At 36.9% G+C, this 51678-nt stretch overlaps 5 protein-coding genes and 1 pseudogene across 8 annotated transcripts in view; 3 read left to right on the top strand and 3 right to left on the bottom strand.

Annotated features, from left to right (window-relative positions):
- The window catches only part of LOC143561180 (NADPH:adrenodoxin oxidoreductase, mitochondrial-like), a 5922-nt gene extending 4801 nt beyond the window's left edge, over window positions 1-1121 (bottom strand). For 2 of the 3 annotated variants that reach the window (XM_077049302.1, XM_077049303.1), the window contains exon 1: window positions 966-1121. In XM_077049302.1, coding sequence (XP_076905417.1) covers window positions 966-1070 — 105 coding nt within the window. In that variant the 5' untranslated portion in view covers window positions 1071-1121. The remainder of the gene's footprint in view (window positions 1-965) is intronic. The other variant, XM_077049305.1, reaches the window with a different exon arrangement.
- Window positions 1122-2559: 1438 nt separating this feature from the next.
- On the bottom strand, window positions 2560-8600 carry LOC143561177 (uncharacterized). The gene is made up of 5 exons (XM_077049300.1): window positions 8427-8600; window positions 3604-3681; window positions 3244-3344; window positions 2867-3005; window positions 2560-2787 (listed from the first exon to the last, which is right to left on the bottom strand). The coding sequence occupies exons 1-5, from the start codon at window positions 8598-8600 to the stop codon at window positions 2689-2691; spliced, it is 591 nt and encodes a 196-aa protein (XP_076905415.1). The 3' UTR covers window positions 2560-2688.
- A 7096-nt stretch (window positions 8601-15696) lies between these two features.
- Window positions 15697-16925, top strand: LOC143561168 (zinc finger protein GAI-ASSOCIATED FACTOR 1-like). The gene has a single exon (XM_077049295.1). It carries the CDS (start codon window positions 15762-15764, stop codon window positions 16761-16763), a length of 1002 nt encoding a protein of 333 aa, XP_076905410.1. The 5' UTR covers window positions 15697-15761; the 3' UTR covers window positions 16764-16925.
- A 7094-nt stretch (window positions 16926-24019) lies between these two features.
- On the top strand, window positions 24020-28590 carry LOC143561167 (rac-like GTP-binding protein ARAC7). The gene is made up of 8 exons (XM_077049294.1): window positions 24020-24178; window positions 24616-24703; window positions 25627-25736; window positions 27057-27120; window positions 27238-27302; window positions 27412-27477; window positions 27571-27677; window positions 28236-28590. The coding sequence occupies exons 1-8, from the start codon at window positions 24080-24082 to the stop codon at window positions 28264-28266; spliced, it is 630 nt and encodes a 209-aa protein (XP_076905409.1). The 5' UTR covers window positions 24020-24079; the 3' UTR covers window positions 28267-28590.
- Window positions 28591-31042: 2452 nt separating this feature from the next.
- LOC143561179 (cyclin-dependent kinase F-1-like) lies at window positions 31043-35114 on the top strand. The gene is made up of 2 exons (XM_077049301.1): window positions 31043-31675; window positions 34056-35114. Exons 1-2 carry the CDS (start codon window positions 31160-31162, stop codon window positions 34950-34952), a joined length of 1413 nt encoding a protein of 470 aa, XP_076905416.1. The 5' UTR covers window positions 31043-31159; the 3' UTR covers window positions 34953-35114.
- Window positions 35115-36435: 1321 nt separating this feature from the next.
- Window positions 36436-44646, bottom strand: LOC143561178 (putative plastidic glucose transporter 2; annotated as a pseudogene). Its single transcript, XR_013140255.1, has 13 exons — window positions 44454-44646; window positions 43884-43995; window positions 42869-42936; window positions 42645-42777; window positions 41862-41953; window positions 40609-40729; window positions 40425-40518; window positions 39803-39956; window positions 39161-39304; window positions 39019-39091; window positions 38543-38629; window positions 38283-38397; window positions 36436-36716 (listed from the first exon to the last, which is right to left on the bottom strand). The product of XR_013140255.1 is annotated as a putative plastidic glucose transporter 2 (transcript).
- Between the last annotated feature and the right edge of the window lie 7032 nt (window positions 44647-51678).

The following is a 51678-nucleotide window of genomic DNA, read 5'->3' as shown; positions in this document are numbered from 1 at the left end:
TCATGAGTCAAGTAGAGCCGAGCTCAGGCCAGTTTGAAATTTTTCTCAAAATATATAAATATTATTAAAAGCTTATATAAATTATTATATAGTATAAAGAACAACTTTGGTGCCGCTATGATCTTATTGGGTCACTTGGCGGCACCTTAGTGGTCGACAACTTTTTTTTTCTGGTTTTTTAGTTCTGATACAGTAACGAATGTAACGTAAATCAACCAAATGTTAGTTTTGTGTGTGTGTGTATTTTTTTTGTTTCGATACCATAAAGATTGTGAAAGAAACCAACCGAATTCGTGTAGACTCGCCACATTTTTTTAGTTCCAGTATTGTAACGAACGAAATAAAACCCGACCGAATGCAAAATTTGTTTTAGTTCCAATATCATAACAAACGTAGTGGAGACCGACCGAAACTACATAAACACACCGCCTCAACGGCCGGGATCAACAACACTCGGGTTTTATCAACAACCGTATTTTACAGGCTGACGCCACCCCCATTGGTCCACCTCAATTTTGTATATTTTTTTGTTTTATTTTTAGTTTAGTTCCAATACCATAATGCACGTAACCGAAACTGACGGAATTCGCATCGACTTACTGCTTCAACGCTTGCGTTTTAACATTGCACGTGTTTTACCGACCTGCTCCGACGCAACGCGTCGGGTGAAACACTAGTTAAGTAATAAATAAAAAGCGAGCCGAGCTTAGGCTCGTGTGAAGTTTTCCTCAAAATATGCAAAAATAATTAAAAATGTATATATAGTAAGTAATAATATATATAAAACGAGCTGAAAAAACTGACACGAGCCGAGCTTGAGCTTTAGGAAAAGAGCTTAAACCAGCTGAACTAAAAACATATCATGAATAATTGACATAAAATTCCGATAAACCTAATAATTTGTTCTCACTACTTAACATAAACAATTAACAAATAATAATAATAATAATAAAAGAGAATAGAACCTTCTCGGCGGTGTAAAAACCAGCTGGACCGCTGCCGATGACGCAAACACGTAGCGATCGAATGGAAGAATATGATCTAGTAATCATTGATCGGATAATAGCCATGGTTGATTGATTAATAATAATAATAATAATAATAATAGAATTTGATTTAGGGTTTTGGTTGCAGGTTTAAACCGCCATTGAAATGAACTGTGTGTTTTACAGATTAACAGATGAAGAAGAAGAAGATGTAATGGGCCGGTTATTCTTTTTATGGGCCCATGTAAAAAAACTTTTTTAAATATTTAGATGGACAATTAAAAATTATTGTTTTTTATATTGTTTTTTAACTATGACAACGGTTATCGGATACTCGCGAGACGGTACCTTGTTAATACCTTGCTAACTAACGGGGTTAGGTAGTTAGGGAAGTAGGAGGTTGTGTTGATATGCGGTATTTAAAAGGTTATGATAGGAGACCAGTGGAAGCAAGATTTGAACGTGAGACATTGGGTTATATAAGAAACATGTGTTTACCGATGTACACCCCTCTAAGGTTGGAAAAGAAGTATTGTTTAAGCCTCTTTTAAATCGCATTTTTTTTGTAAGTAATGGTTTTAAAAGTTAATGGTTATTTGAATTGTATATGATTAGTTTCAAATAATTGTGTTAACATCTTTTCTAAAAAAGAATATGGTTGATAGAGAATATAAATTGTCAAGCAGATATGGTAGGAAACCAGTACCAACAAGATTCGAATATAAGACAAGAGGAGAATTTAGTGCTTACCACTACACCATCATATGAAGGTTAAATGAGAATTATTGTTGCCCCCCCCCCCCCCTATTCTTTTTTTTTAATCTCATTTTCATTGTTATAAATCCAAAACAATCATAGCTATAAAAATTATGTATATATTACTTTCAAAAAATGTGTTAAACATCTTTTTCGAAAAAAATAAAAATAAAAAAAGAATTGCGTTTTGATAAAGAATATTTTGTGAAACTTCAACATTATACAAAAAAGTATGGTTTGCTAGCCTTATTTATAAGTTTCACAAATTATCAGAATTGCCAGACATTAAAAGAGTCGTATTTCTCATCATTACAGGCAGTGACGCAACTTCTATTATCAAATGGCATTTGGCCTAATGATATCTAGATGTGACATAAGGTGTCTCTTCCTAGAGGTCATGAATTACAATCCCGTCGTGCACAAGTATAGAGTTAGTAGTAAATACGGGGTGCGTCAGCTGAAGCATGTCCGTACAATGTCTTATGGAACACGTATTATTAAAACCGATTATCATATCATCATAATACAAATTCACATAAATCAGTTTCAAAATGGACGTCCAAACGCCCCCACCAAAATCTTTTTCATTGCATACAAGTATGATGTCAAAGATCATGTCAACAATCTCCTCGTTGGAAACAACATCTCAAGGTAGTCATAACAAATAATCACATAAGCGGTTTTGACAAACAATACCAAACACCTTATATCTGTACGAAAACACAAATAACAGAATTTTGTAATTTCTTTCAGGAAATCGATTTTGTAACTTTGTAAGAAGACCTTGAACATTGATGAAGCAAAACCATCCTTGTTTTCATCCGGTTCTTGTTTAGAATATGAAACGTCAAACACGAAAGCCGGGTCACGTGTCTCGATCGAGAACTTGTTTGTGTTTTAACACGCAATAATTTGTTCAAATACGATGCGTGGTTCTCGGCATGACTTACTCGTCTTCTTGAAGCTCAAAGCTTTCTTTACAATCAGTGGCTACACATAAAGCTTTCCATATGGGTACTAACATTTTCAAAGGTGGGCGAAATTTCTGAGAAAACAATAAAATAAGTAAATAATATTATTCCCATAATTTTGGTAACGACTATAAAGAATATAACTGTAATTACCTTGAAGACTAAAGTAAGTTCGTTTTCATTCCGTGTCAAGAAAGATAGGCACCAGCAACAAGTAACCGGGGTGACACGTTCATTTAGCACTGGTTTAAGAATCTTGCTTACAGGAATAAAGCGCCGGTTTATCTTTCCACTGCAAATCATGTAAAAAAATCAGTTGCAGTACTGTTATGAAATTGCCACTTAATGCAGGACTATAGTAGCATCCAATTAATGTATGACATTATACAGTTGCTGTCAAACATAAAAATAAAAAAGTAACAAAAATAAAAATTGGGAGCATAACTGAAAATGCTGTTTGATTGTATACACTTTATATCCACATAACCATACGTTCCAAAATCTTTAAAAAAGCCAGATAACTTCAGTACCTTCCATAATGAGTTTCAAGTTGGACTCCAAATTCAGGCATAATTATGACCGATTCTGAAACAAACATATAAAAGATAGTGTTATATGCCCTGATTGTATACTTGTATTCGAAAGTAATTATCACAACATCTATTGTAAGTATTACCAGTTTATATATGATTAAAAAGACAAATATCTCATCATGCCAAAAGAAGTTAGATGCAGGTTTACATCATCAGTGTCCTTAATTGTTAGATACAATAAATAGTGATTCAAATTCATTTCATATTTCCTAATAAAGAAGCATTTCATGGTTAGAGAAAGTAAAGCTAAAGATTAATGCAAAAATCACAAAAAAATAGCCATTCGGCATAACTGACAGAAACAACAATCAGAGATATCATCATTCTAGTATAAATAGTATAAGCATTCCAGATAACAATGGTGACTGGTTTTCCCTGTATACGAATAGAACTGTTACATTCAACTTGACCAAAACTTTACATCATTATTATCCTAACAAGATCATAATTCATGCTAAATCCCACTAGTTATGTTGATGATCATTTCATATAAGATATCTCAAACGTCATGCAGCCAATACAGTGTTGTAAAAATCGAGATTAATCGTTAATCGGTATGCTACTGATTCGATTTCACCTAATCCGGCCAACGAATCGGTAATCGGTCAAAGTTGGTCCAAATCAACCCAAATTGTTCAAAGTCAGCCAAATTTCGATCAAAATCTGTCAAAATTGTTCAAATTTGCTATTTCAGTCCAAAAGTTTAAATTTTGCTATTTCCGTCCCTAAAGTTTCATTTTTTTTTGCAATTTGCATCCCTGTGGTTTGTTCATATCTGCTATTTCAGTCCAAAATATGCTAATGAGATGGATGGAAATTGCAAAGAAAATATAACTCTGTGGACGGAAATAGCAAGTTTTAAACTTTTTGACTGAATAGCAAATTTGAACATACCACAGTTTACTCGCTATTGATAAGTTTGGAACTTATATATAAAACTTCGAAAAACTACATATAAAATTCCAATCGCTAGTCAGTACCCAACCGCACGACCAGTGCCCAATAGAGGTGCACAAACCAGTTTAAAAGTTAAGACTCAAAACCGGTTTATGATCGGTTTAGGTTCTTCGGTTAAACGGTTTGGAACCGGTTTTGGTGGAAAAAATTACAACCTGATTCCAAACCTACGTTTTCAATTGGTTCCAAACCGGTTCGGTTTCGGTTTAATTTTCGGGTCAGTTCGGTCCATAGTTACCTAATTCGCGGTACGCCTCGGTACGGGTTCGCGAATCGGGTACACAATTCGTAGATGCTTACGTTTTCGGTTCGCAGGGGGTAGGTTCATTTCGGTACAAACCGGTACGATGTACCATGTAGTTCGATTCGATATACCCAAATAAAAAATTTGCTATTTATAATTTATATATAATTGTGTATATATCGTGTTTATGTTATACTTTTTATGTATAAACTTATATGTTTAAGAATCAAATGTAAACTATTGAAAATAGTGGGAGTTAATTGTTAATAAACACAAATTAATTTTACTAATTTTATTGTTTTTATGTTAATATTTATAAACTTTAGGGAGTAAATGTAAGCAGGTGAAAGCTTAAGGGGTTGAATGTCAAATTAACCAAACTTTTATAACCTATAACAAAACCACCCACTTTCTAACTTGATAAACGCCGCCGTCAGTTCCAGATCCTCCTTTTCCGGCAAAAATGGCAGCACCACTATCAGAAATTCACGTAGGTTCGGCGCATGATGTGGATTTGGATCGCCGAATCGTGCTTAATCGGAACGCCGAATCGGGCTTAATCGGAACGCCGAATCGCGAACAAGACATTCCTAAAACCTCTTTCCGTACTCGATATGGACATTTCGAATTTTTGGTTATGCCCTTCGGGTTAACAAATGCACCCGCGATATTTATGGACCTCATGAACCGCATTTGCAAACCATTCCTTGATAAATTCGTTATTGTCTTTATTGATGACATCCTTATCTTCTCTAAATCCAAAGCCGAACATGAACATCATTTGCGTTCCATTCTCGAGCTCCTTAGAAACGAGCAACTCTATGCCAAATTCTCCAAATGTGAATTTTGGCTAGAGGAAGTTCAATTTTTGGGACATATCGTAAACGACAAAGGTATTCATGTTGATCCCGCTAAAATTGAGGCCGTTAAGGATTGGAAAACTCCAACGACTCCCACAGAAAATTCGATCCTTCCTCGGTTTGGCCGAATATTATCGGCGTTTCATTCGAAATTTTTCTAAGATCTCTTTGCCTCTTACCTCTCTCACCCATAAGGGACAACCCTTCGATTGAGGTTCGAAACAAGAGGAAACCTTTTGTACTCTCAAGGACATGCTTTGCAATGCTCCCGTTCTAACCCTTCCCGATGGAAACGACGATTTTGTTGTATTTTGCGATGCCTCCCATCAAGGCCTTGGTTGCGTTCTCATGCAACGAGGTCAATTCATCGCATACGCATCAAGGCAACTTAAGGTCAACGAGAAGAACTATACGACTCACGATCTCGAACTTGGTGCCGTCGTTTTCGCTCTCAAAATCTGGAGACATTACCTTTATGGTACCAAATGTGTGGTTTTTACCGATCATAAAAGACTTCAACACATTTTCGACCAAAAAGATCTCAACATGAGACAACGACGATGGGCCAAATTACTTAGTGATTACGATTGCGAGATTCACTACCACCCCGGTAAAGCGAATGTTGTCGCCAACGCCCTAAGTCGAAAGGTTAATGTTAAATCCGTTATGCTTCTAAGCGTCATTGTTCAAACTGATCTTCAAAATCGTATCTTTCAAGCTCAACGTACCTCCATCGAAGAAGGTAACATGTACGACGAAATGTCATGTGGAGCTGAACTTCAACTCGAAACCAAACCCGATGGTCTTTTGTACTTTCTCAATCGTTTGTGGGTTTCCGATCGCGATGACCTTCGTACTTGTATTCTCGACGAAGCTCATAATTCGCATTATTCCGTTCATCCCGGTGCGGATAAGATGTATTTCGATCTTCGTGCTACCTTTTGGTGGCCGGGTATGAAAAAGGACGTAGCGTTGTTTGTATCTAAATGTCTTACTTGCTCGAAAGTCAAAGCCGAACATCAAAGACCTTTTGGTATACTCGAGCAACCACCGATTCCCGTTTGGAAATGGGAAGACATTGCTATGGACTTTATCACCAAATTGCCCAAAACCCAAAAAGGCCGATAACATTTGGGTGATCATCGATCGATTAACCAAATCTGCTCATTTCATTCCGATCCGTGAGAAATATTCTGTCGAGCAGCTTGCTCAAATCTATGATCGGGAGATCGTGTGCCGACACGGTTTGCCATTGTCTATCATCTCCGATCGCCTTGCTCGCTTTACCTCTCATTTTTGTCGTTCACTTCAAGAAGATTTGGGAATACGTCTCGATATTAGCACCGCTTATCATCCTCAAACGGACGGTCAATCCGAATGTACAATCCAAAAACTCGAGGATATGCTACGAGCATGTGTTCTTGATTCGGTGGGAATTGGGATTCTCATCTTCCGTTCATCGAGTTCTCCAACAACAATAACTACCACTCTAGCATTGATGTGGCTCCTTTTCAAGCTCTTTACGGTCGTAAATGTCGTTCCCCGATTTGTTGTAATGAAATCGGCGAAGCCCAAATCACGGGACCCGAAATGGTCCAAGAAGCCACCGATGTCATTAATCAAATCCGTAAGAATCTCCTAGCCGCTAGAAATCGTCAAAAGAGTTACGCCGACAAACGGCGAAAACCGATCGAATTTAAGGTTGAAGATCTTGTCCTTCTAAAAGTATCCCCTTGGAAGGGGGTAATCCGTTTTGGAAATAAGGGTAAACTAGCTCCTCGTTTCATTTGTCCTTTCAAAATTCTTGAGCGTGTTGGGAAAGTAGCGTATCGACTCGAACTACCGCAAGAACTTGCTGGTGTTCATCCGACATTTCATGTTTCGAATCTCAAAAGGTGCTTAGCCGAGGGTAATCTCCATATACCTCTCGACGAAGTTCATGTTGATGAGTCTATGATTACGGTTGAACGACCCGTTGAGATTATGGATCACAACGAGAAGAAAACTAAACGTAGTCGAATTCGGTTAGTAAAAGTTCGATGGGAATCACGGCGTGGCGCGGAGTTTACTTGGGAACGAGAAGACGCAATGAAAGAGAAGTATCCACATTTGTTTGCATCGTCATCTTCATCTTATTTCGGGACGAAATTTCCTAAAGTAGGGGATACTGTGACATTCGTCAATTTCGGGTCTCGATTCGTATTCGTTTTGTAAACTTTATTGATGTAAACCGACCTGTTTTGTAAACCGAAACCTTTGATATAATAAAAATGATGGATTTTATGTTACAATATTGTTTTACACTTGTTGGGTCAGGTTACGATCGGTTTTGGTTCGGGTTTTACCTGGTTTTGGCCGGTTTTGGTTTGGTTAACCGGTTTTGGTGGAGAAAATTACAAACCAGTTCCAAACCGGTTTCTACATAATCGGTTTCAAACCAGTTCGGTTTTGGTTTGACTTTCAGGTCGGTTCAGTTAACTGGTTCATTTTCCCACCTCCGATGCCTAATGGCCAACGCCGAGCCAATATAACTAGTGAAATCGGTCAAATTCCGATCAAAATCCTTCAAAAATGGTCAAATTTGCCATTCTCGTCCTTAAAGTTTCATTTTCGTTGCAATTTCTGTCTTTGTGGTTTGTTCAAATCTGCTATTTCAGTCCAAAATATGTTAATGAGATTGATGGAAATTGCAAGGAAAAATATAACCCCATGAACGGAGATAGCAAATTTTAAACTTTTTGACTGATATAACAAATTTGAACAAACCACAGTACCCAACCGCAAGACCAGTGCACAAACCGGTTTCCTAACCAGGTTAGGATCGGTTTCGGTTCTGGTTTACCACACGGTATTCAATAGATGCATATAACACAATTAATGAAATCACCTAAATATACTGAAACTGTACACTACTCAATCACTCAAAATGGGTATCAAACTATCAAATAATTGAAACCCCAGGTTATATCATTTTCATGCACACACATAATTAATATAATATATCCTACTATAATTAACAAATTGAAGCGACTAATTAAGTAATTAGCATCTAATTATACCTCTTCGATATGTAGATATACGGAATACGCTACGAGAATAATCGCAATTAGGTATGTAACAATTGGTTTCAAAGCAGTTGTTCGAAGGATGATGTGATGAGTATCAACGGCTTGTTTATGATTATCGTGTATGTATACGAACCTTGTGTTGGATATTATCGACACATCCGCCATTGGAGCTCAGTAAGCTTCTGATCTGTTATTAAATTTCTTTTTAGTATTTTTGTTTAAACGGCTAATGCATTGTATTTAAGCTAGCTTACCCTCCAAATTTGGAGTCTCGGTAATTCGATATCCCACTTTAGCCGGACGATGTTATTTTAACCGGCCACGTTGACTTTAAAGTTTGGTTTGGGCATTGAGATTATGGATCGCAACGAGAAGAAAACTAAGCGTAGTCGAATTCGGTTAGTAAAAGTTCGATGGGAATCACGGCGTGGCGCGGAGTTTACTTGGGAACGAGAAGACGCAATGAAAGAGAAGTATCCACATTTGTTTGCATCGTCATCTTCATCTTAATTTCGGGACGAAATTTCCTAAAGTAGGGGATACTGTGACATTCGTCAATTTCGGGTCTCGATTCGTATTCGTTTTGTAAAATTTATTGATGTAAACCGACTTGTTTTGTAAATCGAAACCTTTGATATAATAAAAATGATGGATTTTATGTTACAGTATTGTTTTACACTTGTTGGGTCTTGAAAACATTCATTTCGGTCTTTAAAACGCTTAAAACGAACTACAGGGACCAAAACTGTCATTTTTGAAAAATGAAAATATCAAATTTTGCACCCATAGCGTAGCGCGACCAGACAGCAAGTACTTGGGAGCGTAGCGCGACCAGACTGCAGATCAGCAACTCGTTTTTAGTCATTTTTATGCATGCATGTGACCAAAACACCCCATTTTCATGCAAGACCCTTTATGCTTTACCATTTCAACTTACCCTATATATACACCACCCTTTCCATCCATTAATCTTTGCTACAACTCCAAATTCTCTCTCAAATTCAAAGATTTTAAGGTTATTTTCATTGTGTTCTTGAAGGTTTGACCTCTAAAAGTCAAACTGAGTTTTCTCTTTAATTCTAACTTGTTCATCTAACATTACTAACTCTTGAATATGGTGATACAACATATATACAATACACACCCCTTGTTTCCTTTATTAGTTACTTCACCGACTCCGGTTGGTTAAGTTTCGAATGTCATAATGTAAGGCTTCATGGAGGACTTCGTGTTCTTGATATATATATACACACACATAATTTATTATACATATCATTTATGCCTAACTTCTGCTCATTTTAGTTTGTTGGGCACATTTACAAGTCTTGGGTATGTGGAATCCGTCTATGAACTCATTGTGAGATGGAAACCGAACCAAACCGAACTTTTGTTAAAAAGACTTGTTGTTGACCTTTTTAGTTGTAGAACTTAAATATTTTCATTTGTACATTTTTATACAAGATCTATGATATATTGGTATGTAGAATCCATCTATGAACTTGTTGTGAGATGAAAACCGAACCAATCCGACTTTTACTCGCTTAAGACACACAAGTGTGTTTTTAGCTATCAAGACTTGTATATTTATTTAAAAATAGTTTACAAACTAATTTTAATTATTATCTTAAGTACTTGGAATTGTTGGATCCAACTTGATCTCATAACATAGTTTGGACCGACAAAACCGAACACCCGCTTAACGTGCGTTGTTAGTTCTAAACAATATATCTACATACTCGATTAAGTGTTATTATATTTTAATGAGTTATCTCATGACAATTAATATTTTGGAAAGTTGACTTTGGGTTTGACCATTTGTCAAGACCCGAACCGACAACCCGAACACTCGTTAAAAATCCGTTTTAGTATCTTTGTCCAAAGGAACTTGCATTTTAGCATTTTTCCCACCTTATTACTTAACATTGGTTAAGTAAATATTAAGGTTAGATACTTTAACCCGGTTTTGAGCAAACTCACATTTTTAAAGGGTTATTATTATATACTTTAACCCGGTTTTGAGCAAACTCACATTTTTAAAGGGTTATTATTATAAATTCTTAAATAGTTACATTTTAAACCTTGAACTTTAAATTGTTTACTTTTTGCAACAATTATTTTATTTAAAGATCTTCAAGGCAACCCTTCTAAATCCAAGACTTCTTTTATTTTAGGCTTCATACGTTAACTCGTCTTTCCGGCAAACCTCCAAATAATCAATCTTTCAAGTTTATTTCTTGAACGTGAGTAACTTCATACCCCGTTTTCTATCTTTTGTTTTGGGGGTGACATTTCATCTTATCTAAACTAAATGTTTTATACTTGGATCTTAAACCACAAACGTTGTTGTATACTTTACTTAGATACTTGCTCGATTTGGTGTTCTATGCTTATATGTCTATGTGTTTATCGCTTTCGGTTGGTTGAATCTATAAATCCTAGACTACTTGGCATCCCCTTGTAGCAAGGTGTCGTTAACGTAATGCAATTAACGATAATCTATTAAATCCTAGACTATTTGGCATCCCCTTATGGCTAGGTGGCGCCAACGTAATTCTATTAGCGATTGTCAATTTATCCAAGTTGTTGCTTTTATTTATTGTTTCGTATACTAGTTTGTGGATCTTTCTTATTATATACTATTGTTACTCAAACTTATGAATTGCTCACCAACCTTTGTGTTGACAAACTTTATTTTATGAAATGTTACATGTTTGCATAATGGTTGATTTGAAGCTTGTGGAGAAAACGAATGTCAAGACCTTTAAGTTATTAGCAAAAACGAACAATATTTGATTTGCTATGTTTTGTTATATTTTGTTGTATTTGGCTTATGAATATTTGGTTATGTGGCATTTTCGATGTTGTGAAATGAAATTAGTTTGTTAAATATTGTCGCTATAAATAGTGTCATGCGCTTATGAGCAATCGTTGCATCCCGTCATGTTCCGCCGCCTTTGGTCGGGGTGTGACATGATGTAATATACCAAAATTTTCCTAGTTCTGAACCGCTAGATCGGAACCGTATTATTGTATTTTGGGTCCAGTTTCGGTTCTTAAATTTGGGTGAAAACGGTTCCTGATTCGGTTCTTGTTAGAACCGGCGGTTCCAGTTACAGAACCGCTAGATACGTGTTATGTTTAAACATTGAAGATTATATTTAAAATCCTATAATTTATTAGGCTTTCCAGCTTTCATGTACTAGCGACCATCCACGTTTTCACTTTCCCGATTATATACAATTCCCTAACGATAATCATCTTCCACTTCCCTAAATCTGTTTTGAGATATAATTGTTTTCTGTAATATTTTGAGTCATTCTAATATATTCTAAATCTCTTCTATTAAAATATAATATGTTGATATGATAATGTTTTATTTTTCAGATTGTTGCTTGTTTTTTTCACTTTCTAATAGTTTATATTTAAATCTTTAACTGAAAACTGGTTCCGACAAGAACTGCTTACACAAGAACCGTTTAACTCGGTTCTGAACCGGACCGAAACCGTTAAAATATGGTCCGGTTCCGGTTCTTATATTTAGCATTTAATGGTTCCGGTTCGGTTCCATTTTGGTTCGGTTCGGTTCTGAATTGTTACACATCCCTAACCAAAATAATTAAATAAAAAAGACGTTAACTAAGTCTAAGTGTTCATCAAGAAAAAACATGGTAACAGATCAAATAACCGAATTGACAGGTTAATCGACTTAACTGAATCCTAGTTCAAACAAATGTTAAATTATTACTTATATTAAAACAAACTTTCATTTTCTTGAGTAAGTCAAACTTATCATAAATCAAACGAAAGAGGCTGCTTTTTATTCAACAACCCCCTTTAAAAAGAATGGTTGTCTTGATTAAGTCAAAACTTATTCTTAATTGTTTGAGTAACAGTATCGTCAGAAAACCTAATCTCCATTTACTCTAACTCTCTAACTACCATCATTTATGATTGAGCAAAAACTGAAATTAATCATAAACAAAACAAAATTGTTCGGTTATGGTTAAGTAAATTTGATTAACCAACCATTCAATTATGGTTATGGTTAATCTGTCTTTGTTAAACCACTTTTACCGAAACCGAACTAAAACTTGTATGTTTGTGTTTCTCTTTTCATATTTTATGCATCTATTTCCAACTTTGAACACATTGGTTTATAACCGAGCTTGGAACACCATAACCAAACTTAAAACAGACTTATTTTAGCTTCAAAACTTCATAAGTGATAAGTGAGCTTGAAACAACATAACCAAACCATAAAACTGAAACAAAAAGGGGGAAAAATACAATAAACAATTACCCAAAATTAACCGAAACTGACCATTAACCGCCCTATGATTAACCGACCACTCGTTTATGGTTATGATTAACCTTCTAGTTTACATGTGCATTTTATAAATGTATAACCAATGTTGTTGAAACCGGACCGGACCGGCCGGTCGAACCGGTCCGACCGGGATTCGGTCCACCGACCGGTCCGGTTCACATAGTTCGCTCGGCTGTCAGGGAACCGGCCGGTCCGAACCGGTTCGGCCGGTCAGACCGGAAAACCGGACCGGTTGAACCGGTTTTTTAAAGAAAAAAATATTTCTTTTGAAAAAATCATTTTTTTAAGCTTGATCTGTCATTTTTGACTAAATTTGTTTGGCCGGTTTAACCGGTTGAACCGGTAACCCGGTAAGCCTTCTGGTTCGGTGTCCAGTTCGGTTATGAAAACATTACGTATAACACAAAAGGTGAACATGCATTAACCTTCTTTGCAATTAACTCATACATTAAAAAAAATTGATTTATTATTTTATTCTCCAACTTCAACATTATATGTTTACATAAATAATAAAAAATTATTTTGTATTATTATATCCTCCAATTTCAACATTATATGTTTACATAAATAATAATATTATCATGGACGTTGATAGTGTGCTTGGGTGCATTAAGTCTTTCCCTAAAGGGACTTCGTGTGGGCGGGACGGTTTGCGAGCCCAACACATTTTAGATGCGTTGTGCGGAGAGGGGTCTCCGATTGCGGATGGTTTGCTCAAGGCTATCTCTGCGGTGGTTAATTTATTTTTGGGGGGAAGGTGTCCTAAGGTGTTGGCAGAGTTTGTTGCGTCTGCCCCACTTACGCCGTTGCTTAAACCGGACAATGGGATTAGACCTATTGCCGTTGGGGCCATTTGGAGGAGGTTGGTCTCTAAGGTGGCTATGAGGGGTGTCGGGAAGGAGATGGTTAAATACCTCGGTGACTTTCAATTTGGGGTGGGAGTCCCCAGTGGGGCAGAGGCCGTGCTTCATAGCGCGAACAGGTTTCTAAATCAGTTTCATTCGGATGGGTCATTGGCTATGCTTACTGTTGATTTCTCCAATGCCTTCAACTTAGTAGATAGGACGACCCTTCTACATGAGGTTCGGAGTCGATGTCCTTCCATTTCTCTTTGGGTGGATTTTTTATATGGGCAGTCGGCTAGGTTAAATGTGGGTGATACTTTCATTAAATCCACCACTGGGGTTCAACAGGGGGACCCTCTTGGGCCTCTCCTTTTTGCCTTAGCTTTGCACCCACTTGTTCACCAAATCAGAGATCGGTGCAAGCTTCTCTTTCATGCTTGGTACTTGGATGACGGCACGATTATCGGGGATACTAGAGAGGTAGCCAAAGCATTAGATATTATCAGGTCTGAGGGGCCTCGTTTGGGTCTTGAATTAAACGTTAAGAAAACAGAGTTATTTTGGCCAACATGCAATGGGGTGAAGGCACAGGAGGGGTTGTTCCCTTGCGGGATTGGAAGGCCGGTGCTTGGCGTGAAACTCCTTGGTGGTGCTGTAAGCCAGGATGCGGGGTTTATCAGTAGTTTGGCTATGAAAAGGGCATCTAGTGCTGTGGAACTGATGAGCTGTCTCCCAAGACTTCGGGATCCTCAATGCGAGCTTCTTTTGCTTCGCTCATGTATGGGAGTCGCCAAGCTTTTGTTCGGTTTGAGAACATGCCAACCTATGTATGTGGGGGAAGCTGTTTCTATATTTGACAATGGTCTTCGAAGGGCGATTGAGGACATCGTGATTTGTGGAGGTCCGTTCTTTGGGGATCTCCAATGGAGGTTGGCGTCACTTCCGATCCGTTATGGGGGGTTGGGTCTCTGTTCGGCCGAGGATGTATCTACATATGCTTTTGTGGCTTCGAGAGCACAGTCGTGGTGTTTGCAAGATCATATTCTTCGGGGTTGTGATATTTATGGGTTGGACTCCGATTATGGGTGTGCGATGGATCGTTTACGTACTTCACTTCCAGATTTTGATCTTAGCGGGTTCTCTAATAAGGACACCGCCCCCCCTAAAGCCCAACATGTTGTGGCGAGTGCCTTATTTAGTGGAATCGTCAAGAGTTTACATCTATCCCCTCGCCAAAAGGCGGTGTTTGAATGCCTTCGGGCTCCTCGGGCTCAGGATTTTCTAACGGCTATCCCCATTGAAGGATTAGGCCAACGTATGTCGGGTTTGGAGTATCGGGCTATCCTTAAGTACCGGTTAATGATCCCTATGTTCCCGACGGATGAACCTTGCCCAATTTGTCGCAAGGTCTGTTTGGATTCTTTTGGTGACCATGCGGTGCATTGCAAAGAATTGCCTGGCTTTAAATACAGACATGATCTGGTTAGGGATGTTCTGTGTGATGTTCTTAAACGGGCAGGATTTCTGCTAAAAAGGAGGCCCCTGTTAACTTTCACACGGATCCTATTGAAGGGAGATATACTTTACGACCAGCTGATATTCTTGTGTTCGGGTGGGCAGGGGGGAAACACGCCTGTGTGGATCTTACAGGAGTGTCTCCTCTTGTTGGGCTCAGGGACCGTGGGTTTGTTGTGGGTCAGGCTGCGTTGAAGGCTGAATCGGGCAAAGTTGTTAAACACGAGAAAGCTTGTTTAGATAATCAACATGTCTTTCTACCATTTGCCTTTGATACATTTGGTTTTCTGGCTCCAGAGGCTGTGAAATTTTTGAGTAGGGTTCAGCGCGTCGTACACGGAACCTCTTCAGCTTCTAGGTCTCAAAGCTTCGTTTTTAGCAGGATTGACTTTGCTGTTCAAAAGGGGGTTGCGGCGCAGCTTGTTGCCCGTTTGCCTGCCACTTTATTGTAATCGTTTTATAGTAAATTATATAAAACTTTGATTATTTAAAAATATATATATATATATATATATATATATATTATCATTATTCACAAAAGTAAACTCTATGAACTAGCATGAGACCCCTTATTATTATAAGATCTAATCCACCTCCCACCACCGCCGTTGACTAGTTGACTTACCACCACCGTCCACCATGGACCCCACCGCCTCCGCCGGCGACCACCACCACCTCCGCAACCTCTCCGACATCCAATCCCGACTCGCCACCGTCCGCCGCTTCCTCTCCGACTCACTAACCCACAACACCACCATACCAAACCCTAACATGCAAATCATCTCCGGCGAGATCGCCACCGCCATATCCGACGTAATTAGCACCGCCACCAGCTTAATCACCTCAAACCAACCTCCCAAACCAAAAACCTCCAATTTCCCACCACTAATTTCAAATCTAGGGTTTCAAAACCCTAAAATTGAATCACACGAAAACGAAATTGAACAAATTGGGGATGAAATTGAAGACGAAACGGACGTAATCGAGATTGACGCGGTTGAATTATTGGCTGAACATTTACATTTTTGTGATTATTGTGGTAAGGGTTTCAAACGAGATGCTAACTTGCGCATGCATATGCGTGCGCACGGTAACAAATTCAAAACCCTTGAAGCGTTATCGAAGCCGGAGAGGTTAACGAGTGGTATCGAGTCACCGGGTGTCAAACGGACGCGGTTTTCGTGTCCGTTTGACGGGTGCGGTAGAAACAAGAAACATAAAAAGTTTAGGCCTTTAAAGTCTATAATATGTGTCAAGAATCATTTTAAACGAACCCATTGTCCGAAAATGTATTCGTGTGACCGGTGTGATAAAAAAAGGTTTTCGGTGCTTGCGGATTTGAAGTCTCATTTGAAGCATTGTGGGGAGGCGAAATGGAAGTGTTCGTGCGGGACTAGTTTTTCGAGGAAAGATAAGTTGTTCGGGCATATGGCGTTGTTTGAAGGGCATATGCCTGCGGTGGCGGTGGCGGGTGATGGGAAAGGGAAAGGGGTGGTGGTGACGTCGAAGGTGGTGGAGAATGTGGGTTGGGTTGATAATGGTAATGATAACGACGGGTTGTTCGATGGATTGGGTTCGATCGATGATGATTTTAACTTGCAGGATATGCTTGCAGATGGTTCTTATGGTTGGAATTTGTAGACTTTGAGTTAAGGTACATATATATAATATATGTGACATATATTATGATGTATTAGTATTGTGATATTTGAATTTTATCTGTGTAAGTTTGAATAAAGTTAGTTTTTTTATGATGCTTTTTTTTACCTATGCACTCTGTTAATTTGATATATATGTTATCTATGTTGGTTTATGAATACAGGATGAGTTTTATAGTTTTATACCTGTATTTTGAATCATTTACTGTTTCTAAATTAATTCGAACTTTAGGTTTTCAGATAATCTAAGAAGTTAATGCGGAAATATATCGGATATCGATTAAGAACTGATATTTGAGATATTGGTTACCACGATGATATAGAAAGTAGTATGCTCTAAATTCGGGAGTCAAAAAGTTTTATAAAACGATCTTGGTGGAAAAAAATATATCAGTGGGATAGTGGTAATTTTAAATTTTAATAATATGTAAAATTCGTATATATAGCAATTTAACACTAATAATTCAGTATACTCTCCTACCATTAACAAATTAACCTTTTGCAACTTGCAAAACACTAACAATCGTAGCAAGTAGGAACTGATTAAGACTTAAAACACTAATATTGAACATTATAAAATTGATAATTAAGACTTAAAACGGGAATATCGGTGATATATCGGTCAATATCGCTGATTATTATCTGTACTGATATTCTGATCGATATTTTACCAATGGACCGATAACCAATATATCACTGATATACCGGTGATATCGACTGCATAGCTGATAATTAGTTACTAAAACACAAATATAACTTGGAAACTAAACTGGGAATTTAAAATTTAAAAATGTTATTTAAAAAAAATGTACATGGATATAATAACATTCTTTTCTGTTAGTTTTTGTGGGCAGCATGTACCAAGTTTTAATGGAAGCTTTTATGTTAATCAAAGGTATGTGTTTTAATCTTATACTTACTTCTTGACTTCTTGTATCAAACCTGGAGTTTGATGATGAAGAGGGTAATTTGGTCATTTGCCATGCGTGATCGGTTTTGGACTATGAATATGCAGTTTGATGCTTTTGCATGAAATCCATATTTTTGCATATACAAATATAATAGTAGTATTTATATAAATTTTATAGAATAATAGGTTCATTTATGCTCTCACATGATCAAATTCGAATATGAAGCTTGGGTTCAGGCCTGAATTTAGGTTGCATTTTTTCAGTAATCGAGCCTGAATTTAGGATTTTAGCACTTGTTCAGTAATCGAGCTTGAGTTGGTTCGGTAGGAGCTTGACTCAAACGCCTTTACCTAAGTTTAATCTGAGAGCCCATATAACATGATAATATTGACAAGAAATGCTACTCGATTAGGCAAGCCCATTTCGCGAGCTTAATATTGGTTTGATAATGGGTTCAGGCTCGAATTAGTCTATAAAGGTTAAGGCTGTTCAAAAAGTTCACAGCTCGAAACTCGGGTTTGTGGCTCGCTCAATAAAAGCTCGAATAAAGCTAGCTAAAAAGATATGATTTGAAACACTGAGCTGAGTTGGCTCATTTTTGTAACCGAGCCAAAATCGGCCCAAGCTCGGCTCGTTGGCTCGATCTTGTGCTCATTTAACTTCAAAATTAGAAAATCTAGCTCGAGCCTAACTGAGTTGCGTCGTTTAATTTCGACCTCGAGGTCGAAACCACCCTGGCTCGACTCGACTGGTGAACAACCCTGATAAAGGTTGGATTTTTCTGGTCTCTAATTGCACTTGTTTGTTAATATATCATTAAACTGTTTAATAATGATTAAAAAATATACATATTTTACATTTACGAAGACATTTCGAAAGCTCGATGTTTGGTACTTATCGGTCAACAATGTGTTGGTAACTTCAGACTCCAAGTCGTTGAAACTTAAGGGACTAATATTAATATTGACAAGTCATAGTTGGTTATGTTTCTTAATTGTATTGTAATTAAAATAGGTAATTATAAAACACATGAGTTATGTATAATAGGGTTTTTGAGTTATATTTCCTCTATATAATACTGAGAGTTATTCAATATTCGTTTCATGTGTGTTTTCGATTAGGTGAGTTCAATTCATTCTTGACAATGGTTTCATGCAGTTAGCATCAAAAGGCTTTGGCAGAAAATTTAAAGGGATTAGAGGTATGCATAAGTTCAAATTTTTAGGTCATTTGAACCAAATTTTGCATACTGCGTCCATATGTATGCGTAGTAGTTGAAGTAAACCACTTACATAAGCCTATCAAACATACTCTCTCATTGTTTATAAACCACTTTACGGGTTGTTCACCTATCTATGCGGAACATGTTTTACACACTTTTGTTCTGTTTTTTAAGTTTCATATCAAACACATTACTCCATTATGACACGTCGTCTTAGCTCCTTGTGAAGCTCTTATTAATTATACGACACATATACGAATAAAACTATTTGTGTTTTAGAAATGTTATCTTCAACTAGTTTTTTTAGCAATACATTCCTCCTAACACCTATAAGTTATATGTTGTTCCTTTAATTTTTTTTAATACAAAGTAATCCATCTTATTAAAGTGATCAATTGATAGATTTTTATTAAACAACAAATTACTACATTTAAGAGAGACTTATGCCCTCACTATTCAAGAGAGACTCTATCTTACATCTTGATATCAATAGGCAACATACACACACTATATATAAATATATATAGTTATTATATATCTATAATAACTATATATATAACACTAAGTGTAAGCGTTATATAAAATAGTAGCAAGTTTAATTAGAATTTTATCACAAATACATTATATATATGTGTCCGCATTATGGTAATTACATACACTATATTAAAATCGGTGGCCTATTTTTTTAACTGGGTTGAAGTAAGGTGACACACTTTAATTGACAGTGGTGTCGGTTTAATTGGTTTCAAGGGTTAGTGAAAACTTCATATTAAATAAATGAAACCGTCATTATTTTCATGAAGAAATTTTATGTCATATTAAACCCCACATCAGTTTTAAAGCTTAAATAATGTTTTATAAATGTTTAGATAAACTAATAGATGTTCTCATAAGTCTAAATCACACGCCCTGTTTGCGGTGCGCGCATATAATGTATATATGTGTGAACCCTCGGGTGGGCAAAAGTGAAATTGCACTAATTTTGACGTTATTTTACTAATCTCGTGAAAATAACGTTAAAAGTGGCGGAAGGTTAATCAGGCATCATGTGGTGGCGTTGATAGCCGAAAGACAAGGGTACATGCACCGATCAGCCGGTGTCCCGATGATTGAGTGTTATGTGTCTTATGTCCAAGGCTTGATGCAAAACTACTATCGAGCCGGGGGTCTCACCGGAAGCAGCATCTCTATCCCTATGGGGAAGAGGTAAGGCTGTCTACATCTTACCCTCCTTAGACTCTACCATAGTTTTACTATTGGTGGGATATACTGAGTACGATGATGATGATGATGATAAGTCTAAGTCATGACAATACATAATAATGTTCATAAAGTGAACAATAAAAGAAAGCAATTATTTAGTATGCATTTAGTGTCTTTACGGAAAATCATTACTTGGCAAATAATTTCTTAACTACAATAACTATTTAACAACAATTATTTTGTTAGTGATTATAATCCAATACAAGCACTTATTCACTTAATAATTTTTTCTTTTGTTTTTTTTTTTCGTTTTTTTTAATTATTATGACACTAAAGAGAAACAAGTGTGAAATTTTCTAGTTCAAACATATTTAAGTATACACAGTTGTATTTTCCTAATAATTTTTTCTTTTGTTTTTTTTTCGTTTTTTTTAATTATTATGACACAAAAGAGAAACAAGTGTGAAATTTTCTAGTTCAAACATATTTAAGTATACACAGTTGTATTTTCCTAGTGTAAACTAATATATTAATACACAAAAATCATCATCATCGTACTCAGTATATCTCACCAATTAGGGCTGTCACTTTTACCTGAAACTTGTAACCCAACTCGAAAAAACCCGAACCCGAACCCAAACTAACCCGACTCGAAGAACCCGAACCCGAGAAAAGACTAACCCGAACCTGAACCGAAGTAATTCGGGTTGGTTCTCGGTTTGATTTATAAGATTTGGGTCAACCCAAATAAACTTTTAGCTAATGAAATATATTTTTATGTATAATAGGCTAAGTCTTAGCCACTAAAGTTATCAGAATCTAGATTTAATTGACTGTTGTCATTTTAACTATTATGGATCAATTGCTTATTATTAATTTATGTTTACCGTTATATCATTAATAGTAACCGTAATCGAACAATCGAATCAGGCCCGATTGAATACGATTATGGTTCGAGTTAGGTTTACTATTCTTTTGAATTGTTTTTTTATCAAGTTAGGTTAGTTTATTATTTGATTAATATGTGTTATAAGCTATGCAGTTAATGTCAAAAAATAGCGGATATCGGTCAATGACCAATATCTGAGATATCGGTTATTGCGGTGGGATAGCGCTGGGATAGCGGTATATATATATATATATATATATATAACACCAAAAGTTATCTAATAATAATACTTAAGTCTTAATACCAAAATCATAAAAGTCAATAGTTCAAAACACAAAGTAACAATATTTTTAATTTAAGACATGATTTAATCACTTAATCGAAAGCCATAAATATATAAGCATCAGCAGCGGCTGAAGAAACGGGTATCGGAGATGAGCATCAGCAGCGGCTGAAGAAACGGGTATCGGAGATGAGCATCAGCAGCGATTGAGGTATTTTTAGGGCAATAAGCTGATCGTTTAATAATAATCATAATGAAATCGGGCTATGAGCTTACAGTTTGGGCCAAAAAAAGTAACAATTGGGTCAAAAATATTAAACTGATAATCTCACCGCTATTTCCGATATATCGGTGGCCATATATCGGTGAAATAGCGGTAAATAGCGCCGCAAATATTGGAACCGCTATTTGGACCAATATTTTGACCGCTATTTTACCGCCAGACCGATAACCGCTATAGCACTGCTATAGCACCGCTATTGATAGCATAGGTTATAAGCAAAGAAAAATATCTTATTTTACTTTTCGCATGGTAGTTTTCTAAAAAAATTTGGTTTTGTGTTTTTTTCTAGGATACTCGAAACCCGATTAACCCAACCCGAAAAAACCCCAACCCGAATTACCCGAACCCGAAAAACCCGTGAGAGATTTGGGTTGGGTTTCGGGTCAAGATTTAAAACTTTGAAACCCGAATAACCCGACCCGAATAACCCGAAACCCGATTAACGAACCCGAAGAACACCCCTACCACCAATAGCAAAGCTACGGTAGGGTCTGAGGAGGGGTAAGATGTAGACAACCTTACCTCTACCCCATAGGAATAGAGAGGCTGCTTCCCGTGAGACCCTCAGCTCGATAGTAGTTTTGCATAAAGCCTTGAACATAAGGCACATAACACTCAACCATCTGGACACCGACCGATTGGTCATGTACCCTCGTCTTTCGGCTATCAATGCCACCACATGATGCCTGATTAACCTTCCACCACTTTTAACGTTATTTTCACGATATTAGGAAAATAACGTCAAAGTTAGTGCAAATTTCACTTTTGCCCACCCGAGGTTTCACACATATATACATTATATGCGCGCACCGTAACCAGGACGTATATTAATACGCAAAAATAAAAAATTTAAAAAATAAAAGTTTGGATTAAAAGAGTCATGTTCATGTCAAGCCGTAAAAAAGGTATTGTGTTCAGGCTCTTAGGTATGACACATTTTTTAAGCTTGTGTCATGTTTTAGTTCATATCATATAGCCAAGTTTTACCTTTTAACCCATAAAACCCGGTAATGTATACATGATTGCCATAACATTTTCACACTTAATTCCTTAAAAGCTTGATTCTATCATCACCAAATTTTTAGCTTTTAAAACTAAAGTATACATCTTCTCAAAAATAATTTTTAAACATTTTATATCAGATTTTAACAAGTTAATAAATTTAATTATAAAAAGAATTAAAAAGATGTTTTTGTCCTTTTTATAATTAAATTCAGATAAATTACGGATCGTTCAATAATTAAACCCAACAAAGTACAATTTAGGACAAAAATTAAACTTCTTCACGCCCAGTCCTAATACAATACAAATTACTAACGATATTTGATAAACATGTGACCGATTAGTCCTTCACTTAACTTTTAACAAACAAAATAATTAATTAAATTCCAAAATACCAAACCTAAAAAAAACTCATAAACTCGTCTAACTAGTCAAGAAAAATCTGAGATACAAACACACACACACACACACATTAGTTACGAAACTAAAGTATATACAAGTCACCTAATTTTGATATCAGGTTTCAAACTTGAATATGTTAAACCAGAAATGTATGTTTTTTCAGTGTTTCATCGAGTAAACGTATGGACAAAGATACGGTGGCAAGTCCTATTATAGAATGAAACATACCTCTTTTAAGCTATAACACGACGGCATATATCACCTTTTTTTTCCCTGCTCATTCCCATAATTTTACCATATGTATTATCTAACAAAACTAAAAGTATATTTTTAAACGGAATGTGATCTTCATATACCATTACAGCTCCTATAGGTTTGTATGAGTTGTATATGCCACGCATGACTGACAAGTGTATGGAGGGGACACATACAACTTTTTGCAGCCTATAGTCATATACGACCCGTATAGTATGTATAGGTCTTCAACAGCTCGAATAGAGCCTAATACAACTCCTATACGATTGTATAAAAACTTTTGACTAGTTATAAAAATGTCTATACGGCCTGTATAAGCCTATATAGAGTTATACGAGGTACTAGAAACAAAAACTTATAAGTTCTGACACAAATGGGCACAACTTAGAGGCTATACGATTCGTACGTAAGGCCAATGCGAGCCGTATAAATGAAAATTTGTGTTTAAAAAGATCCCATGCCTTTTAAGCTATATAACATTACCATACATATGTAAAAGTAAAACCAAGTAGTAATATTTTAGCAAAACGTTTCAAGAAAGGACAAAACAGTTACATTTTAATAATTGCACATTAACCTAAATAATGTGACAGGTTTATAGGTGAACATATTATAACTCAAAACACACTTATTTCCACGAGGTATGCAGCATAAATAATAATATATGTTATTATTATTTCTTCTTATTTTCACCCATTTTATTATCACTGTCTTCTTCTGCACAACTTCTCTCTCTCTCAAGCTTCATCTTCACTCTTCAAACACACTTTTAGTTTTTAGAGTTTATTATTATTATTATTGTTATTATTATTTTATAAACTTTATCAGAAAGATCAAGAACACAAGAGAATGAGTGTTTCAAAGTTCATAAAATGTGTGACTGTTGGAGATGGAGCTGTTGGGAAAACTTGTATGCTCATTTGCTATACCAGCAACAAATTTCCTACTGTAAGTTTGTCTATATATAATTATATATACACATATATATGTATGTTTGCATTATTGCATAATTATGTAACTTTTTGGAAAACTCATTTTTTTTATTTTTTTTACCAGAAATATTTTTTTTTCTAGAACTTTAGCTTACTTATTCTGGGCTAGACCTTCTTGTACAACTTTCATAGCAGAAAGTACAAGTTACTATATATCATTACATTTGTTTTTAGCAGCTTCTATATGTATACATGTTGATTTACTGATTGTTGAGTTAGAACTTGTGCAACTTGTACTTTGCGAAGTACAAGTCAGTATAGCATTGTTATAATTTATGTTTTTTTTTAAATTTATTAGATATTAATTTTAATTAATATGTTTAAGTTTTAACCAAATATTGAATCTTTTTAGTTTTTACCTCTGTTTTAATTTATTTGTTGTCTTTTTTACAGGATTATATTCCAACAGTTTTTGACAATTTCAGTGCTAATGTTGCTGTGGATGGAAACATTGTTAACTTGGGATTATGGGATACTGCTGGTAATAATATTCATAAAAATCCAATCTTTATAAATTATAATATTTCTTGAGTTTATTTATCAGTTTTTTTTTGTGGTAACTATTTTTATTTCATAAAAATCCAATCTTTATAGTTTATAATCTTTCTTGAGTTTATTTATCAGTTTTTTTTGTGGGTAACTATTTTTATTTCATAAAAATCCAATGTTTATAGTTTATAATCTTTCTTGAGTTTATTTATCAGTTTTTTTATGGGTAACTATTTTTATTTCATAAAAATTTAATATTTATAATTTTTCTTGAGTTTATTTATCAAGTTTTTTTATGGGTAACTATTTTTATTTCATAAAAATCTAATCTTTATAATCTTTCTTAAGTTTATTTATCAAGATTTTTTTTATAGGTAACTATTTTTATTTCATAAAAATTCAATCTTTATAATCTTTCTTGAGTTTATTTATCAAGATTTTTATTGGTAAGTATTTTTATTCCATAAAAATCTGTTCTTTATAATCTTTCTTGAGTTTATTTATCAAAAAATTTTATGGGTAAGTATTTTTATTTCATAAAAACCTGATCTTTATAATCATTATAAATTTTAAACTTTTGAAACTATATTTAGAAAAAATCGGTTCAATGACAAAAACCTAACCGTTAAACTGTCAAACTGATAAAACTGACGGACCCACCCAACCCATCCGGTTTAGCTTTCTTTCAACAAAACCGTACTTAGCGGTTCAACCCAAAATTATCGTCAAAACCGCATGGTGAACAACCCCTACTTTAGGGTGCAATGTATTAATAAAAATAAATAAACACATCCCAGATATTTAGTAAAAAGTATTATTAGAAAAATAGATCTAACAATAATAATATATAAAAGAATATTATATGATAAAACATGTGTTGGTTTCTTTTTGACTCTTTTTTTATGTGATTTAAAGGGCAGGAAGATTACAGCAGATTAAGACCACTAAGCTACAGAGGTGCAGACATATTTGTTTTAGCTTTCTCTTTAATCAGTAGGGCAAGCTATGAAAATGTTTTAAAAAAGGTACACTTTTTTTTAGTGCTCTCTTCTTTTTTTATATTTTCAAAATATTTTTTGGTTACTTTAAGATTCAAAGTTGGCTTTTTTGAATATAACAGATTGATTCTTGAATCTTAAAAAAGGAAAAAAAATAAAAATTAAAGATTAAGTTGAAATCTAGCATTCTAGCATAATGTTTCCTTGAAGTAGTATTGGTTTGACTTTAAGAGTCAAATGAGTTCGCTTTTAACTTCAAAACCGTAACGATTTTGTTATTATTAGTGGAGAAAGAAATATTAACTATGTATGTTTATATGTTTTAGTATCTTGTAAGAGAAAAAAAGATACATAATCATGTTGAAGTTTGTTTAATTCTTTTAACATATTTTGAGTTGGTTTGACTCTTTTAAGTCAAACATGTTCATTTGTGATTTTAGAAATGCTATAGTTTCACTTACTTTACTTTTACATTGTATTTTGTTGAGTCTTGAAAAAGAAGAATAGCCCTATTATCAAGTTGAAACCTTTTAAATCTTATTATTTTTTCCTAAATTTAAGTTGACTATTTTAAAGTCAAATTGATTAGCATTTAGCTTCAAAAGTAATAAGAAGTCCCAACGGGTCGTCATATTTATTATTTTTACTTTTTTTAAATCTTGAAAGTGAAGAAAACCTCAAAATCAAGTTGAAATGTTTTTTATCCTGCTATCTTCTTTCTAAATTGAGTAAACTGCGGTTTTCGTCCTTGTAGTTTGTCTAAATCTGCGGTTTTAGTCCAACAGTTTCAAATTTGCGATTTTCGTCCATGTGTTTTCATTTCACTTGCAATTAAACCCGACTACACTAACCCAGTTAATCCTTGTTAAACCCATCAGCGTTCACGTGAGGGACAATTTTGTCTTTTTATTCCCAAATAATCCCCATTCCTAATTCGCAAGCCCCCTCACGTGAGGGGTTGGGGTGTATTTGAAAAAAAAGGGACAAAACTGCCCCTAACGTGAGGGGCACGCTGATGGGTTTAACGACCAGACTAAACGGAGTTAGTGGGGTCGGGTTTAATTGCAAGTGAAATGAAACCACATGGACGAAAATCGCAAATTTGAAACTATTGGACTAAAACCGCATATTTAGACAAACCGCAGTTTACTCTTCTAAATTTCTAGTTGATTTTGACTTTTTTATAGTCAAATCATACTTTTATGTTATATGTTCTTCAATCTTGAAAGAGAAAAAAATTTCCATAAAAGATAAGAATTATTATTTTCATTATGTCAACTCAATACAAGTTTAAATTTATAAAGTCAATAGTTGACTAACTCAAGTCAACTTTGACTATTTGTACAGTGGATGCCTGAACTTCGACGATTCGCACCAAATGTTCCAGTCGTACTTGTCGGGACAAAACTAGGTACAATTTACAGTTTATATAATCATGTTATATTTCATTTCATTAATTTTCTTTAAATACAATTTCTTGAAAATAATCATCTAATTAAATCCTGCGTTTTCGGCTTCTTGCTTTTAGATCTTCGCAATAACACGGGATATGTAGACGATCAAATCGGTTCTAATGTTATCACATCTGCCCAGGTATTAAATCATTACTCTTTTAGTTTTAATTTGATAAAAACCAGTTTATGTATTATTATTATTAATATTATTGTTATTGTTAATATTTTTTTTATTTTATTTTTATCAGGGTGAGGAGCTTAGGAAACAAATTGGTGCAGCTGCATATATTGAGTGCAGCTCCAAAACTCAACAGGTAAATAAATCATTTAAAAATAATATTTTTAGTTTAATTTTTAATTTTTTTTACTATTTTACAACTAAATTTTGAATTAAATTTGAATATTAGAATGTGAAAGCGGTTTTTGATACGGCCATCAAGGTTGTTCTACAACCGCCAAGGCGTAAGGAAGTGATGAGGCCAACAAGGCGTAAAAGCTCCGGTTGCTCGATCATGTAAGTATTTTTTATTATACTCTTAACTTTTTATCTTTTAAAAAAGAGTAAACTGCAGTTTGTCCAAATCTGCGGTTTTAATCCAATAGTTTCAAATCTGCGATTTTCGTCCATGTGGTTTCATTTCACCTGCAATTAAACCCGAATTCATTATCCCCGTTAAGTCTGGCCGTTAAACCCATCAGCGTGCCCCTCACGTGAGCGGCAATTTTGTTTTTTTTCTCCTCAAATAAACCCCAACCCTAATTCGCAAGCCCCTCGCGTGAAGGTTGAGGTGTATTTGGGAAAAAAAGGACAAAATTGCCCCTCACGCGAGGGACATACTGATAGGTTTAACGATGAGACTTAACGGAGTTAGTGGGGTTGGTTTAATTGCAAGTGAAATGGTACCATAGGAATGAAAATCGCAGATTTAAAACTATTGGACTAAAACCGCAGATTTGGACAAACCACAGGGATGAAAACCGCTGTTTACTCTTTAAAAAATAATTTTGTGGGTCCCGGTTATATGATCAAAAAGAAACTAAGGGGGTGTTTGGATGTGTTTTTTTTAAACAGTGGCATTATGTGTGGCGGTTGGGCTGCTTAACGGTTCGGTGCAGGATTTGATGTTGGTTTGTTAATTTTTATTTTCAAGGATTTGTTATGTGTGAATGTTGTTAGTTGTAGTTGATAATAGTTTGATGATTTGGTGTTGGTTTGAGTTTCTATGAATGTATGTAAAACTGTTGTGGTGTATGTTTTAAGTTAGGCTTGCCACCACAGTTGACCATCATGGTTGACCAAATATTTTGCCAAGTGGTCACTTTTGTTAAGTTAAATAAATGAGATGGCTTGTTTTTGTTTATTGTGTTTGTGAGTTGAAGATTTATATTTGTAATTGGTTTAATGTTAAATGAGATGGCTTTATTTTGCTTTTAGACTTTTAGTTAGGAAGTGTCGTAACTGTTGGTAATTTCGAACTCCAAGTTATAAAGTTGGTGAATTTGAGGGACCAATATTGACAAATAGGTCATAGTTTGTTATGTTTTCTAATTGTCTTGTAATTATAGTTAGTAATAATATAAACCGAGTTATGGTTGGACATCACAGAACACATCAACGAGTTAGTGTGTCGTAAGAGTTCAACCGAGTTAGGGTTTGAAAGATTGTAATATGTTTTTTTGAGTTATATTATCTGATTAATAAACGGGAGTTATTCGTTTAGTTTGTGTTTATTTATCGACTTGGACTTGAATAACTCATAAGGGTTTAACTCATATTTGTGTTAAAAACTTAGATTGTATGTTTAAACGTCTTGACTGGCTGTTAGGGTGCTCGGGGCGCTCTTGGTTTACAGTGTTGGCTTCATCGGGTTGCTTGGAAACACAGGCGCAACTCGCTCGGTTTTAGACCTCGATATGTAACTTCAATTTGGTGAAACTGATTGTGAAACCGAAGGTGAATGAATCTGAATGCTTGTTGTGGCACTCGGTCTGTTTGTTAACACCGCCTTTAGTACAACTGGTTGGTTGTGAAACTCGATGTGAATGATTAGTTGTCATGCGGCTTGCTTGGTTTACGCCATAGTACTACCCTTAATCTTAATCGTCTCAACAAAACCGAATAATTTGCTTAGGATTTAATTCACCATTAAGCCATATATATGAATAACACATTACATGATCATTACATCCAAGAATATTGAACTATCATTATGTTAAAAACATGGACTCTTTTGCATCCTTAATCAAGCCTAACATATTTCATTGTAGTCTTAACTCAATTATAGTAGAAAATATAAAACAATATCCATATTGATTATTAACACACTCTACTAGTCTACTCTTGCATATATATACATCAAATTAGATTTAGGGATTATTTGGTAGCATCTTAAATTATGAATAAATCAATCAGAGGTCAAGTATATTTGGTTTACTATGGAGCCGTTACTTGATAAGTTTTATCTAAATGATTTAGATGCTATATCTTAATCGATCAGACCTCTTAATAATTCGGCACAAGATTGTCAAACAACCCCTTATATTTTATCATACCTATATTATCTCTAAACAATGACGGAAACCCGATGAGACGAAAACCCAGATGGACTCAAGATTCGAACTGACAACCTTGCAAGACCTAACTCAAACCTTCATTGCAATAATCTACCAAAAATAACACAAGTATCAAACTTAGGTCTCCACTAAAAACCCCAACTTCCTACCACTGACTTCAAAACGATATATCAACATAATTATCATCAAATTAAATAAAAATAGATTGATGTCTACATTCACATTTATTTACACCAAAAATCATTATCACCGTTCACATTCCTCTTCTTCCATCATAGCCATAAAACACCCAAATTGTTTGTGCGTTGTTTTCATTCCCTTTCTCATTATTCATATTAACAAATACATCAAACTCAATCTCTAGACTTCGTCGATTTTATTTGTGTTCGTGAACTGTTCGAGAACACATTCATTTCCTTAATGAATGAACACAAACATAAAATCTCGTCCGGTAAGTATTCGTGCACATTATTTCCTTAACAAACATGAAAAGACCTTGTTCGTGTTCGTTCTATTTGTTTACATCCTTCAAAACTATATAACAACAATAACTACTATCAAATTAAATAAAAATAGATTGATGTCTCCATTCACATTTATTTACACCAAAATATCTTTATCACCATTCACATTCTTCTTCTCCCATAAAAAACAAAAACACCCAAATTTCCTTTCAAATCCTAAAAACAACTTTCACCGTTCGAACACTAAGCTCATCGGATTTCCATCCCACCGTATATTACGTCAGAAAGTTTTATGTTTGTGGTGACACAACAATTGTCAAGTTGCAGCCGGCGATATGGTTTCCCGGATAAACGCCCAAACAAAACTCTAAAAGCTAGTGTGGACCCTCTAAAACAATGTAGTCTAGCCAGAATATGTCAATATGACTCCAAATTTGAAATGTACAGTATCCTAAACACACAAAAAATTGTCGTTCTAAACAAAACAATAATAATAATAATAATAACAACAACAACAACGAAACATGACTCTTTAAATTTGAAAAATATTGTATCCGAAACACACAGAAAAGTGTCGTTCTAAACAAAACAATAATAATAGTAATAATAATAATAATAATAATAAAATTATATGTTTGTTTATTTAAATTAAAAAAAAATCCCTCAATATGTGGACCGCTATGGGCTCCGTCCGTTCAAACTTGTGGCCGGCTCGAGCTACCTTTAGCCAATGAGGCCTCGTATGCATACCCGACGTTCCTTAGTTAATCTTTCAAAAAAAAAGAAGTTAAAAAAAAAATAGATTGACGTCTACATTCACATTTATTATTTACACCAAATATCATTATCACCACCATTCACATTCTTCTTCTTTAAAACCAAAAATAAACACCCAAAATTTCAATTTCAAACCCTAAAAACACACCTTCCGATCAATCCAACCAAACCAAACCAAACCATGGATCCACTCCCACCACCACCACCATCACCATCAACCACCACGAAAAGCTGGAGCATCCACACCCGCCCCGAGATCACCTCCAAATACCAAATCCTCGACCAGATCGGCTCGGGCACGTACTCCGACGTGTACAAGGCCCGCCGCTTGTCCGACGACCTCCCCGTGGCTCTCAAAGAAGTACACGACTACCAATCCGCGTTCAGAGAAATCGAAGCGCTCCAAGCGCTTCAGCATTCTCCGAACGTGGTGGTCCTACATGAGTACTTCTGGAGCCACGACGAGGACGCCGTACTGGTGTTGGAGTATCTGGATAATGATTTATCTGAGGTGATTAAGGTGGCGAAGAAGGAGTGGGATGGTTGGGTGAGTGTGGGGGAGATTAAGAGGTGGGTGGTCCAAATATTGTTGGCGGTTGATGCGTGTCATCGGTGTTCGATTATTCATAGGGATCTTAAGCCCTCGAATTTGTTGGTTACGAGTAATGGTGTCCTTAAGTTGGCCGATTTTGGCCAGGTGAGGATTGATGATTATGTTTTTGTTGTTGCTATTTGTTGTGTTAGTTAAGCAGGTAATGCGGAAAAATATTGGATTATTGCGGTGGGATGTCGGTAATTTTAATAGCATGTAGAATTTACATATATAGCCGTTTAAGTTTTAACACTAACAATTCACTGTTCACACTAATATAGCCAGAGGTAAGACTGCCTACATCTTACCCTCCTCAGACCCTACCATCGCTTTGCTACTGGTGGGATATACTGAGTACGATGATGATGAATGACTAACAATTCAGTACACTCTCCTACTATAGTATTAACAAGTTATCCTTTTGCAACTTGCAAAACACTAACAATTGTAGCAAGTAGGAACCGATTAAGAATCAATACGCTAACATTAAATACTAAAAGTTGAATACTAAGACTTAAAACACTGATATCAGGAATATCAGTGATATATCGGTGAAATTGCGGTCAATATCGTCGATATTATCGGTACCGATATTCTAACCTATATTGACTGCATAGGTGATGTCAAAAAACTCTGCGATGTAATTGGTTGTATGATGTCATAGGGGCTGTAAGATGTCAAGTTAACTTTGCACATTAGAGTTTGTGATATCACACGTGTTGTATGATAGGGAGTACAGATGAGTTTGGTACTGGTACTAAAAGTACCAATACCGAAAATGCTTGGTACGGTACCAGTACCTACCGATTATGAAAACTCAAAACGTTGGTACCAAATTGGAACTGACGGTACCTGATTCACCAGTTCGGTACTATTTGCTCATCCTATTAGGGAGGAAATGGTCATAGAAACCATATGACAAATTGACAATGTTGTGGTAAAATCATTCTTTTGTTTTTGTTGGTAAAAAAAAAGTCATACATTGCCCATCATACGACACATATGGTTATTTTCTTCTTGTGAGGCTGTTATACAGTCCGTATGACTATTTTCTACATGTTATATTGCATATATGGTTGTACGGCTCGTATGGTGTCGGATCAACTCAGCAGATCATAGCCTGTGACATTGTACAAGCCATATGATAGGACAAAAATGGTCATTCGGGTTGTATAACTATGCTTTTCAAACTACTCATATGACCATTTTCTCTCTGTTATACTGATGTGAGCTGTCTGGGCTAAACTGCTCGTGTGACGCACTAGTGTTGTCTAGATAACGTGTTAGTGGTGTTTGTTTAGCTCTTATCCTAGGAAACAAGTGAGCTTAACAGGGTTGTTTTGTGATACTTTAATGTTGGTTTACACCATTCTAGATCAATACTCTGCAAAAATATATGTAAGAATTCTAGAGATTTATAAACACATCTTAGATATTGTATTTTTTGGAATTATTTAAGGAATTCTAGGACCATTTTCGCCATCTTTTAACGAGTATTCTAGACTCGTTTTAGCCCTGCCCATAAACATGCAAGACTTTGAACATTGCTATTTAAATTTAGGCGCGTCGTGACACTAAGCTGCATTCATTCAGTATAAAGTGTTTCTTTAGAATTCATTGAAGTTTTGTTATAACAGTGAATGATAAGAGTAGAAGTTAAAACTCTGTTTGAATGATATTCAATCAATTATTGATGATCATAATATTATGTTCTTTGCCATTGTCTAAAGTCTAAACCACGTTGGTTTAAGGCTAGACGTGTAAAACGAGACGAGTCGAGCCCGGGCTTGTGTAGGCCCGAGCTCGGCTCATTTAACCTACGAGAGCTTGGCCTAGCTCGTTTAATATTTGTTACTCCCTCCGTCCCATTAAATGTGCCCACATTTCCTTTTTTATTTGTCCCATTACAAATGTCCACTTTCAAAATTTATTAGCCAATTTCCAAGTTTACCCTTAGACACACAAAATTAACATTAATAAACAATATTTATGGACCCAATTTCCAAGGGCATTATTGTCATTTGGTAAGCAAAAAAAAATAATAATTTAATCTACCTTAAACTTTGTGTTTTTCAAACTAAGACACTTTGACCGGGACGAAGGGAGTACTTAATTTATATACATGTAAAACTAGGGTGTATACGAGCCGAGTCGAGCCTGTGTAGGCTCGAGCTCGGCTCGTTTAAGTTATGAGGACTCGAGCTCAGCTTGTTTAACTAATGAGGGCTCGAGCTAAGCTTGTTTTTTTATTTTAATAATTAATTTATATACATTTATAGTTATTTTATAAAATAACATAATATATAATTTATTTTTTATCATAATTTTACATTTAATAATAATTATTTTATAAATATACATTTGACATACTAAATATAAGAGTAATATGCTCGTTTAAGCTCATGAGCCAGCTTGAGCTCGATAAGTGAAGCTTGGCTCAGGCTCGTTTACATCCTATTTAAGATTTTTTATTTTGTTTGTTTAGGCGAGGATACGGATAGCACCGGGAGTTGTTTCAATTCATGACAACATACAACCTCAAAGCCAAGAACCAACCGTTTCCGACCTGGAACTCGTTAACCAAGAAAACCATTTAAATGCGATGGTCCCTATTCCTCTAACGACCATAGAGGAATACGGACCATCGGACGAGTTTAAATCCAAAGACCCGTATGACGAAACCGATAAAGACACAAATTGCCCCGACACAGACACGTCGTGTCTCGCCACATGCACCACGAGTGACGTCGAAGACGATTTTTTAAGAAGCAATTATTCTTACGAAGGCGGGCCGGAATCAGGGGTTTTAACATCGTGTGTCGGGACCCGTTGGTATAGAGCGCCCGAGCTTCTTTTCGGGTCGGAAAATTACGGGCCGGAAATCGACTTATGGTCACTCGGATGCATCATTTCCGAGCTTTTCACCCTCGAACCGATTTTCCGAGGGATTTCGGATATCGATCAGTTAAGTAGAATATTTAACGTGTTGGGTAATTTAAACGAGGAAGTGTGGCCTGGTTGCGCGCAATTACCCGATTACCAAATAATATCTTTTGAGAAAGTGGAAAACCCGAGCGGGTTAGTCTCGTGTCTTCCAAACCGAAGCCCGGATGAGATTTCGCTTGTGAAGAAATTGCTATGTTTTGACCCGGCGAGCCGGGCCACTGCAATGGAGTTGCTTCATGATAGGTATTTAAATGAGGAACCGTTACCGGTTCCTCTGTCGGAACTTAGGGTTCCGCCACCGGGCCATAGTGTGGGTCCGGGTTCGTCTGGGTCTGAGGATTGGGGTGATCGTCGGGACGTGGGTTCGGATTATGAGTTTGATGGGTTTGATGTTACTAAAGGAAGTGGTGGTGATTTTTCAATCAGGTTTTCTTGATCATATTGTTCCAAGTAATTGTTTTTATTTTTATTTATTTTTGTTATTGTTATTATTATTATTATTCTTTGTAAATTTAAGTGAAAAGATGTTTTGAGATGTGAAAGAGTTGAAATAAAGAACTTATCACTATTGTTAGTTCATTTATCATTTTACAAACCAAAGGAAATAATGGTTTTATTTTGTCAGTTTGAACCAAGTTTTATAAAACTTGTAATTTGTGTTAAAGTTAGAACCCCATAAACCATACCAATATAAATCTATTTAGTTATGAACGCAGGCTGTTGATGATCCAACCCAGTTGTCAGGGCCGGTCCAACCCTTTTGAGGGCCTAAAACTAAACTAGAATTCGAGACATTTTTTAAATTTTATTGTTACAAAGCAAAACAACATACAACGAATATGTTTGTTTTTTCAAATAATTTAAGGGTCATTTCCATCTTTTAGTATGTTTTTGGTCCAACTTTGGAGGCCTTATCAATGTGAGAAGCCTAAAATCCTAGCTTGAGTTTACTTCCTCTAAAGACGGTCCTGCCAGTTGTGTAGAAAGTTCCTTCTTTTAATCACTTTACAAAAGAGTAACATACTTGCATGTTTACATATGAGTCCACAATCTAATTTTGTTAGGGCTGTTTTTTTTTTTTTTTTTTGGAGGGGGGGGGGGGTTGTATAATCAGGTAGCATCCCTTGTATAATAGTGGTTCCAGGTTGTAGTAACCGATTAGGGTAGTGGAGATGAGGATTTACAAGTGGACTCTTAACCAATCATCCACTATCTTTATAATTATTACTAAATAAAATGTTTTGGGGGGTATTTAAGAAAAATGCTAATAGAAATTAAGCGGGATTTTACGGTAGTTAATAAGTAAGGTTGACATAATTATAAAGGTGTGTTCATGCCGGTATGTTTGACTTGTTTAATTAAATAGATCGACCTGTCAACCTCTTACTAATTGTTTTGGAAGGCATAGTGCCGGGACCCCAAATTGATACATAACACAACAATCATATTTTTTGTTTTTTGAAAACCACAACCATGGGGTCGCTATCACGATAGTGCCGGGACCCCAAATTGACACATAACGCCCCGGGGGATGATTTTGGGGGCACAATAACTCCCTATGACATCCCACTATGGGGGCCCTATCACCATAATGTCATGACCCCAAATTGGCACATAACACCATGGGAATGGTTTTGTGGACGCCATAACCCTCTATGACGTCCCACTATGCAGTCTTATATTTGATCCTAACACAATATATAAAAAGAAACATAAGATACATGTCAAGTTCAATAGATTTCGACATGATTATCCGCTTTACATAGTAGTTTGACGCTTTGCATTAACTTACGGGTTTACCAAACCCGACCCAAAATTGCACTAAAAGATTAACTATCGGCCCTAAAATGCCGTACAACTTGCTAGCATCTCACGTGCATGCACGGAAGCACACAACTCCTGTTATTTTACACCACACAACTCATGTTATTTTACACAAACTGTCTTCCTAACAATCTCAAACGCACATTACATATATGGCTCTGTTATTAAACTATCAAGATAGTCAAACTTTGACCTAATCTTGCGGCAGAAGAGCGATCTCGATTTCTTGAAGTGTTTTTCCTTTTGTTTCCATCACGTTTCGTTTTACAAACGCCACCCCTATCAAACAAAACGTACCCAACATTGCGTACAACAGCCGCGGGCCCATGATCTCCAGAAAACGCAAGAATAATAGCCCCACCATGAAATTGAACACCTAATAATCCAAAATAAATATTATTAAACTGGATCGGTTCCGCAGGGCCGTCCGAGAATCGTTATAATATTTTGGGCTGGAGGCAAAATTTAGGCATTATATGACTTGAGTAATTGAGTTTAAACATTAAGAATATTTATATATATATATATATATATATAAGGTAAGGATCCTAAGAGAACCCTTCGAAAATTGAGAACTTCGAGAACCATTTTGGACCACTAAAAAATGTTCTTTCCGGTTTCATTAAAAAAAACTTTGTATTATACATATGTGTATAATTTCATTTAATCTCTAGTTACGTAATGTACACATATGAATCATTTACCTTAAATTGTACATATGTGTATAATAAAAAAACATGTATGTACATATAGACATATTATACACATACGTATAATTTAGCAAAACCGAAACGTTTTTTTTATGAAACCGGGATGATAAATAAAAATTTTGGTTTTTTTACTTTTTTTATTTTTGCATTTTTTTTGTTTTATGTTTTATTTTTTATTTTTGGGTTTTTTGTGGTCCAAAATGGTTCTCAAAGTTCTCACATGATCCCAATCCTATATATATATATATATACATATACATATATACAGCTAATATTTAAAAAAAATGGGCCTATCGGTGTGTCGGGCTGGGGTCCGTCGACCAGGCCTAGCCCTACCTCATAGCCAGCCATGCGGTTTGGTTTGCCATTAGTGTGTTAACATTGAGTTAGTCAAGGCTTTAGTTATTCTAACCATCAGTTCATTGTATGTATTAGGCTATGTATATCAATCAATCAATCAATCAATCAATCATACCCAGTATTAGGCTATGTATAGATCGCATGCAAACCCTTCGTGATTAAACTCACATAAACAACGGACATGACCTGCTTTCTCTCTCTGCTTTCTAACCACAACTAACCTTCATGTCGTCTATGGTATTAGAGCTAAGTTGTTTCTCTAGCTCCTAGTGATTCTTGATGCGGTAGGTTTCAAATCTTTTAAGCACAACCGAATTTTGATAACAGAAGGCGCCGGGAAGAATAGCTTTGATACCATAAACGACTTGAATGTTGGTTGCAGTGAGACGGAGAGTAGAGAAAGCAGTTTATTTCCATTGATTATGTTTGTTTAATTACAAAGGCCATACAAGCCAAATATATAAGCTAATACATACAATGAACTAACACAATTGTCTGTGGTATTATACAAGATCTGCGCAACTCAAAGTCAACACAGGTCAGAACGCCAACACACTATTATATAAGATCCATTTAGCTACTACCACTACTAAAACTAGGCTTGTAAACGAACCAAACAAACATGAATAACACGAATGGGATATATTCGTATTCGTTTGTTATAACTTTAACTGAACAAACGATCAAACATGAACAACTAAACGAACAGGGTTTTCTTGTTCGTGTTTGTTAAGATCAATAATAAATTAATAATCCAAACGAACAAAAGTGAATTTCTTGCCGAATAATTCACGGACGATTCGATGAACATTCGTTTCGTTTACAGGCCTGACTAAAACCATATAAAATAAGAGCTGTGAAAAGCATCTTACCCAATGCACACACATGCAGAAGGCCATGGCTTTTGCTCTTATTCGGTTTGGAAAAATTTCCGAGAGAAGAAGACCAGGAACGGGACCCGCTCCACAAGCAAATGAAAACACAAACCTGCAAAAATTCAACATTTTCTTTATTTAGAAAATAAAGCGCTTAAAGTATATTCGATGCCACAATGAAAATTAATAATAGTTATTGTAGTAGTTTTTAGAGTATATAAACTACTTATAATATTTGCAAAAATATAGTATCTTACATTAGCATGCCGCCAACAGAAAGATACAGTTCCCGATGCTGCTGTAGAGAAACCTGCTGCAATTACTTGAAAGACCGTAGACACAGCCTAAAATAATAACAAAAAAGGACAACAATAAAGCACACGAGTTTTGAAATTTTCATAATGTTTTACAAACTTTATCATTGTTATCATATTTAGTTTTGGATTTGCGTTTTGGAGCTAACAACCAGCTTTTTAAAACATGCAATGTTAGAATTTGCGTGTTATTATTATTATTATTAAATGTTTCTTTTTAAGTTTTTAAAACCAACTTGAGACCACAATATTGGTTTTTAGATAATCAAATTCTTATTATTTCAAACACCATCTTCTACAGCGCATTTTATTGCGATTTTGATTATTAAATATAATCAGTTTTAAAACGCACATACAAACACGCTCCATATAATGGAATAGCAATGTAGATTATGCATTAAAAAAAATAGTAAAATTACCATGCCAAAGAAGCTCCATAGAAGGAGCACCTTCCTCCGAGTTTATCCATAAGCACAAGTGCAATAAAAGATCCTGAAAGAAAATTAATTTCGTAAATCATTATGTTGATTACTAAACCAAGGTGCTAGATAGGTTATTTACCAAATAGATTCACGATCCCGACAAAGGCGTTTGCAAGGTTTGAAGAAACTCCCGCACTTCTAAATACAGTTGAAGAGAAATAGAATATGGCGTTTATTCCTGATAGCTGTTGTAAAGCGAACAAGGTTGATCCAATAAAAAGAACTGCAAAAGGAGCGAATAAATAACAATGCAATATGCAGCGTATGCCCGTGTACCATTACACCATTTGTGTGTTTAAGCATATTCTTGGAATATGCTTTACACACCAAATTTACTTCAATTCAATGAGACAATTTCAACAACACATTCTCTATAATTTTAACTTTCACGTATTATGTTTAGTATTTATCTTATATAAATTTGGTACTCAAAGTTCAAAACAACAACAATCATACCCAGCATATCCCACATATAGCTAAAGCTATTTGTAGGGTCCGGTAGAGAGGTTGCTTCCAGTGAGACCCCCAGCTCAAAAAAATAAATAAATAAATAATAATAATAAATAAAATAAATAATAAATAAAAATAAACTGTTATAAAATATAAGAAAATAGCAGTGTAGAAATACTATACTAGAAGCAATATACTATTGGTAACATTAAAGCAAAATTTATAATCGATATACTAAAAAAAATAATAAGTACTCAAAGTTCAAAGTTACCTCTAAAATGACGCCCGTAAATCAGGTCTGAAATTTTAACAGTGTCATTTTCATCCCCTCGGTCAGAATTCAACAGCTCTGCCATTGCTGATCTTACATTTGCAGGTCCTAGAAGTTTATGGAACTCCACCTCGGCTTCTGTATTTCTTCCTCTCTACGAAGCATTGGAGAAAAATCACATTGAAAAACATGAGAACATAATAATATAATATGCAAGTAATATGTGGTCTTTTAAATGCATAACAGAGCATAGTGATTCTTTAAACGAAAGAAACACATGCATGTAGGGGTGCAAACGAGCGAGCTGCTCATGAGCTACTTGAGATCGGATTAGTAAAACCACTCGAAACGAGCCAAACCATACCAAGCCCAAGTCTCAAATAAAGCTCGTTTAGTTATCAAGCCCAAGCTTGAGCCTTGTACGGGAAGATCTGTTTAGGCTCATCGAGCGTTGTGTATTTTTAAGTTTTAACTATTTTGGACTTCTATGTATTAGTTTCACACTGCACAGCCGAGCTCAAGTCAAGCCTTGGCTTGTTTAAGGTATCTCACACAAGCTCAAACCTAGCTCGGCTCGGCTCGGCTCGTTTTAAGGTTTTTCTCAAAATAGATCAAAGCAAACCTTGTAAAGCCAATGTGGGCTTTCTGCACAGAATATCATAGCTAAAGCAAGCACTGTAGATGGTATCGTAGATAACCAAAAGCAAACACGCCACCTATACACATAGATTCAAATGACGAACTTAAAATACAAATTTTCTAAGAAAACAAAAAAAGCGTAATAATACTTTTAGCTATTTTCTTACCAGCCTGGGATACTTTTAACCGGGATCCCTATTAAAAGAGCCCCTAACAACCCTAAACAAGTTGCAATTTGAATAAAGCTACCGTATGTACCGCGCACAGAAGGAGGCGAAACCAGCAAGAAATCACGAAAAAATTATAGAGAGATGATTTAAACAAATCTACTTATGTAGGGACTAGGGGTGGCAATTGTGATACATTGGGTTGAATGGGTTATATTAAAATGTATATAGTGGCTCAAATTGGGTCAAACTTAAAAAAAATGATTGAAACGGGTCAAAACTTCTCAACTTTTTTTTTATTGGAACGAGAAAAGCAGAGGAAATTTTATAGTACTTTTACTTTTTTAGTTTTTGATTTATATTTCGAGTTATGATTCTTTAACTGTTTTTTGAATTTTTTGATGAGGGGTTTATGAAATCTCAACCATTTTGACCCATTTCAAAAGCCCCTTATTAAAAAATTCAAGCATAATAATTAAAAAATCATAACTCGAAATATAAATCAAAAACTAAAAAAGTAAAAGTACTAAAAAGTTTCCTATGTTTTTCTCGTTCCATAAAAATTAAAAAAAAAAAAACCTCGAGAAATGTCAACCCGTTTTGACCCGTTTCAATCAAATTCTTTTTTTAGTTTGACCCATTATATACATTTTAATACAGCCCAATGGGTCACATTTGCCACCCCTAGTAGGGACTTATTTGGTTATGGTATATCTTTTAACGGATCAAAACTAGTCAAATAAAGAACCTAAATAAATGGGTCTGTTTGGGTTATGTTTTTTCACAAATGGGCCAAATAAACTTTGTGACTGATAAGGGAACGGGCCAAATAGGTGAATGGAACTCATCCAAAACGTGTTTCCAATGCTCAAAATGTTACCTATCTTGACTCGTCATCCGTTCATTGCTTATATTCCAAAAACATTTAAGGTTTATGAATTTATTTAAAATTTCATTTCATGTAGTAATATATTAAGATTAGTTTCTTGTTTTGACCCTTTAGCCAACCTGCTTGGACTTATGTATTGGAGAATGGTGCCTAACTGTAAACATGTTTTTGACAATTTATTTATAGCTATTATATTATATGTACCGATTAGCAAAATTTTAAATTTAAAGCCAATTTGACACGCTATTCGATTACAAAAAAAATAATAATAAATAAATAAAAAGGACAAAGTTGTTCCAGGTCAACCCGCCCGTTTAGACCCAACCCACAAATATGCAAGCAAGTAGTCTTACTTAACCTCTGTGATATAGAGATGCCACAGGTGGACCAATCCCTAGCCCGAGTCCAACAACGAACCTCCCAATTAGCATCCCTGCCAAATTATTGGTTGTTGCACTGAAACAAGTAATTATTAGCAAATGTAACACATCGATTAAATTGTTTCATGGCCACATTTTTTAAATTGCAAATATGAGAGACAAAAATGAGAAGTGTGAGAAGGATTTGTGACCACACAAAAAACCCTTCAAAATAAATTCAAAAAAAAATCATAACTCAAAATATATATAAAAAACAAAAAAAATTTACAAACTACAATGTTTCCACCATCATTCCCGTTCAAAACAAAAATAAAAAAAATGACGAAAAAATAAAGAAAAATGACAAAAAGACACAATGACGTAAATGAACAAAAGACACAATTATACTAAAAAAGGACACAATTGATCGCAAAATTTAACTCAATGCCGAACAAAATATAGCACAATGTTGAGTAATATAACACAATATAAAGAAAAATTGACACAATGTCAAGGGAAAAAGACAATCAATGATGAAATAAACACAAAACATAATGATAAACAAAAAAACACGACGTTTTTCACTAACCATTGTGTTTTTTTTATGAGAACGAGAAAGACGGTGGAAACATTTGTGTGTTTTACTTTTTTCGTTTTTTTATTAAATTTTGAGTTATGATTTTTTTATTTATTTTTTTTTAATTTTGAGGGGTTTTTTTGTGTGGCTACAAATCCTTCTCATTCTTCTCATTTTCTTTGTAGAATAACTTGACCCTTATTATTATTACCTGCAAGCAGCACCGATGACCATAGGCAAAGCACACAACTGAAAAGTCCTGCGGCGGCCGAATTCATCAGCAATCCAACCACTGAACAGAGATCCAACAAAGGCGCCACCAAGACACGTACTAACTATCAGGCCTTCATTTACATTCGTAAGGTCAAGATTTATAGTTTATATGCAAATAATTAGATAGAAGGTGATAATTAATAAAATGTAAAAAAAAAATACCTTCAGCCAAACTATTCCCATTGAAACCAAGATCATGTGATATACTTTCAAGTGGTTCATTTACCACCCTGCACATATAAGAACATAGGTTTGTAAACGAACCGAATGAACACATACGAAGCATCTTCGTGTTCGTCATTTAACTTTAACCAAGCAAACGATAAAAACACGAGCAACTAAACGAACGGATTTTCTTGTACATTTCTTAAGAAAATGAACATGCTCAGGTTCGTTTATGTCCATTCATTCAAGGGCAGGCAAAAAGTGTCTTATCGTGTTTAACAGGACACTGACAACGCGATTAACACAAGTATCAAACATGAATACAACTTTTTTATCGATTTATTATCTCATGTCTATAACACAATTGCATGTTTCATGTACCAAGAAGAATGATGGAGGCTAGCCTACTAATTTTAGTTATTTTAAAAAATATATAATTAAATAGTGTACTTTCTCCATAAACAGGTTTAATCGTGTCTTAAACAGGTCACGAATTGTCAGCATCATTGATAGTCCTGAGTTCGTTGATACTAGATAGTATAGATGAATGGTTCGTGAACGTAAACGAACGAACATATGTGTTCATGTAGCTAAATGAACTGAATTTTTCATGTCCGTTCATTTATTAAATAAACGAACATAAACGAACTTCCTACTGACTGGTTCACAATTGTTCATCAAACGTTAGGTTCGTTTACAGGCCTATATGCCCCCCCTCGTAAACTTAAGATAATATCATAGTTAGCTAACTATGTATAAGTTAATGCACAAGGCACACGTTACTCATCAATTAGTTGAATAAATATGATCTTACAACCTTTATGAAGGAATATGAAATCTACCCTTGAAAACCACATTTTTGCAAAGAAACGTCAAATAAACTCGAATTAACAAACTATTTCACTATATAAAGAGGATTTTTTTTCTGGAATTGATATAGAATCATGCTCAAATATTTGTGTTTAAGATGTGTGGAAAATGAAAACAAAAGATGTCTAGATTGAGAACGAACCCAAGATGGTAACCAAATAAAAAAGAGACAATGGTTGCCACAAGCACATGAGGCAGAGAACGTCTTAACGGTGGATCTGAATACTCTTGGACCATATCATCCTCCAAAAATCCTACACATAACACACAAGAATTTCAGCAACGTTAGTGTAATTACAAAGTCGTTAAGACATTATTGAGAAGCTACATTTTTTGCAAATAAATAATAATAATAATAATAATAACAAATAAAAAATTGTAACATTTGTGAAAACTTTTTGCATCGCCAAACTTATTAATGATGACTTTATCAAAACAAGAATATGAAGAAATATGACAAATAATCAGATCATCATGATCATCATCATCGTACTCAGTAAATCCCACCAATAGTAAAATAACCGTTCATCGTACAAAGTTATGGTAAGGTCTGAGGAGGGTCAGATGTAGTAAATAAGCTTCCGCACTTTAACGTTATTTTAATGAAATTAGTAAAGTAACGTCAAAATTAGTGCAATTTCACTTCCACCCCCCTTTTCCTTCTGGGCCCACACATATATATACATTATATGACAAATGATGAGATATTTACCAGAATCATCTTCTAGATCAACTGAATTTGTACCATCCTTAGACGGCATCCTCTTGTACATAGAGGTAGCAACGTGTGGCTGTGCCGGCATCCCACAAAATGTCGAAAATTAATAATAACAAATTGCACAACTTGGATAACTTAACAGCTACTGAACCCACTGAAACAAAATGTCATTCACATTAACCAATAGAAAAATTCCAGAAACTTCTACACTACTCAAGAGGCTTAAAGAACTCTAGAAGCCTCCTACTTTAGGCTATGTGTAGTGGAGGGGCTACAAAATGGGGCGGTTTGTGCCATGTGGCGCCCAGTAAGCAAAGGGTAGATTTTTGTTTTAGGGGTGTAGTGGTGTTGTAGCCCTATATATATATATATATATACCACAAAAAAAATATAATAATAATATTCATCAAGCATATACAGGCGACAAAAAACACCCCCCCCTATCGCCTCATTCATTGCCCGGGGGGGGGGGGTGTTCACCCAAAAACAGTAATTATCTACACATTCTAGTAATTTTTTTATTTTTATTTTAAACAACTCGTATATTGAACAAAAGGATCCAATTACAATAGAGAGGTGGGAAAGCGGACAACAAGCTGCGCCGCCACCTCCTTTTAAATGGCAAACCCGATAATGATTGCCCCAAAGGCCCAAATAATACAGGTTCCATAGCATAGTCAGTTATCAGTTGGTACTTTTTGTTACTTAGACACTTGTACCTTTCAGTTACATGTGCATTGAGTACTTGTACCTATCTCTTATCAGTGTGAAAACTTGCACATTATTTATAAAAGTTTCCTCTCATCTTAGTTTTCAAATCTAATTAATCATCTACCACATTATTCACAAAACTCAAATTCACCTAGTTACAACTTCTAACACCAACATTATTCACAAAATTTAATAATATCAACACCTAGGGCTAGAATTTCAGATCTACCAAACTACAACATCAAACCTACAATCAACCTACACATCTCTGTTTCAGCAACCTCAACAAACCGATCAAACACATAATAATTCAAATCAAGTAACAACAATCACATTTTCACTACAACTATACATTTTTCAAATTTAATCAAAAACACTAAAAACTGAATCTTGAACCAAAAAAAATAAAAAAATCAACACATTTACTTACAGAAATACCCAAATCAAGAACTCAATTCAAAATTGAATCTTGAACACAAAACCCACCTGATTTCATACTTCAAAAGCCTTAAACTGAATGTTGAACCACAAAACACCTTATTTCAGGGGGGACTTGAAGAGGTAGGTCCCAGCAGAGCCCAGTTGGACCCACAGGACTCACCTTGAAAAGAGACGTCTGCGCAGAAACCAACTGGATCCGCAGGACCCACCATGCTCAGAGACGTGACGTCCTTACGCGCAGTACGCAAGCTGTTCCCGCAGGAAATGCCTCCCAATGGTGAAGTACTCCGCCTGTTCCCGCAGCTGCGGATACAAGCCATCAGGGAAGGCCACCCGCGCAGCAAGGCTACACGCACAAGGCACTTAGCTCTCAATAATTCAGTAGTCACCTGAAGGAATGAGCAAAGCCGGGAACAATCCCGCACAAAGGCGGAGGGGGAATACTCCCGCCCAAATGAGCCAGTCCGTACGATACTGGAAGATCTTTTGTACTGTACCTGACGAGGTATGGGCAAAAGATCTGACCAGAGATACGACAGCCCATTGACAACAGTATGGCGAGCAGCATGCTCTTGTACTGTATGTCACTATTAGCCGCTACCTACTCACCAACTCCTGTCATACCACGTGCATAGCCTGCAGTTGGTGGAAAAGGAATAGTACACAGCAGGCCTGGTCACTGTCAGCCGCTGCCTACCAGCATGGCACGTGCGTAGGCCACAGTTGGTAGAACAGGAATACTATTCAACCGGCTATACCCTCTTGGAAACCTACATTCGGCTATAAATACCCCAAATGGTATGATCATCTCATCTTATCTTGTATCTTACATCTTATACCTGATATCTGCTCTAGCAATCTCTTAATATACACTTATATTCAAGAGCAATCTAGTCTGATTCTCACGCCGGAGGGTGGTCACAAGGAGGTACCCCCCCTTCTCAGTGACGAGCTCACGGTGTTTGTTTTGCAGGTTATCAGAAGAACCATCTTTGCCGGGTCTAACCCTCGTGGGAAACATCTATTTAACCCCCAGATTATCTGTAATCTGCCCGGGGTCCATTAGTGTTTCTTCATTGGCGCCATCCGTGCATAAAAGCTAGAACTTCATTTCTTTTCAGTTTTTCAAACTTCTGGAAAGATGGTTAAAGAAACTCCGGTAACCACAACCCCAGCTACTGAGGGGAATACCGGCGACTACACAGTTTTTACGAACACTACCCCGGTTACCCAAGCGGGGGCAAGTGCAGTAAATTTTACGAACACTACCCCAGTTACCCAAGCTGGGGCAAGTGCAGTAAATAATCGCTCACTGGGATTCACCGATACCCAGTTAGAGAGACAAAGAACGAGACTCCCCCGCCAAACACTCGATGAAGTTAAAGCTGTGGGCGGAAGCACGGTCAAAAAGAATTCCAAGCTGAGTTGGATGAACGCTTACGTTTACTCCAACAGGCTGATGAATTCGTAGAGTACTTTGACGATGATTCGGAGGAATCCGATAGTGACGCAAACCCTCGTCATAGGGCGAAAGGGAAGCGTAAGGAAACGGACTCCCAACCGAGAAGGCATTTTGGAGAAACCTTCAAACCAAAAAACGCGGGTGGAAACCCACGTGACTTCTCCAAAACATTTACACCAACTGCTGCAAAGGCGGGGAACGTCCAAATTTGCAAGGGACATTGAGAAAGCAATCGTCCCGAAAAGTGCCAAACAGATGTCCAACATCGGCACTTACGATGGTATATCTGATCCAGACGATCATTTGAACAGGTTCATAGCGGGGGCAACCGTCAGTAGTTGGACGGAACCTACGTGGTGTTACATGTTCCAAATGACGCTTGTTGGGGCAGCTAGAGCGTGGTTCGATCGTCTACCGGTCCACCACATCTACGATTGGGAAGACTTCCAGCAGAAATTTAGCCAACACTTCAGCCAACAAAGAAAGTATACCGAAGAGCAATGGACAATCCTCAAATGCATTCGAGAGGAAGATGAATCTTTGCCAGACTTCATCACTCGCTTCAACTCAAAGAAGCTAAGTCTGGGTAATATTAGCGAAGATCTTGTTCGCGCTGCTTTCATCCAGGGCGCGAACGACCCAGAGCTCATCCGCACCTTAACGGGTAAAGATGGCATGCCATCCACATGGGATGCCATCATGACAGCAGCTAAACGCTTTGCGGAAACGGAGAAGCAACTGGGTAGAGATCTCCCCAGAGCACAAACCTCTACACCCAGAAAACAAGAGAAGACAACGTCCTTACCGCCCGACTAAACAAAAAGCGGAAGCTAGGCATTTGGCAGTCAAGGGTAAACTTTGACACCTCATCCGGCTTGCAACATCGGTTAGGCGGAAGGGATAACGTACAGTCGAACCAGAACTCCAGATGGACGCCACTCACCAAAAGCGTCACCGAGATATTCGCCACTGAGGAGCTCCCATGGCCAAAGGCTCCAATAATCCGACATCGTCACAATGCTGATCGGAGCAAATACTGTGACTTTCACAGGACAAAAGGCCACAACACTGAAGAATGCACAGACGTAAAGGACATCGTCGAAGCATTTGTCAGAGATGGGACGCTCGCACACCTCGTGGCGTAACGAACGCTGAGCAGGCTGATGCGTGTCGAACCCCAGCTGGGGAAAACACGAATAAAATTGCAGCTTCAATGCCGGAGACTACATACTGCGTAAACAACGAGATCCCGAACCAGGTGCATATCGGCTCGATGGCACTCCCATCCCAACAACATGGAAGGGAGCTCAATTACACAGTTTGCATGTAGATCAATTCCAAATTTGTAAAGAAAAGGCCCAGAGCCACTTCTAATGGAAATGATTCTCCTTAGAACATCGACGCTGATGATTTTACATTTATACTTATGAACTTTCCACACGGATATGCCGGTCTTCACCGCATACATAAGTGTGAAAGAAGTCGTTGCGTGGGGAAGGCGGCAAAACCCGCATAAACCCAAAAAACGGCAAACCTTCACGCAGGTCAGTTAAAGGTAAAGTTCAGTCATCCCACTAAATGAAAGTGCCGGTCTATCCGCACGAATCATGATAGAGGAAACTGAACACTAACCTATTAACAACCGCGCGTCGAACGGTTAATTTATTCAACACTGATATGCCGGTTTTCACCGCATAATTACGTGGAAAGTCGTTGCGTGGGGAAGGCGGCAAAACCCGCATAAACCCAAAAAACGGCAAACCTTCACGCAGGTCAGTTAAAGGTAAAGTTCAGTCATCCCACTAAATGAAAGTGCCGGTCTATCCGCACAAATCATGATAGAGGAAACTGAACACTAACCTATAACAACCGCGCGTCGAACGGTTAATTTATTCAACACTGATGCCGGTACTCACCGCATAATTACGTGGAAAGTCGTTGCGTGGGGAAGGCGGCAAAACCCGCATAAACCCAAAAAACGGCAAACCTTCACGCAGGTCAGTCATAGGTAAACTTTGGTCATCCCACTAAATGAAAGTGCCGGTCCTACCCGCACAAATCATGAGAGGAAACCGAACCTATTGACAAACGCGCGTCGAATGGTTAACTTATTCAAAATACTTTAGAAAATTTCTAACAGAAGGATGAGGAAAACCTCCACGCAGGTTAGATGTAGGTAAAGTTTAGCCATCCTACTAAGTGCAAGTGACGGTCCTACCCGCACAATCACGAAGGAGGAAGCAAAACTTCAACCTATTATCTACCACGTTCAAAGGTTAACTTATTCTAAACACTTAGAAAATTTCTAAAAAGATGAGGAAAACCTCCACGCAGGTCAGATATAGGTAAAGTTTAGCCATCCTACTAAGTGCAAGTGACGGTCCTACCCGCACAATCACGAAAGAGGAAGCAAAACTTCAACCTATTATCTACCACGTTCAAAGGTTAACTTATTCTAAACACTTGGAAAATTGCTAATTTAAACTAAAGTATGCATGAGCAAGTCATATAACGTTTATAAAGCAAGTCATCCAGTGAAAGAAGCGGTCTTACCCGCACAAAGATTTATATTTCATAATAATCATTACAAGAATGGCCGGGTAACTACCCGCCTACAAGAATATAAATCTATACAAGCTAAACCTATCCTAACAGTGGGAAGGGATCTTCAGGATCAAGCTTCAGGACCACTTCCACTTGGACCAGCACCATCAGTAGAGCGTGGCGGTTCAAGGAAAGCTTTAAGGATAGCTAGCCCATCATCAGCAGCAGCAACTTCGTTCACCTTCTCCACCACCGGATGCGGGAAGGCGGCATACTGATTCACTGCTTGGTCATAAACAGCTTCAGTATCCACATCATACAAAGGGAAGTTGGAAGGCGGGATGCCTTTCTCAACGAACCCTAGACCAAGCAGGAAGCCGGCCTTTTCCCCATCCTCATGAGAAGCGTTGAGGGCTGCGCTCATGGCATCGTCGTATGATGTGTCCGTGAAGACTCGATGCACAACCTACAAAAAAAATATACAAGTATCAAAACCTTTCCTATTTACAAAGAAAAGCGTGAAGACATTATGAAGCTAAGCTTACCTGAGACAACGCTTCTCGAAGAAGCCATTCCTTGGTAACCAGAGCTTCCTGGAGGGCAGCTTGAGCTTGGTTACGGGCGCGTTCGGCTTCACTTTTGTTAAGGTTGGCAAGCAACACTTCTTTAGCCGCAGCCTCTTCAACGCCCTTTAGCTTCCGCTCAGTATGGTCAAGCACCCCCTCTGGTCCAAGATCTCTTAGAGCTTCTTGGCGTCTTCCATCGCCAAGGCATCATGAGCCTGTTGGAGCGCCTCTAGTTTGGCTTTAAGTTCCTCATTCTCGAGGCGTAAAGGCTCAGCAACAGCTTCAGCCTTGGTGGCCCTCTCGGTTGCGTTCCGTGCAGTTTCCTTAGCCAGCCGAAGCTGTTCGTTAACAGCTTGGGCAGCCTTGGAACGGGCCTCGAGCCGGGCCTGAACTTCAACCTCGAGGGCCTTGAAGGCCTTCTCCTTTTCCGCAGCCACTGTGGTAAGCCTCCTATTCTCCTCCCGGACAGCCCGCGCCTGAGCTACTTCTTGAATGCGAGCTGCTTTTAACTTGTCGTTTTCACGACAAAGCAGCTCGACGCGCGGCTGCATCCGGGCCAGGAGAAACCGAAGCTCATTGGTTAGCCTACCCTCCTGGTAGCTAGCCATGGCTTCCCCCAACGCACCACTGGGAGCTGCGTGACGAGCCCACTCCACGCACTCCACAGGCGTGCGAAGGGTTGTTCCTCGGCGGATGTTCCATCGTGGAACATACACTTCATTGGAATCCGACACTGCAAAAAACAAAAAGCAGTTAGGAAAAGATGATAAAAAAAAAGGCCAAAAGAACCCTACGCACCTGTAGGGTCGACAACAGGCCGATAGCCGCCAAACCCATCACCTGAACCCAAGGGAAATCCATCCAAGAGGTCAGGCAGATGGGAAGGAGGCAGAGGTTGGCGAGAAGCCCCAAGCATACCTGAAGGATCGGCCGTCGTTGCCGATGACGGAGGAGGCATGGTGAAGGCCGCCGCGGGGTAGTAGAAACCAACGGAGGTGAACTCACCGTAGGTGAACTCACAACTGTGGTCGCCGCTGCGGAGGAGTCCGCAGAAACAGTCACCGCCGGCTCAGTGAAAGATTCAGTAAATATGGCACTGACAGCCGGCGGTGATGTCATCACAGTTGGAACAGTTGGCTCAACTGGGTGAGCAACTGAACCAACTGAAGCAGGCGCAGCCGCCTGGGTCATCGCCTCAGGTAGGCTGACCAAGCCTACCGTCATGGGTCCGGAGGTGCTCCTCCCCGCTCCACCCTGGAATGCGGTAGCATCCACGCCTGCACAAAGAAGATAAGTATTAATGATGGAAAGCTATGAAGTTAAAAGTAAAGGAAGTTTGTACTTACGGTTTTCTTGAGCCTAAAAGTGCGAACAGGCGGGGACGAACCCGATGGAGCCGGCCTCTTTACACCGCACACCGTCGTCATCCTGGGCTCTCCGGAGGTGACAGTCGTCGCAGCCTCCGGAGCAGTGGTCTTATCACCACCAGGGTTCC

The sequence above is a fragment of the Bidens hawaiensis genome, unplaced genomic scaffold (genome assembly GCF_021521415.1).
Source record: "Bidens hawaiensis isolate Kalapana, Puna unplaced genomic scaffold, B.hawaiensis_p1.1 tig00020589_1, whole genome shotgun sequence".
Classification (NCBI taxonomy): domain Eukaryota; kingdom Viridiplantae; phylum Streptophyta; class Magnoliopsida; order Asterales; family Asteraceae; genus Bidens; species Bidens hawaiensis.
This window is presented reverse-complemented; position numbering and strand designations above follow the sequence as displayed.

Excerpts from the sequence above, each read along its gene's own strand:
- LOC143561167 (XM_077049294.1), top strand. The coding sequence starts at position 24,080 with ATGAGTGTTTCAAAGTTCATAAAATGTGTGACTGTTGGAGATGGAGCT. Across the intron at positions 24,179-24,615 it reads CCAGCAACAAATTTCCTACT|GATTATATTCCAACAGTTTT; the intron begins GTAAGTTTGTCT and ends TCTTTTTTACAG. Across the intron at positions 27,678-28,235 it reads AGCTCCGGTTGCTCGATCAT|TGGCATTATGTGTGGCGGTT; the intron begins GTAAGTATTTTT and ends TTTTTTAAACAG.
- LOC143561177 (XM_077049300.1), bottom strand. The coding sequence starts at position 8,600 with ATGGCGGATGTGTCGATAATATCCAACACAAGGTTCGTATACATACAC. Across the intron at positions 3,345-3,603 it reads TATCTCTGATTGTTGTTTCT|TATACAATCAGGGCATATAA; the intron begins GTCAGTTATGCC and ends TTCGAATACAAG. Across the intron at positions 3,006-3,243 it reads CTTGAAACTCATTATGGAAG|TGGAAAGATAAACCGGCGCT; the intron begins GTACTGAAGTTA and ends CATGATTTGCAG.
- LOC143561179 (XM_077049301.1), top strand. The coding sequence starts at position 31,160 with ATGGATCCACTCCCACCACCACCACCATCACCATCAACCACCACGAAA. Across the intron at positions 31,676-34,055 it reads AGTTGGCCGATTTTGGCCAG|GCGAGGATACGGATAGCACC; the intron begins GTGAGGATTGAT and ends TTGTTTGTTTAG.
- LOC143561168 (XM_077049295.1), top strand. The coding sequence starts at position 15,762 with ATGGACCCCACCGCCTCCGCCGGCGACCACCACCACCTCCGCAACCTC.